At 36.6% G+C, this 72,089-nt stretch overlaps 1 protein-coding gene and 1 long non-coding RNA gene across 2 annotated transcripts; both read right to left on the reverse strand.

Moving 5' to 3' along the window:
- Positions 1-518: 518 nt before the first annotated feature.
- Positions 519-5,871, reverse strand: LOC127100524 (F-box protein SKIP14). The gene is made up of 2 exons (XM_051037742.1): positions 4,148-5,871; positions 519-1,861 (listed from the first exon to the last, which is right to left on the reverse strand). The coding sequence occupies exons 1-2, from the start codon at positions 5,114-5,116 to the stop codon at positions 1,274-1,276; spliced, it is 1,557 nt and encodes a 518-aa protein (XP_050893699.1). The 5' UTR covers positions 5,117-5,871; the 3' UTR covers positions 519-1,273.
- Positions 5,872-13,495: 7,624 nt separating this feature from the next.
- Positions 13,496-15,002, reverse strand: LOC127106406 (uncharacterized). Its single transcript, XR_007795380.1, has 2 exons — positions 14,436-15,002; positions 13,496-14,360 (listed from the first exon to the last, which is right to left on the reverse strand). It is a non-coding gene; the product is annotated as an uncharacterized LOC127106406 (long non-coding RNA).
- Positions 15,003-72,089: the final 57,087 nt, after the last annotated feature.

Here is a 72,089-nt window from a genome sequence, read left to right on the forward strand (position 1 = left end):
CAAACACAAGCACACACCTTTTGTATGTTTTATTTGAATAGTAAATGATTTCTTTTATCCTTTCCTTCGGGTCGTTGGGTCCCATGACATTTCAATGGTGTCAAGTATATTCTTGTATACTCCGAAAAGCTTACAACCAAACAATCCAAGGCAACGAAAACGTAATCTATGGGTTTTGGATTACTTTGACTATACCATTTCATCCAAGTTATGCCATATGTTGTCCATTTCTTCAGGCAACAGAAACAACTAGTTTTTCAATAGCTCCCAACAAGTTTTCCCACATTTGAAGCATAGTAACATGTTCCTAAATTTAACCCAGCAGCTAAGAATAACTTTCGGAACAAAAGTGCCGTCATCTAATTAAAATAGAGATGACCAACACTTACCTCCCACGACATTTATATACTCAATATATCAAATCATTTAACGACTTTTCTTTGCAAGAGACGTCATAGGGACGACATAACAACGAATCTATTTCAAACTGCAAGAGGGAAATAAGTATACAAAAAATATTTTGCTACAATAATCCCCAGATATATATTTATTTAAAGCTCCTCAGTCAAATGAGTTCCACTTGATACAAGCTAAAATAAAATACGCAAAGATCCAAATACATCACAAAATCATCCACTTATTTTTTGTCTTGTCCAAAATGGGAAAAATAATAAAAAGGGTACATAGACCCCCAACTTGAAAACAGTGAATTATAAAATCCAGATTCATCCCATTTTCCAATTTTCCATTCTCTATCCATCTATAAAAGAGATTAACGTAAATAATAGATTAATGACTCATGAGTCTCACTAATCTATCAATTATGTTTATCTGTCTTATATGTAGAAAATGGTGCGAATCCGGACTCCAAATTATCAGTGAGTTATTGAAGAAGCAACGGTCTAGAAATCAGACAGTTCAAACTGGAAAAACAATAGGACTATATCAGAAATAACATCTGAAAGTTGCCCAATGAAAGGTTGCATTGCAAAGCATATCGCTCCACCTATTAAAAACCCCATAAAAAAGACTATGCAACAATGTAGTAGGCGATCCATTATCATAGTAATTGATTTTGATTCCTGCAGGTTATTCAAGCAGCAGCAGCAGAGACACAACAACGATATCAAATTTCACTTTCCCTACAACAGGAAAATCCCCTCCAAATACAAATAATGCCAAGCATGTCCAGCAGCACCCAGCATTTTGTATGACTTCAAAAGGGAACTTTATTCCTCATTAAGAGTTATTCAGTATTATAACCTAACTTTGTTTAGGGAGAACTTGGCCTGATTAGCCCAACCTTTCCATCCGTCTTTCCTAGCAATTTGGACAAATGATGAGAACAATTAGAGCAAAGCAATTCCAGACAAAATGTTTCTTCATACTCGCCGTCATTGATGCACCGGCCACACTGACTACATCGAGGTATGCAAAGCGTGCAAGCCCGACACACCTGAGACGCATGCCCCACCACCCCCTGACAGCCTTCTGCTGGACAATCATACACAAGCCTTAAATTCTCACATCGAGGACAAAGTTCAATGTCTATGGACCGATTATCATCGCAGGGCAGATACAAATTCCAACGGCAATAGAAATGCGGTTTGTTGGAAAGCTTCTTCAGTTGACTGTCAGCGCGGGAATGCCCCTGCAGTTGACTGTCAGTATGAGATTGCTCCTGTTGTTGACTGTCAGTGCTCAATAAGAGCTTTATTTCTTCAAAATGCTTTGGTGTAACACCATAAAGGCCGCCTATGTGTAAATGCTTCACCCCTTGTGCACCCAGAGAGTTTTTGTAAGCTTTTAACATACCCACAATACCTTCAATACTTAATCTTGTACATCCGGGAACACTCAACTGCATAGATTCACCAGAGGAAAAAACACACATGGTTATTTGTAAAGAATGTCAATATAAGACATTAACAACTCTGAACTTAAGATGAGATCAAATAGTATTCAAAGCTCAAAGCAGTTAATACTATAACAGCAGACAAAGTCAGGGATTATCAAGCTTAGCATACCAACACTAAATCACATCATATGTGAAACTACCAATAATATTAGTAAACTTACTTCAGTGCCAAGATCTATCAAAACGCAAAAGACTAATTTAACCCAAATGCATCTGAATAGTAAAGGAAGCATGACTGGATCAGAGTCAATAGTTGGAACAATTAATAATGTGCCTCAACTCAATCTATAGTATATTTTTCTTGCATACCTTTCCCTTCAAATTGGGGGTTTAATACCTACAAATGCAACAACAATGTGCTGAAACATGGATACTTCTAAAATGGTAAAGTACTGGACATGGTAGGTATCCTATACCAGTACCCGTACCGGTGGTACTACATTTTTTTATTATTATGTTCAAGTTAAAATTGTAGTTTCCTCATATATTATTAAAAATTGTAGTTTCCTCATATATTATTAATACCAATGTTGCGAGTCTACACAAAATCAATAAAGGATGAATCGTAAGATCCTACACAACTTGGTAGAAAATATATTTATATATGTATAATTGCATAAACATGCCCAAAAATCATCAGATATGAAGAGAGTCAATTCTAAATCATAACATTAAACTAAGTTCATAAACATAAATTTATAGTATTTATAAGTTCACAACCATAAATTCATAACCAAAACAAAACATAAATTCATAACCATAAAAACTGAGTTCAAAATGAAAACAATCTAAAAACAACAATTCTAGACTTTCAAGATGTCATCCACTCATAAAACCTGATGCGGTAAGCGGTAGGGCAACGCCTCGTTCGAACAAAGGAGGAAACAGTGCAAAGAGTCGGTGACATCTTGTTTGAATGAGGGAGGAAGCGGTGCGGAGAGTGGGCGATATCTAGTTTGAATGAAGGAGGGAGCAGTGCGGAGAGTGGGCTATGTCTCGTTTGAATGAAGGAGGAAGTGGTGCAGAGAGTCGGCGACGTCTCGTATGAATGAAGGAAGAAGCAGTGTGGCAACAATAGAATGAGAAAGAGGTGTACTTGATCAAAGAAGGATGAGGAATACCTTATCAAAGTAGGAGAAGGATGAGGAATACTTGATCACAGAGGAAGATCATTCGGTTTCATCAGAAAAGCGCAATACTCTTTTTATCTATTGAGGCAAAGATGATACTCTTTTCTTTCTACCGCTGCAAAGATGCTAAAATCTGATTGCGTTCTTATTTATTAAATAATCAAACATGGGTTTTGGTTTAAAACCAGACCCATACCGGCCCAACTTAAAAATTAGGATTTTTCCAAAAACTTCCGCAGCCATTGTAACTCTGAACGAGCTGGCTGTGGAGCTTGGCCGAGTTTTCCATCTCCAACTCCACCTGGATTGCAGCACGCAAGAGACAGATTGAGGCAACTCACGATTTCGCATATATTGATTGTTACAATATTATTTACGTATTTTAGTTCATTTGTTGATGTAGCTTAACATAATTTTTGACATTTTAAATTGTTATTGTGATGTTTTACAGTGAATTGAACAACTTAATTCCTTCATGTTACATTATATTATAAAAATAAGTTCTCATTTTTTAATTACGTACTTGTACCTTGTTTTTTTAAAACATATTGTATCATGTACCCAGTACCTAAGCATCATAGCTACAACGCGATATCGTAACACATTTTCTACCAATGCATGATGGAAAACAAACAGCAACATAAATAGACAGTAGGAGTGAAGGATATATAATCTTTAATCATTTTGGATATAAATAAGCATATGAATCGAGCATTTTCTACATGAAGCATTTCCTGCATCTACATTGGCATGTGCATCAACCAAAAAACGAGTATCCTTGAGAAAAATCTAGAATCCTTAAATCAACTTCCTTAGTGGAACAAAAAAACCTCAGGAAACAACTAACTGGGATGACATACAAAGGTCAAAATGTTCAAAACAGGATCTGCTGACTTCTCTAACTTATTAAAAAAAATTGGCAACCAATGGAGTTTAAAGTAAATTATGTCCCCAATTCACCATTTAATAAATACAAATCAACAGCAATATCATATTTATTATATACAATTCCACAAATGCATGCTATATGAACATAAACGTATCTAAATTCCAATTTGAACTTCAAAAAAATAAATATAATAGCCTAATGCATGCTCACCTTGATTATTTTGGGATTGACTTCAAGAACACGCCTTAGACCATCATCAGTTATCCTAGAACACTCCACCAAACTCAGACACTCAAGTTTACCTTGAGCCCTACTGGTTAATTCCAAAAGAACATCATCAGTGATCCTTTCATTTAAAGGCTGGTCAACATGGATACTTTTCCACAGAAGTGTATCCGTTCGAACAGTAAAATGCAGATATTTACATACTCTCTCAACAGCAAGAAGACCAGACAAACCCAAATAGGGGAGAGAATAGATTATAGCTGGATGAGGAGAGTGTTCATCTCCTGCATGACAATTCACATCATTCATGTTCATGTCACCCGACACGCCAGCAACAGCCACGTCTTTATAATCAAAACCAAAACCCATTACGCCATCCATGTCACGAGAAGATTCGGCACTAAAGCTGCAGGAAGCTTCTCCAACTTCTCTCTGAGAATACTCAGAGAATCCACTCACCCCTTGAAATCTATTCTCCTCCATGCCCACATTTCCCCACTGGGGAAACGTGTGGAACCTCACAGCATTGTTCCAAATGAAATTCAACCCAGCAAACAAAGGGTAATTCTCACCACTCGTACCAATCTCATCCCCACCATACCCACCATATCCACCATATTCGAAATCCAAATCCTCCAGCCATCCAGTGATGGCTGTGAAGGTAGTACCAATCCCCATGCCAAAAGGATCTGTAGGCAAACGATCAATAATATCATTAGAAACAGAATCCTGAGTGGCACTAACACCCCCTCTATCACATCTATCATTTCCATAATCAAAACAATTATCAACATCGCACCAACCATTACCAAATCCGTCACCACCGCTACCACCACCACTCATCTCAGGAATACCATCCACCCGGTACCCATTCCCCATTCTCATCGGAGAAACCAAATTATCCTCCGCCATACCACCAGGAAAAAAAGAACGATGAGAGAAATTCAATGCCATCACATATATTTTCCTTCCCTGTCTATATATACACAAACCCTAACAAAACCAATCAGCCACAAACCCTAATTTTTTTGGGGGTAATTCTAATAAAAACAACAATTTCTCTTTTTTTTTCCTTTTGATTCTAAAGAGGAAAACGAAACGTGATAAAAAAAACGAAAATAAAAAAACTGAAAGAGATCTATCAAGAAAACCCTCGATTTCGGATAGCAAACTAAAACAACGCACCAAAAACTTCACGGAGTTTCTTGCGAGGAAGAATCCAATTATAACAATAAACAAAATCAAAAATCTAAAAAATAAAAACAGCTAGAATCGAATCGAATCGAAACGAAACAGATGAAGAAAAACACAATCGTATTTTTTTCTTCGAGAAATGAAAACCAAAACGACGAAATTTCAACTAATTTTTTTTGTTGTTTTTTTTGCAGTTGGTAGAGGATTGAAAACGAAAAGAGGATGAAAGTGGAATCGAAGAAACAATGAGAGCGTGTTAGTTGAGAGATTTGAAGAAAAAAAATAGAATGAAGAGGAATTGGGAGAGGAACCCTAATTAAGTTGAGGGAATGAAAATGGAAAGGGTGCGAAAGAGAAGGGAAATTAGTGGTTAGGATTAGGGAAGAAATAAGGAAAATTCGGAGGGAATTATTGTGTCGTGGTGGCTTTTTCTTTCTTCCCCCTAGAGTGGGTGTGTGTGACGATGCCGATCGATCGAGTTCGCGGAAAATATGTGTAAGATAGAGAGAAACTGTAGGACAATATTAACTGAGTCAAGAGGTAAAAATAAAGAGACAGACTAACGGTGAATGTTGAATGATATTCGACACGTGGCGGTTCAACCAAAGGAAATATATATGACGTCATATAAAATACAAAGATTCTATTTTATTCTATTTCCTCCAAAATAACGCATGTAGCTGATAATAAATATTTTTGATACGGAGGTGGTTAAAAATGACTATCCATTATAGTACCGTACACACTACTTCTTTTATTTCTTTTAAATCAATATTAAATATTATAATTTTTTTAGGATAGAGAATCTTATAAATTATTTATGTATGTATTGTAGTTAAAACAATTTAAGGCTGTTAACTAAAATACTGTTTAAATGTTATTTTGAGTAAAATACGAAGAAGTCCAAAATTTGGTATTTTTATTTTTATTTATTACTTTTTAATTTATTTTTAATAAGATAAAATATTATTCTAGATTTTATTTTCATTTACTTTTTTATAATTTTATATGTTGATTATAAAAGCATATGTATAATAAGAATTTAATACTGAATCAACACGTTTTGGGTTTATTTAAAAAAAATAATAATAAAGAAGCTAGAATACAAATTTAGTTAAACTAACAAGGGTCCGTGAATAAAAGTCCATGTCGGATGGGTATTTGACATTTGTTGTAACTATACATGTTTGATTTTCGAGAAAATAAGATAGGTTCTAACAATGTATAGTAACTCAACATGTTTGCTTTCAAAATTATTTATTTTACAATTTAATTAACAACTTATAACTAATATACTTATTTTGGAAAAATATCAATTGGTCTGATAAAACTGATAACATTGTGCAATACAAGAAGTGCATTCTACATTATTGCATTTAAGACTGATAAATAAGTTGATTCTTACCAAAAGGATGCACACCAGACTGAAGCCGTTTATTCATTTTAAGTCTTTGGATACAATCCAACAGCCTCTCGTAGTGCATGTTTAGCCTTCGAAAACGTTTTCAACCGCTAATTATATATAAATTCAATTTCGCACCATAATAGGTACAATTTCAGTCACTCTTGCAAGTCAGGTCTCTATGACGTTACTGACTAGGGCGTTGGGGTGATAACCTTGCAAGTACTTCTTCGTTCCACGGTAAGGAAGACTAACATTGTTGTACTGGAAAGTTTTCTGAGAATTTCTATCAACAAATTATTTACTTGTATTTTTAGTAAACAATCACGAGTTTTAGTTCACTTGTAGGATCAAACTCAGAAATCCTAAAGGACACTTTGTGTAAAACGTTCGAGAAAATGTAATTGTGTTAAAGGGATTTCTAATGTAAATAACAAAAGAAATAAAGTAAAAATGCTTAAATTGACAGAGCAAGTAAATAAGTAAACAACAATAAAGCAATTGAAAACGCTTGAATTAAAAATGAAACGTGTGTTCATACATTTATCACAAACTCGTTATCTCAATGAATCAGATGTATGAGTTCTAAAGAGAATAAAATAAATTGTGAACCCTGACTACAGAGTCGAAATTCTCTTATATACTAGATACATTACAACTGCCAACAACGTCTAACTCCTAAAAATCTGACACACATAATGTTATATGGACCTTCATATTTACCATCTGACATATATACTGCTTCATGGGCTTTCGTCTTCTGATTTGTTTCCATGTGTCCTCGGCACTTGAACCCCTTCAAACCTCCACTAGCGTCGAAAACATCTTTAAGTTATCTAATATGGAGACTAAAAAATATACTAAAGTCCCAAACACATAATTTCATAGGCAAGTCGGACTCACCACATCTGTCGAAAAGGTTGACATATCGAGTTTGTGACTTGATGTCGAAAATATGAAATGGGTATCTACACTTAGCATTTTATATAACATATATCACACATTCATATCGAAATGCTAAGCTAAAAATCTCAGGCTAACAGATGCCCCCAAAAAATATTATTTTTCAATCATATTTACAATATGGCAGAAAAATGGTGTTTGTAGTTAAACTCATAATAATATTCAAACAATCTTATATATGCCCTTGTCATCATGACTACCTTCACTCAACTGGCACGTCTACCACGTGCAGATAACCAGCCTCCACTCAATTGTCACGTCTGCAACGTGCATGTAATTACCATCATGGCTCTGGTTCTCAAGGTCATCGTGGGACACAAAAACAACCGCATTAATTAAAAGAAAAATTCATTAATTACTAATGATTTAAAACAACAATCAAAATGTTAGCGTTTAGTTTAAGAGGGAAACTGAAAAGGTTTTATTTCAACACCTATATAACCTACACCCTCTTCACAACGTTACTTTTTCCAGAACCCCAAAAAAATTTACTTTCTATAACACCCTTTTTCACTTTCTTTTCAACTTAAACTCTAAAATGGCTTTTTCTTCCAACTTTGACGTAGAGAATCAATTCCAAGCCCACTATAATGCTGACATTTATGGTCCTAACTTCTCTGAAGATTGCACTTATGTTCCATAACCACTGATGAAGACAGAAAAATTAATCATTTGGGCTTTTTAGGTAATGATTCCATTTTCTATTGCAGGTAAGACTCATGCATTTTTGGGCCCTTTGCTTAGATCATCTATTTATCATACCCCAATTTTCTCCTCCATTTACTCACATCATTATGTCTAAGGGTTTTAGATCTCATCTCCCACATCCATGTTCATCTGTCAAATCATCTAGGTCATGGAATTGGGACATTTAAATAGCTTTTTATCATCATGTATATCATATATTCCATTGGTTCTCATTCATAAATAAAGTCAAGAGAAAGTCAACCATGGTTTTGATCCTCTGCAACCTTAGGCTTCATCCTTTCATTCATTGCATTGTGTTTTGACATGATCATCGGTATAATTAGGATTAATATGATTTAAGGCTTTTACATTATTTTTTATTCATTCACATTGATGTTTTTGCATGTCTAAGATCTATATCCTTTTGTTCATTGTATGCTTACCGTGAGAAACATAAAAACAATATCTTGTGAACCAAGTTTTCTTCTTTTGGATCCAATTCATTTGTTTAGTAACTTTGTTTTCCACTATTTCCTTTGTCCTCACTAGCATCTCATGAGCATTCCTAATAAAGGATGATTGTCATTTCTTGTGGCATGAGACATACGAATTTAAGAGCATTTGTGTAAACACTTTTCATTTGTATTGACCTAACAAAGTTATATTTTACAATGTGGAAAGTGTTAAGTACATCATTGTTACAAAATGCATCAAAGTTCTACAAAATGTACAAAGTCTTTCTACAAGATTGCTTGAATCCTAAGAAAGTCCTAAACCTAAGGAGTTACAAGCCAATGGAGTTTTCTCTTCTTCATGCCAAGCTTCCCTTGGATTTACTCTATTTCTCCACCTTGGATCTTTCTAAAATCACAAACAATGCATCCAAATCTATCAAGAATTAAAATAAAAACCAGATGAATATAAAAAATTCAAAGCAAGTTGTGCCAAGATAAATATTCAAGGCAAATGTGTATGTTAGATAACATGACTAAAGTATCAAAAGCGTATCATCAACATACAAAAGTTTGAGGGGAATTAAAATTAGCATCAAGGCATTCCAAGGATTACAAAAATTATGTCAATATTAAACATAAAAAAGTTTTAAAATCAGTGGAAACCATAGAGAAAAGTTTGAAGGGGTTTGGAAACATCACACACAAGCAAACAACCACATCATTTTTCAAGTAAATTTCAAATCAAAATACCATAGGCATTAGGGAAAGGTCGCTTTCCACATTCAATTGACGAGGTTATCATGAGGGACCACCTCTTTCTATAAGGCTTAGCTTGTTTCACTACAAACAAAACCAGCAATCAGAATTCCCTAATTTTCCCTCAAACAGCTCACTTGTGGTCCCACAAATTTGAAGAGAATTTTCCCTCATAACATAATTTGATCCTATCCACTATACCGCTCATAATTCTCACACATGTGAAGGAATATGCTCATTCCTTCACATGATTTTAAATCCTCTCTCTTCACTCTATAAATAGAGCTTTCCAATCATTGCAAAGGACACAGAAAAATCACACGGAAACAACCATAGTAAAAGCTTCATATCATATACTCATTGAGCTTCAAATTGAATCTAGATTAAGTTGAGATAAGCCTTTCAATACATCATCTCAGTTGCCGAAGAATAAGAGATTAAGGGAACCGTATCTGGAAGTCGTTTGAAGCTAATTCGGTGACCATTGTTGGTGCCTCTCTGTTGTAGCCTTGCCTTATTTTCATTTTGCTTCATTTTTTTATGCTTATGATACATGATGTAAAATGTAATTGGAACTCAATATTAAAATATGGGTAAAGGCAGTGGCGGAGCCAGATAAAAAAATTTGGGATGGCCGCTAACGTAAAATAAAGATTATAAATAAAATGTAAATAGTATTTTAAATAAAACATTAAAGTTAAAATAAATACAAAGTTAATTAATAAAAATTTAAATTACATGACTTAAAACTACCTTAAAGTAATGCTTTACGCGTTCCGAGTGACTTGAAATCGTAAATAATTGACTCCGAACTAATGCTTGCACTAATCTCCCTTTCAATATATACTGTCATGATATCTCCAAGAAACCCATCATCCATCTTATTTCTCAACTTAGTCTTAATAATTTTCATTGCTAAAAAAGACCTCTCAGTTGTGGCCGTAGAAACGGGAAGAGTCATGATAAGACGAAGTAGTCTATCAATCAAGAAGTAAACTTCATTCTGTCCAGATGCAACCAAACATGAACATAGTTCTTGAATAGTTGATAAATTATTCAAGCTTGATGCTTGACGAGCAACAAATAAAAAATGTTGGAGTTGAAATTGCAAATTATTCTTCTCTTGATCACTAAAATCCATAGGATAATATTTTTCAACTAAAGAACAAATAGTATCAATGCTAAAAGCTTTATATCCATCCTTAGGAGATAAAGAACAAGAAAGAGTTAACAAATCCATTGCCTGTTCACTGAATCTACTATTCAACTCTTGCAATTATTTGTCAATGGTAGTGAAAAAGATTTCAACTTTAAAGTAATGTTGAATTGTGACTTGATTCTCTTCAAGACGGGAGCGTCCAAATCTTGTTGTTGAATGAACATCATTAAGATCAGTAATCTCAATACCATGCTTTTCACAAAAAGATACCACTTTAGTAAACGATATATCCCAACCATTTTCTCTCAAACCTTGAATAAGATGTTTTGTTGAACGAACCAAGTTCATAGCATTAACTACATCTTGATTTTTTTTTGTAAGGCTTGACAAAGCATATCTGTTATTCCCATGATTTCTTTCATCAAGTGCAAAATAAATATAAAATCAAATGCCTTCGAGTAGTTGTAACAACTATCTGCATCCCCACGTGTAGCATAACTCCCTCTATCTTTTGCAAATTTTTTTAAAACTAAATAAGTTGCTTCATACATGTTTATCAAGCTAGAAACTGAATCGTAATGTGATCCCCAACGAGTATCTCCAGCTCGTTTCAATGTACCAACTTGATTTGCACCTTTACCAGTTACAATCTCTTCAATCTCTAACAAATAAGCAATTTCTTCTAATTGGGCAGCTTGTAACTCATCATGACGCTTTGTAGAAGAACAAACAACATTCACAACAAAGATCAGCTTCTCAAAAAATTTATGAATAGGTTTGACTTCTCTTGATGATGTAACTAATGCAAGTTGCAATCGATGAGCAAAACAATGAACATAGTATGCATAAGGACAATCCTTCATAAATAGGGCTTGTAAACCATTCCATTCTCCTCTCATATTGCTAACACCATCATACCCTTGGCCACGAATGTTAGAAACATCAAGGTTATAACGAGAAAGTATATCACATATTGATTCCTTAAGAGTTAAAGATGTGGTGTCTTTAACATGTGCCACATCAAAAAATATCTCTTGTATTAAACCAACTTTATCAACAAATCTTAATACAAGAGCCATTTGTTCCTTTCAATATATACTGTCGAGAAAGAGTTATACCATTCATTTCCTTTTGCAAGCTTCATCTACCTTTTGTAGCGGAAAATCCTTTCCACCACTACAATGTTCTCGGTGCCTTCTGCTCGAGGGACCTCATCCCCCAATAAAGTGTGCTTTCCTTTTACAAGATATCTTTCTGCCTTTTGCAGAAGAATTCAAATTACAACTACACCTTTGTTGTTTGCCTTTTGTAAATGCGTAAATCTCTAGAATCCTGCGGGAATGTCTCAATTACCAATGCATGCAAAGCCTATCAATGGAAGCAATATTCAGTGGTGCATAACATACATTCTATATCATTAGATCTCCATCATAGCTGCCCACATTCCCCACAGATACTTCAACTATCCATAGTAGATGACCCTATACAAAAGCCTATCTGCCATTCCATATCTCCAATAAACAAAATTCATTAATACCCTTATCTCACATTACCTGCATTCATTATCCAGTGGGAAAATTTGTGGATATTCTAGTATTTAATCCTCTCCTACCTTGAATGTCTGAAAGTCGTTACTATTCATACTTTCAGGTCTGAGAAGATTAAATAGGGGCAACTGTCATACCCCAAAATTTAGCCTACCCCATACAACTTTTATTTGGTATATGAACCTGATTCATGTGCATACTTTCATATTTAATCATCTACATTTGCACCAGAATGGTTCAAAATTAAAAGGTAAGCTTCATGAGTTCAAGGTATGTTGGTTGTGCTTAAGGAAAACTAGGGTTTCCTAACATCATCTTAAGGTGTGCTCAACCAAGCACAAAACCCTAATCTTCCCATACCTTTTTCATCGTGGATCTTGGCTATCTTGCATCAGGGTTTTGGATCCATCAAGATTCTTTTGTCAATGTGATGCTCATTATCCATTCATCTAAGTGATCATATGATTCATTGCATCATACTTGATTAAACCCTAAATAGTTACTATATTGGTTGATTGGTCATTCATTCAGTTATGGTGGCATATCATCATAATTCACATCATCATTTGTTTCATTCATAAGTGGTCTTAAAGCTTGCGTTTCACTAATTCAAGTTCATATGAAAGCATGACATATGCATTGATACAAGATGCATCTTAAGTACAAATCATTGGGTTGCTTAGCTTACAAATTTTGTTTGTCATTTTGATCCATTCATCCATTACATTTCATTTTAAGATTCATCACAAACATTGTATAACAAATTGCATCATTTTTACCTAAGTTGACTTTTCATCAACCATTGACTTTTTGGTTAACCAATTGATCAAAGTCAACAAATAAAATGGTAAGTTTCCTAAGCTTGACTTTTAGCATCTCATTTCAATAATGGTTAATTGATGATTATGTCCATGGCATTAACCATATTTCATTTTAATTGATTATTTTGCTATCTTTTTTGTATTGACTAATTGGTGTAGAATTAGGGCATTTTGCATTGACTAATCTAGTGAGAGTCAAGCCATTTTGACATGATTGTTTTAGGCCATTTCATATACATTCCATTTCATAAGTTGCATACTTTTGATATAGCAAACAAGTGGAAGCACTTTTGAATCTTGAATCACAATTTGCATTGAAGTCATAATTTGCTTCCATTGCATAGGCATGTTGAACTAACAATCATAATCAGATTTATCCCCATTTTATTAAACATGTTTACATATCATCACAATTAAGGTTTCTATTATAAGCATAAGTAGGTTCTTCTATTTGTGTAAACATTCACCATGTGCATTCACATGTTACATGACATGCCACATACATTAATGCCTAACGGATTGGATTGGTTTCAAAGAGAAAGTCTTGGCAACCTCATGATCTTCCATGTTCCCTCTTTCATGCTTCCATCTTGTCTACTTCATTCAAACTCCCTCCATGGAGAATACACGGTCGCCCTTACAACAACAACATCATCATCCAATCCATAAGCCAAGAAAGGAAAAGGTTTCCATGAAACAAAGTTATTGCAGCACCGTTAACATGGAAATACAAGCTCGGGCAAGCCATTGAATTACCATGCCAAACCATCAAATGTAAGTTGTAGGTTCAAGTATCAAAATAGGTGCCAAGAGACATGAATAACAGGCCCAATACAAGTGAAAACCATGTGCAAATGGCGTGGAAAACAACAAGGCAAATGCAGAAAATACAAAATTGAGAGACCTTCTAGAAGCCAAATGATTGCCACATCATTGCTCAATGATTTCCACGAATTTTGGGATGGATGTGCACCCAAATTCCATGTTTCCAGCTTAACAATCCCCTCCAAAAATTAGTTACGTTTCCCATTTGCTTCACACGAGTTTGGCCTCAATTGGCACGTATCATTCACCCTGGGATCCCCTATAAATTGAGAATCACTCTACTTCATTGAGAAGAAGCTCTCAGCCAGCAAAATTCTGCAGAAATCATACCATAACACTTCTCTGAGACAGAGCGTTCATGTAGCCTCATAAAACCACTTTCAGATCACCTGGCTCATTTAAAAAGCATCACTAAACATCCCTAAAGCTAATAGGATTAAGAGAGCGGACTAAAACACACTTACTTGAGCTCTTCATTCACGTCGGAACCTGCATCTAATCTAACTCCAGCAAGGTAGAAATCTTGATCTATTTGCGCAAAATGTGATACCACTGGAAGCGTCTTGATGCACTGAACATTTCCCCCATGGTTTGAATGTTTCTTGCTCTATCATCATCATTTAATTTTAGAATTAGGTTTTGGTGTTCTTCCCGTTTGAGTTGAATCTCTCCATGATTAGGTGGAATTAGTGAAATCTAATCTTGGAGAAAGCATATATGATCTAAGTCGAGTGCGTTGCTGTTCTAAATGCGCCATGAAGCTTTGAGATGTGATGACTCATTTTCACGGAACTAGAGGAAGAATACGATGGTCTTCATGTGTTCTTCATGACAGTTCTCCCTCAATTTGGTATTTTATAAATTCATATTAATAAGTGATAATCCACATGTCATGCTCCGGTTGGTTGTTTATTTTAACCTGCTGACTAAACAAAGTGTGACATGGGTGACTTAGCACATGTGTTCTCCTTAGATCTAAGCCATTCGTTGTGATTACATTCTCCAGTCATCCAATCTGATGGATGTGGCGAGTCCATGGTCAAGCACGTGAAGGTAGTTGGATCAGATCCAACAAATCTGGTTATTTGAGGATAGTTTCCATGTTTTTGTGCAGACTTGCATTGCCTTTGGGTTGTGGCGCCCTATTGGGTCAGCTGGATCACTACTTAGACGCCCCTGATTCCACATTGCACCCCCTTGTTTTATTTTCTTTATTTTTATTGTCTTTTTTTATTTCTGATTTTATTTTTATTTTCCATATTATTCTAAAATCTTGATTTTTATTCCTTTTATTTTCATCAATTATTTTCTTATTTTCTTATTTTTAATATTCATTTTACTTTTGCAATTTTATTTTCATTTTGTTTTTTTAGTATAATAATTTGATTAATTGCATACTGATTTGATTTTAATTTTCTTTATTGCTTGCAATATTAACAACCTAACTACTAACATCTAACTTCTAATTCATTTTAATTCAATTTCGTTCCTCTTTTTATTTTGACTTGAGTGACTGTTTGGTTGATCCTATCTTCCATATTTCAAATCATTGATAGATGGTCCTTTGGTTGATTCAATCTTCTTCAATTCAAACATGTTGATATATGACCATTTGATCATTTTTGACACTTTTGATTGATGGTAGTTTATCCCATTGTGTGTCATATTTTGAGTCCTTTGACTTGTGGGTAAATGACCCATATGTGATTGCCTTGGTTCTCCTCTTTACCTTCCTATCTTCATCTTTTTTTTATTCTTTTTTTTGAATCATTATGTTACATGTTTTAGGAGATTAACTTTTATGTTAATTATATAACATGTTTGGCACATAAATTGTTATTGATCGGACTCAGATAGGTATGACTTCTACATAAACCTACTTATGATTGCTTAACACATCGCTAAATTGTCCCAATGTAATAAATTGACCATTAACCCTTATCATTAACCATTGTCTTGTTAACTTTATCTTATTGTCATTTAATTCTTACAAATATCTTTCTTGCACTTTAAATTCTTGTAATTTACTTTTATGCTCATCATCATCTATTTACTTCATTCATTTTTAACTTTATGCCTTTTATCTTTTGTAATTTCTTATTTGATTTGTATAATTAAAAAAAACATTATAACGTGAAAAGACCAAAAAGAGTAATCTTTGGGACCTAATATGGAGACATAGAGGAGCTGTTTAGACCTTTGCATTGGACGTTGGACTTTGATGATTGACCTATGCTTGACTTAGAGTCTCATAATGGACTTGTAATCTTTTATTACAAGAATAACATTCATGGCAGTACCCTTGAGAGACATGTATTGATTCCATTATCCATTTGTTTAGCTTAGGCCACTTTGTACAGACAGGGCTTTCTATTGAGCTACCTTACAACAAGACATTTTATTTCTCGTATTACTCCCTTGTATTTTTCATGTATCCCTTCCCCCACTTTGGTGTTCTTTTTTACTGGTTTTCCTTTGTTTTGTGGTTGGTTGTTAGCCAACCTTAGGAGTTAGGATCTTCGCCATTTTAACAAAATAATAAAAAACCATTGATCCAACGCCTAGTGGCCTTTTCCCAATAAAATGCAAAAACCATAAAATACGATTAGGATTGCACGCCATGAGTCTTAAGCAGATGAGAAGGAATAGGAATAGAGCTTTTCTACCCCTATTTTGAGTATTCTGAACATGAGACACTTGGCTCACTAGTTTGAGACATTCACCTCCACTCATAGTCTTTAGTGCAATCCAAAATCAAAATAATCTTCTTTTCAAAACCTAAAAATAACATCAACTCATCAAACTATTTTTTGCACCTTAGGGCATCACTCCAAAAACCTTATTCGAGGTAAAACAACCAACAAACAATCATTTTTCTACTCCAAACTACGAAGCTTTGATTCCTCATTTCATTATGAGGATACATAGGCATCATCATGTAGCGATACAATTTTTGAGATTAAGTTATTCATTAACTTAACTCATAAAGAAAGAGTCGTCACCGCGCTTTTATTATTTCCAAAGGAAAAGGGAAAAAGTATGAACAAAACCCAAAGAAGTTTTAGAACAAAACTAATAAAAGAGATACGGGTTCGGGGGTTAATTATGCAAAGGGAAGGTATTAACATCCTAAACATCCATGGTACTCCATGGGAACCTCTTTGAAAATATGTACATTTTAGTTTTAAAAAGGTGTTGTTTGCAAAAGATTGGAAAGATGGGAAAAGAAATATATTTTTTTAATTTTGTGTTTGCCAAGACTTTTGAAGTCTCATGCCTACGGACCAACAAAGTGCAATGGAGGATCAAAACCTCATAGTTTGTGGTAAAAATATCAAAGATGTTTGTTTGAATTTATTTTTTAATGAAAATACATTTTGTCATTTTAAGGAAAATACTCAACTAGCCACCCACAAGTATGAGAACTTTGCATCACCATGAGAAGGGCTCCAACTTGGATAAAGATCAACAAGTATGCCACTAGCTCTCTTAGATGGAAAAGATTTATAATCAATGCTATGGGGGATAAGAGAATTATATATCAACCATGGAAATGACTCATGTCTAATCTTTGAAAAAAGTGGAAAAAGGAAAAGTGCATAAAGGGCACAAAAATGATTTGAGTGAGTTATGTATTTTTAGTCTTTTGAAATTGGTTTGAATATGCTTAAGATGGATTAGTATTTATTGGGGGAAAATTTTAAAAATCACTTGACAAAAATTCAAGGTTTATTGAGAAAGTGGTTTAAGTTAGAAAACAAGAATGTTTTGAAAAAGAGAGATGAGATTTTGAAAATTTAAGAAGGAGAGAAGAAGAAAAGACTATCCTAGAGCATAAAGTAAAAGCTAGGGATGGAAGTTCTAACCAAGAGATAGCAAGCTTTATGATATAATTCAAGCAATAATTCCCTCATTTGGATTAAGTCTCAAGCAAGCCAAATAAGCAAATAATAATCCATGTATCAGATAAAACCAAAGTAACCCAAACAAGTCTTCAAAATGATTCCAAAGCCAAAGGTATCAGATGAATCCCAAGGTGTCAAATCACAGTCTCCCAAAGCAAAGGTCAAGGTCCTCATTCTAAGTTCATAACTTCATAACAATGCTAAGGATAGTAACATCAAATCCATAGATAAAGAGAACCAAAAATTTTAGGGATTTTTTTCTTTATTAGTGTCTTAAAATAAAAAGAAATCCAAATGGACCAAGGAAAAAAGAGCATAAACATAAACAAAGATCCAAGTGGATAAAATGCAAATATGATATGAGATGCTAAAATAAAAGCATAAAGTAAGTAACAAGAAGTAAAAGCATAAAATAAATGACACTAAACTAAAGTTAATATAATAAGATATTAGTAAGTGTTAGTGATTAAAAATGAAAAATAGTTTGGTCATTTTTTGGAGAATACTCAACTATTCTCCCACAAGCGTGAAAATATGAACCTATACATCACCATGAGAAGGACTCCAACTTGGATAAAATCAACGAGTATGCCTCTAGCTCTCATAAATGAAAAGGGAGCAATATTTTCACATAATACCATGAGGAATAGGAGACTTAAAATCTCACTTATAAAAATGCCTTACTTTCGAGACAAATTTAACATTATGTTAAGCAATCGTAATTGGACTTATGTAGAAGTCACAACTATCTGAGGCCGGTCAATAATAATAGTTGTGTTAATACATGCTAGAGAAATGATATATAAATCATTCTCTTAAAGTCATGCCACACAAAAAGAAAAAGAGAAATGATCAAGCACAAAGGCTAGGAGGGTGGTCCATTACTTCGATCCATACTTCATAGTGCTTAAGAAAAACTTATGCATCAACCCAAAATACCTTAAATGATCCATGATAAATTATGAGGTAGGTATGAAATGATGAAAGTTTATCAAGTACCAATTCATACATCATGAATGGGATGGACAGTGCAGTGGCAGAGCCAGATAAAAAAAATTGGGATGACCGCTAACGTAAAATAAAGATTATAAATAAAATGTAAATAGTATTTTAAATAAAACATTAAAGTTAAAGTAAATACAAAATTAATTACTAAAAATTTAAATTACATGACTTAAAACTACCTTAAAGTAATGCTTTATGCGTTTCGAGTGACTTGAAATCGTCAATAATTGACTCCGAACTAATGCTTGCACTAATCTCCCTTTCAATATATACTGTCATGCTATCTCCAAGAAACTCATCATCCATCTTGCTTCTCAACTTAGTCTTAATAATTTTCATTGTTGAAAAAGACCTCTCAGTTGTGACCGTAGAAACGGGAAGAGTTATGATAAGACGAAGTAGTCTATCAATCTAGAAGTAAGCTTTAGTCTGTCTAGATGCAACCAAACATGAACATAATTCTTGAATAGTTGATAAATTATTCAAGTTTGAGCAACAAATAGAAAATGTTGGAGTTGAAATTGCAAATTATTCTTCTCTTGATCACTAAAATCCATAGGATAATATTTTTCAACTAAAGAACAAATAGTATCAATGCTAAAAGTTTTATATCCATCCTTAGGAGATAAAGAACAAGAAAGAGTTAACAAATCCATTGCCTGCTCACTGAATCTGCTATGCAACTCTTGTAACTGTTTGTCAATGGTAGTGAAAAAGATTTCAACTTTAAAGTAATGTTGAATTGTGACTTGATTCTCTTCAAGACGGGAGCGTCCAAATCTTGTTGTTGAATGAACATCATTAAGATCAGGAATCTCAATACCATATTTTTCACAAAAAGATACCACTTTAGTAAACAATATATCTCAACCATTTTCTCTCAAACCTTGAATAAGATGTATTGTTGAACGAACCAAGTTCATAGCATTAACTACATCTTGATTTTTTTTATAAGACTTAACAAAGCATATCTGTTATTCCCATGTTTTCTTTCATCAAGTGCAAAATAAATATAAAATCAAATGCCTTCAAGTAATTGTAACAACTATCAGCATCCCTACGTGTAGCATAACTCCCTCTATCTTTTGCATTTTTTTTAAAACTAAACAAGTTGCTTCATTCATGTTTATCAAGCTAGAAATTGAATCGTAATGTGATCCCCAACGAGTATCTCCAGCTCATTTCAATGTACCAACTTGATTTGCACCTTTACCAGTTACAATCTCATCAATCTCTAACAAATAAGCAATTTCTTCTAATTGGGCAGCTTGTAACTCATCATGACGCTTTGTAGAAGAACAAACAACATTCACAATAAAGATCAGCTTCTCAAAAAATTTATGAAATGTTTGACTTCTCTTGATGATGTAACTAATGCAAGTTACAATCGATGAGCAAAACAATGAACATAGTATGCATAAGGACAATCCTTCATAAAGAGGGCTTGTAAACCATTCCATTCTTCTCTCATATTGCTAGCACCATCATACCCTTGGCCACGAATGTTAGAAGCATCAAGGTTATGTCGAGAAAGTATATCATATATTTCTTCCTTAAGAGTTAAAGATGTGGTGTCTTTAATATGTGCCACATCAAAAAATATATCTTGTATTAAACCAACTTTATCAACAAATCTTAATACAAGAGCCATTTGTTCCTTTTTTGACTCATCACGAGCTTCATCAACAACGATACAAAATTTGGAATCACCAATTTCCTCACGAATACTCTTTTTCACCCTACTAGAAAATTTTTGCAAGAGCTCTTTTTGAATTTGATGTGAAGTATACTTGCAATTTTGTGGAGCATTTTCCAACACAACTTTTGCAACTTCATCATTGTAGGATACTAAAAGTTTCAATAACTCAAGAAAGTTACCTTGATTTCTTGATTTGCTACTTTCATCGTGACCCCTAAAAGCACAAGCTTGTAGTGTTAACCAATGAACAATGTCAATTGAAGTCTTGAGTCGTAACCGATTATTCATTCTTTGACTTGAACTTTGCACTTGAATAACATTTATAATATGACCATCTTGATTCAACAAGTCTTGACAAGCTTTCATTGCATTGTTGTATGGTGAGCAAGGATCCTTCCCTATGTGTTTAAGAAAGGAACAATGTTTTCTTTTCCTAACTTTCTTCCAATTTCTAAAACCCATAGAAATAAAGACAAGTGATTTGGGACGTCCACTTAGTTTTTTGGTAAGCAATATGCGACATCTTCAGATGGTGAATATTCTAACCATGATGGAAATATGCTAAACCAAGTATGTTGAAACATTCTCGGATGATCCTCGTTACCGGACAAAGGATAGTTTTCTAAATGAATTTGATATGGACCCCATTTTAGATAAGCTCTTTGTATTGCATCCACTTGATTTGGTGGATATTGCCAAATCGGAGGACGCTTTCCAGGATCGCATTCCAAAGAATTTTCAAAACCATGATGCTCTTCAATTGTTGGATTCTCAAGAACTGTTTCAGATTCGGATGTCGGGATTATAATTTCTTCATCTCTCTCCTCTCTTTCAATTTCACATGCTTTCCTTTTGAAAAAAGAATTAATTTTCCTATTATTCATCTTTACTCTTCCTATAATATCATATCAGATCCAAAAATCAATTTAGAGAACATAAAAATTAAAAGAGAAAAAAGTTAATAAACTTAATTAATCAACTTTAATCCGTTTTCAAATACCGGTAACTTCACTATTAGAAATTAGCAGCAACAATGATTAAATAAACCTTATTACAATGTATAACTATATTTGTAAATTACAGTGTTATGAATTGGCTTAATAAACCTCATATAGATTATTTTAACACATCAAGAAAGAAAAACCCTAAAAATCTCAAAAACACAAATCAAGCAATCACTTTAATTTGTTACTTTTTATAAAAGAAGAATGAATAAAGTTTTTTACGTGTTAGATGCCGATCACTTTAATTTATTCCGATTTCAGTGCCGGTAGCAAACCCATATGAGAAAGAAAGGAAAGGGATGAGCTTTTTACCTTATCTGTATTTTAACCTAACTTTGAATGAAAAAGAAAAAATAAAAATTAATTTTAATTTAAAATAAGGATGTTTTAGTAATTTAATATATATGAATTAAAAAAAATGAAAAGTTGAGGGGTGGTCGTGGCCTTCCCACGTCCCCCCTCAGTTCCGCTACTGGATGGACACAAACCATCCATTTAATCAAGGGAAAAGGAAAGAGATGAAGAAAAGGGGACAACAGAGATCAAACCAAAATTGGATCAAAACTTTGATCAAGTCATCATCAAAATCAATTATCAATTTCGGTGGATTAGGGTTTTCACCCCACCAACATCCAAGATCCATTGAGTTTGATGAGACCTATGATCAAAACAACCATGATCCAAGGCCAACAGAAGTCCATCAAGGTCAAACAAATATTAAATGAAATTAAATGAAATAAAAATGCATCAAAAGTATTTTTAAAATGAAATTTAAAATAGAAATAAAGTGAAAAATCCATAAGGTCCTTCAAAACACCAAATAAATGGCCACGAAAATTATGGAAGGTTGGAAATAAAATAAGAAGCATATAATAAAATTTTCAGAATTTTAAAATACAGAAAAGTATTTTAAAACTAATTAAAACAAGGGAGTAAAGAGAAATTCCATAAAAAATAGAAAATCAATAAAATATAACATGGAAAAATAAAAATCAAATGGAGAAAAATAAAAGAGAATTTTAGAAATTATTTTGGGATTTTTTGGATGTAAAAATGAATTTTCTATGAATTTTAAAAGAAAATACAATTAAAAATGAAAATAAAAAAAGAAATTAAATCAGAAAAAAAACACGAAGTGTTGGATCAAACCTCATTAGTTGATGTGGTGGATCCAACACTCACAAGGTTGGGACACATGATGGAATTTAGCTGAAATGAAACACGGGATTTCATTTAAATTGAACCAATCAGATTATTTCATTTGTCCAGCGTGTCTCAAACTCAGATGACCTGAGATAAACTTCGGTCGTCTTCTCTGATGGTTGTCCATCGGAGTTTCATCGTTTGGTAAATTCAGAACACGAGACCACCACCAATGTGATCGCCTCCTCATCACGAATTCAACCTCATGCTCCAAATTCATTTATCTAAATCGAGTCCAGGTAATTTCAAAGAAGTTTCAGAAACAAGCAAGCCATGAAAAATAAAACTAAATGATGAACACGATCAATCAACACCAGATAAGTTAAGGGAAAACATCAGAGAGTGAAGGACTACATTGTGGTCACTTGTTTAAGTTCAAATGGTGCTCATAACTACATTGACCAAATGGTGATCAGAAGTTGATGAAGCTCAGTCTGGTTATAGCATTTCAGAAGGTCTCAAAGCCTTGGAATTGTTGCAAAAGCTTCATAGGATGCTGAAGATGCTAATGGAATCAAGAAATTGGATTGAAATAAGCTAGAATTTAAAACACGATAGTTGAAATTTTATGGAAAACTTCATATTACAGCAGGGGTTTCTTGGATCTCAAAAGCTTGGGAATGAATGTAGTAGCTTCCTCTATTTATAGGGAATGTGTTTGGATTCAAATACGTGTGGAATCAAGCTTAATTCGTGCAAAACAGATTTAATTAGAATGTGAGAAAAATGTGACTTATAATCCATCAAAACTCAGCCAAATGATGCCATTCAAGGGTCAATTAACTTCTGGAGACTTGGTTAAATATGTTCAGGTCCAAAACACATGCTAATTTGGCTTGGAATTGAGATTAGTGAAGTTCAAATTTCGGGTAATGGTGATTTCTTTAGTTCCAAGTCACCATGTTCAACTCAATGGGGCATCTCGCTCAGTAGGCTTTTTGATCCCATTCTTTTTGCAATGTGTTGACATAATAAAAAAGATTACAATGTGCCAAGAAAGGTTGAATTTGGATGCTTGAGAAAAAAAAGTTATGGCATATTGAATTTGGCAAGAAAAACTAGTCATATAACTTAGAAAAATTTAAGTATCCAATGTCTAAAAATGACTTGTAATGTCTCAATGAATTCCACAGCCTTCCAAACACAATTTGACCTTGATAATTGAATCAAACTTGTAGAAGGAGTCATAAATAATATTTTGAAAAAGGAATCAGGCTCAAATGTTGAAAATTGAGTAAGTTATGATCCTTGAAAGTTGAGAAAAAGTCACTTGAAAATAGGTCAAATTTCACTAAATCCACAAATAACCTATAATATCTCCAAACTTTTGATGATCCTCTAAGCATAATTGACTCTTGTCATGTAAAAAGAACTTGTAGAGGATTTTTAGAAGAGTCATATACAAAAAGAATCATTCAAAAATGTTGAGAATTGAAGGAGTTGTGATCCTTGGAATCTTGACTTCAAATGTTGACTTTTTGATCAAACCACTTGGAACAAACTTGTGTACTTGGACTTTCCTTGCATTTCAAAGCACATGGATGATCATATGAACTCAAAATAAGGCGTGATTGAAGACTATTGATTAGATTGCTCAAAGCTTGAGGTAACTTGGTGAAGAAGGCATGAAAATAAACACATGAACCTTTGACTTTTCTTAAGAAGTAAACCACAAAACTTTGATGTACTTTTGATCAAAATGAGATTGAAAGGTGCTTTAGAACTTTGAGATTATGCATTGAAAAATAGACCCCTTGATAATCAATGGTTGGCCATACTTTGATGAGGAATCAAAGAAAACCTAGCTGAGGAATCATGCTTTATACTCTTGATGAAAAAGCTATATCCTGCATAATAAACTTAAAGAAAGTGAAACATATTTTTCTATTTGATTAGTGGTTAAGCAATGAACATATAAACACAAAGGTAAAACATTAACAAAGATCATTGTGGGGAATAGCACCACGACAGACAAAGAACTACTGGAGAAGAGAAGAGACTAAGATTTTGTAATGGAATAACAGATTCCAAAGGGGGGGTCTGGCTGGGGACAAATGAAGTGCCGCAGGGGAAAAGAAAAGACTCGAAAATAACCATTGTATTGGAAAGAAAACAATGCACAATTATAAAACAAATGATCCAATGGATCAACGGGGAAAGACTTGTCAAAGTAAGACTCTGCATGTGGAAATGATCAATAAAAGAGAATGCCCATTTCCACTAGAGGGGACAAATTACCTAACTATCAGCCAAGTGATAGCTTAACAAAGGTAATCAATCAAAGGGGAAGAGGAATATTACCTACTACCAGACAGGTGATCTTTATTTGATTTTCATTTTATTTTCTTTGTCAAAATAACTAAAAGGATTAAAAATATTTATTCAGATGCATGCTAATTAAGGTTTTCTTCTTTTCATCAAAGATGTTATTTTTTTAAATCAAAAAAGATTTTTCTTTAAGAGTTATTTCCTTTTAAGGTAAATATGTTTCAATTGTTGCTTGATCCCCATCTTTGTGTGAGAATGCTTATGTGAATGTATATTCTTGATCCATTGTTTTTTATATATTCACTTAGACCATATTGATTGTTAAACAAGATAAAAGTGAACGCGTGATAAAATAAATCTTTTAAAATAAGATTCAAACGCTTGATCTACATCAAGTCGCATTTTCCAATTCAGTTCATATTCAAACTTATTGCCTTTTTGGATTTAAACCTCAAACCCTTTTCACAAACTAAAGATGCTTCGTCCATTCTGAGACGATGCAAACAAAGCTTTGTTCCTACTGTGCACAAGAAGTTAGAACATTTTTCGCTCGAATGCGACGAGGATATAAATATACGAGAATTCAGATTATGTTGTTCATTCTGATGCGATGCAAATGTTCACTTCTTTAGGTTTTAGGTAGTAAGTAATGATTTTCGCTCGATTGTGACAAAATGTCTTTTGCTAAAATCAACAAACAAACATTTTCTACTCAAAACTATGTAGCCTTGAGTTTTTCATTGTACCTGGAGATACGTAAGAGCGAGATTCAATATCTCGTCAGGCAGCCTAATAAAAAAACATATTTTTTAGTTCCTTTTATCTTTTCTCTCAAACTTTCAATAATTAAAAGAAATCCAAACATTTTTAAGTTAACACTTATTCGCAAAACTAACTAAATGGTTCCCATTTAGTACAACAGATGTGAGGGGAGCTATTACCTTCCCCTTGCATAATCGACTCTCGAACCCGATTTGGTTGTGAAGACCATATATTTTTCATATTTTAAAGGTTTTATCAATATATCTTCTTTCCTTTTTTGTAATAAATAAAGTTTGGTGGTGACTCTTTTAATCATCTGCGGGCATGCGATGCTCGTAAGGTCGTATTTTTTGAGATGCGACAACTAACGACTCTGTTAGTCATCTGCGAGCGTGAGATGCGCTTGTAAGGTCGTATTTTTTGAGATGTGATACTGTGAAATCAGATTGATTGAAGTTTTTTTTCCTGGTGTACCCTTGTGCAAATCTCGTGCATTTGAGGACAAGAGTTTTGGGTTAGGGTTTAGGGAACAACCCAATTGCGTTTTCCACTCTTCTCTTTCTAACAATACTAAACCCTACATCAACTGGCTAAACATAATAGAGAAGGAGAATGGAAAGACCTGGAAAAATCAAGCATCTTCAACTTGATTCAGCTATCGAAAACCGGGCCAAGGTATAATTCCGACATGATCATAATTGCCCTTTATTTTTGGGAATCTTCAACCGACACCCTTCAACTTCCATGTGGGATGATAAATCCTACTCTTTTTTTGATGTTGTTGCCATCACTTATCTTCAACCAACAGGGGATACGTTCGAACCCACTATTAAAAACCAGACCAAGCCTAATTTCACCTTTGACCATGTCGGTTTTAACGCCTACATCAAAGATCACAATGAGCAAACTTAAGAAGTTTCTGACTATGAACATGTTGCTTTCTTCACCCTTTGGTTATCGTATTACATCTTCTATTATGGATCTCTTCAAATAACCAAGGAGTTCATATCACTAGCAACCCAACTTCATGAGAAGAAAATGTATGTCTTAGCCAACTGATTATGGGTTGTCTTATGAGAATGTTAAAGGCAGCTAATATTTCCTCATCTAAATCAACCAATTCATATAACATCATATTCTAGTAGTGGTCATAAGGAATTTCAACTTGCCTTTGAATATGTGTTGATTGTAAATAAATTTCAACAGGAAAAAATATATCATAACCAAATGTTAATCAAAATGGAGTAGCATTGGTTGCTTTTCTAGGAGAATTTTGACAAACCCGTGATATTTTGACTAAACTTTTATGCCAATTTATTGACTTTTAACCAACATGTTTTTTAATCAGGCCAATTATAATTTGGTTAGCTGCCTTGAGTTGGCCATTCTCTTGAGCATAATAAGGGGTAGACGTTAAAAGTTTGATTCCTGAATTTGAAGCAAACTCAACCATTTTTTGTCCAGTAAAAATTATACCTTGATTGTGGCTAAAGTTTAAGGTATTCCAACATATAGATAATATGGTTTTGAATAAAATTTATTACTGCTTCTTGATCAATATTAATCAAAGGAACAATTTCCACCCGCTTGGTAAAATAATTTATACCAACCAAAATGTACTTATGACCTTTGGATGAGGTAGGTCAAGGAGATTGGCGATCCAAAACGCAGCGGAAATTAAAATTTTCTCCTTTAGTGATCCTTACGAATGGGCATGATCAGTGATAAAATATTTACCTCTTGTGACGATTGAAACCTTTGATGCAGATCTACGGAGCGATCACGAACGTTGAACGATGATAACGCCTATACTCAGTCCACACGAACGAATTCCTTTAATCTCAGTGCTAGCTGCTACGAATGAAGGCTTTGAGTCAGTGAGAGAGAGAGAGATAGAGAGAGATAGATAGAGAGAGAGAGAGAGAGAATGAAAATGCAACCGCAAATTATGCTTCTGCACAAGGGTTCTATTTATAAAACCACTTGTGTGGGCTTCAAGCTAAAAAGCCCACTTAAGTGTATGTGACCCATATCTTATAATATGCCCAAAATCACTTAAGCGCATGGTACCTTACCATATTTTGTATTCTACTTAAGTACACCGTACCTTACGATGTTCTATAATTCACTTAAGTGCACCGTACCTTACAGTGTTCCTTAGTTACTCTATCTCTCATCAATCCGTACTTTGTGTGTGAACCTGTAGGTTTTCGCGGCATTGGCAATTATATTAAATCACGTATTTAACATAATAAACAGTGAGCGGTATCTAGCAACACATCACTGCTACCCAAGACACGAAAATGTCATGTGATCTGACAAATCCTTCTGTGATAATACTTATGTGCACAATTACCCTTTTGCCCTTATGTCTATATTGAACACAAGGTATAGACCGTGTCATCCCTGTCCAGTTCAATATTGGGCCCATAGACATTTATCCTGTTATGCAGGATGGGCAAATTCCATCTAGGTCACTCATGTCCCTCAGCATGCTTCGTGGAATACCCATCAACTGTCTTTATGGTTATCCAGTTACGGACAACGTTTGATCAACAATAAAGCACTCGACTCTACATCTAGGGTCCATAGTGGTTTCAGGTCGAAGGGTGGTATACACCATTATCACCATGAGAATAACTTATGACACTTTGCATAACTTTCTATATAGTATTCTCATAGCGGGTCAATCCAGTATAAATATTACTTTTAACATTCATACCTATGTTTAAGACTTGATAACTCCTTATCCATGATCCATGAGATGTGATCATCAATCTATATACATAATAGTCTTAATGCTTTAATGTTATCCCACTTCACAATAAAGCTCGACTACGGATACTTTAAGAATAGTGTCCTTATGTTTAATGTGATCTCATGATCAAGTCACACTTGATACATTAAACAGACTAGCTATTCTAGGGACTTTATTAAACAAACGTAATAAAGAAAAAGCCTTTTATTATTAATAAATAATTTGATACAAGTACCAAAAGTATTGGCCTCTAAGGCTTACACCAACAGTAGGTATTTGAACAAGTTTGGTTCTACAACTATTCTTGAGCTTTGATGATAACAAAATGTAGAAAACAATTTTGTACATTTACTATTGTTGTTGAGTGTGCAGATAAAAGAAAACAAATTCTAACTCTGAAAGAGTCAAATCTGAATCTAGACGAAGTCTGAAGAAATCTTAAGGCAGTTTTAATGAGAACATAATCTGAAAAATCCATACTCTGAACAAATCTAATCAAAGAGAGACTCTGGACATCATCAGGCTCTGAAATGATTACATGAAGAAGTTCTAAATTTAAGTCAAGCTTCAGGATTATCAAAGCCAACACTTCTGCAAGGAGTTATTCAGAATGGTTATGACAAAAGACTCTGATAGATCAAGCGTCCCAACTCTACTCAAGGTTCAATAACTCTTATTATAAGCCTCTAACTAGAAGTTGGTACACAAAGGAAATGTTTTTCTAACCATCAAAGCAGCTAAACAAACTAGAAAATGCTTATGCATTTCTTATTCAGTTACTTTAGACTCTGATACTTCCATACCTCAATTTGAATAAACTTTATAGTCTACATCTTCTAGTCTCTGAATCTGATCAAGCTTCACTTCATCTCTTATGTGAAGCCTTTGATTATGAAAAGACAATATATTCAAAGAAAGTACAATTAAAGAGGGATATGCTTAAAAAGTAAAGACATGTCATATCTTCAAAAGACTGTACATTGTACTAAAGTATCTTCTCATGTCCCATCATCACCAACTCTACTGCAAACGCCGCTTAACTATTGCATATGAAGTGACCTTCATACAACAAATACTTTAAGGTCAAATATTATTCTACCCTCCAACTGATCTATTTCTCATCTATATATTTTGAGAAAGAAGAATATGGATGTGTGTGTATGTGTGCGTCGGTGCGTGCGCGTATGTATAAGTCTTCACCCATGCTGAAGATATAACACCATAACCCAAAGAGAGAAATAACAAAGCACAAGAACAAAGAAAAATCATATGGACAAAAAATAAAAGAGAAGAGAAAAACACTTAGAACTTTCATTATATATCAATTTAAGTGTATTCATTTGATCATCATTGTACGTGTTATTTGCTTATTTGAGAACCACACTTGTAAACACAAATATTTTATAACCAAGTTTGATTGTATTCCTCAAGCGACCAGGTTGGTCAGGCTCTTGAGAAGTTAATGACAAGCAGTCATTGAGGATTAAATCTTCTTAAGCGACCAGGTTGGTTAGGATCTTAAGGAGACAATGACCATCATATTTCTTAGGAGGCCGAGTGTAACGCCTCAAAATTTGCTCTCCTCTCTTGGGACTAGCTTAGCATATTGCATTTCATTTTGTAGGTCATTAGTCGGTGCATCTTTGCATATCATGTGGCAACATTGAGCAAGTCATCCTCCTAAGTCTTGCTCAGAAGATAAAGAGGGTAAAAGATTCAAGCTTGAGGGTCTCATGGATTGATCATTAATCATCTGAGGATTATGCTTCAATTAGGGTTTCTTGGTTCCTAAAGGAGGTTGATCTTTATCTTGGTTGAAAGGATACATCATCATCACCAAGAAGTTCATTGTTCCTGATCAGTTCCTTGGGATTAGGGTTTTGACCTCTGGTCAACCCTAATCAGTTGAATTATACCAATCAGGGTTTGTCAAGGAGATGAGGTCTTCATTGAGATGGGGATCATTACAAGGTTTTGTTGAGCTTGTATAAGCTAGGGTTTCATCTTGGAGCCATTTCATCAGGAGATTGAGGCTCAAGTTCATCTGTGCATGACCAAGTCATCTATCAACTAAAGAAAGTCAACCAAAAGTCCACTGTTGGATTTGGAGGTGGGAAGTGGTTAGAAATACTTCATTCATGTTCAAACAAGTCTCATTTTACATTTCAAACATCAACATTGAAGAAAATAAAGTCAGGACAAAACTTTCCAAAAAATAGAAAGTGACTTGTAATTCAAAACTGCCAAAAATGGAAAGGTTTTCTCCTCAATATTACATCATCAAAAATGCTTCAAATAGAATTTTGTCCAACATGAAAGTTGAAGATATTGTTCTCACCTGTTCAAAAAGTCCAAGATCATGAATTTCTCATGCATGGTTGAAAAGATATGGATCAATCATGGTCAAATGATTTTGAACTTCAAGCTTGCATAACTTTTGAACCATGAGGCCAATTGAAGTGGTTCTTTTTGCAACATTTCTCTCTTGACATATACTATCCAATTCATGCATCATAAGCCATGCATTTTGATCACAAAAATATTTGACTTTTCATTTGAATTTTGGAGGGAAAGTGGTAATTCAAAAATTATGCATTGCCTTCACATTTTACCAATTACACTTGGCTCCAAACAGCATTTGAAATGATTCCAAGGCCAAATTCGAGCACTGTTGCATTGCTTTACATACATGAGGGTGAATTTGAAAATTTTCATAAACACTTGGTTTTCCTTAATTACACTTGCATTGCTTAATTGTGATTAACAAGCATGATTAGTGCAGCATATAAAAGGCAAAGCATAACAGAAAAATAGATTAACACATCAGAATTCTCAGATCTAGATCTAATTCACAAATCTCTTCAAACTTTTTTCTCACTTTTCTTCAATTTTCCTCAAAAGCATTGCATGTTTCTTGATCAAATCATCACCTAGAAGCATTTTTGAGCTGGATTGAAGCAGGATCAAGAGGATTTCGTGCACATTTGGAACTGTTAAAGCTTACATCCATTAATGGCATTTGGAGATTCAAGCAAGATCGTGCAAGATTAACATCCAAGCCTTCATCCAAATCATCATACAAGAGCATAGGATCACTTGTTTGAGCTTCTCCAGGCCTGAACTCACCTATTCCAGTGCTGCACTTCCAACAAGGTTAGAATTCGAGTTCATTGATTCATGAAATTGTTGTATGTTTATGGTAGATCTTTCACCACTGAACATGCTGAGCTTTGTTTCATTAAGATCCATGCAGAAATGAGATAGATATTGCGATTTTAAGTTTGACATGTGAATATTCTTTGGCTTGAATCTTTGCATGTGTGTAGAATTAGAGTAAAATAATCATTGATTGTTGATGTATGATGAAAGACGAGTGCAATGGTGTATTCATTTTCAATTTCTGGACGATCTTGTTCTTAAGCTCAAGAACACGTTGAAGGTTGCATGAATGTTAGGGTTTCTGTCCAGAAACCGTGTTTGATCTTGCCTGGCGTTGGTTTGCATGCATTTTCATGTTAATAAGCATGTACTCGTCCACGTGTGTCCTGCGTGGCGTATTGGTTGGCCAGAAGCGCTTCACATTGCCATATAGGTTTAAATGAAACGGTGCGTTTCATGATGAAACGCGCCACTTTCAAATGTTCCTCCCGTTCGATCCTTGGTGGAGACGGTTTTCAATATGCCTTTGCATTTTAGTCCATGCTACTCATGCTAGTTCTTCATGTGTTTTTTATTTTTCCATTCACTTCCAAAATTCGTAACTCAATGATTAATGATCCAAATGGCCTGGGATTTTTTGCATGTTGTTTCTCATGATTTCTAGTTTTTTATGACTATTTTTCCATAATTTGTGCCTGGATGGATTTTAATCTTGCCTAGGGTTTGTGTATGCATGTCCTATTTGTACCTTGCTTGCCATTTGTTTTGTGAAATGATGAATTTTAATCCAATGCTCTTGAAATTTTGTGTGCTTAAACTAGACATCTTTAGGGACCTTTTGGTATTGAGTTTGCGTTTTTAGCATTTCTGGTTGTTGAGATATGGTCTGGTTAATGTAGGTGTGACAATGTGTGTCACACCATTGCTTGCTCAATTTGATGATTTTCTTTGCTATGCCAAATGAATTCCAATTGCCGTGATTTTTTGTATTATGCTTTATATGAATGTTGTGAATGATCATGAATTTTTCTGGAATTTTTGGATTCATTTCTGATTTGTTTGAGATTTTTCTTGCTGGATTGCCATTTGTGCATTTTTGAATAGTCATGATTTTCAATGATTTGTGAAATGATGGTTGTTTATCATATGAATGTGAAACTTTGCACATTGATTCTAGACATATTGAAGTTTGTTTTGGATTTGGTTTTAAGTGTTTATCATTTTTCAATTCTGTTTTAGGCTTGTGCTAAGTTGATGTACCAAATTGTGCCCATTTGTGCTTGATTTTGGTTACCTTGACTTGATGAATTTGATTACCCTGCTTAATCATGTCCAAATGCCCTAATTTTTGTGTGATGATCATGTTGTATGTTCTGTTTACCCATGATTTTTTCCAAAATTAATTGAAACATTTTTGATTTATTGTGCATTTGTTCATTCTGTTTTCACAATGTGGTTACAATGTGCATACCTTTCCATATTTTGTTCATGAAATGAAATTGGTGAATGATATTGATGTGGGATCTTTTGGATGATGTTCTTAATTGATTGAAGTTGATTCATGTCAATTTTCATGTTCTGTTTTGAATTTTTTTCTCCCTCTTTGACCCTAGGCCTTGACCTAGTGGTTTGTCTCATCTTTGAGCTTTGATTTCAGGTTGAACATCCAGGTTATATGGCTCATGATGCAATCTCACTTGAGCATTTGGTGCTTGCTTTTGACTACTAACATTGTGTGTTTTGTAGGGTTGTTAACTCATTTGAGTTTGATTTGTGGCTTATGCCTTGATCATGGGGATTGACTGTTGATATTCATGTTATCTGTTTGTCTGTGCAGTTTAACTGATTTGTTTGATGTTTTAATAGGTACCTAAGTTGCTTAAGTTCATTGTGAACTTGCTTTTGCTTGGTTGCTTAACCATATAGGTATAACTCTCTTGACTTCATGTAGTCTGGAATACCTGTCCTGTTACTTGGGCAGGCACCTGTCTGAAGCCCTCCTTAAGAGGCAATGCTTGTGTTTGTTTATCTTTGTGCCAAGCAGGAAAAGTCCTTTGATAAGGCAATTGGCAGATAAAAGAGATGTGCAATCCATCTCCTGCTACTCAGTGTGTCATCCCTTTGCTCACATTACATGTTGATGCATTGTGGATATTAACCTAAGATCTTTGTTGAGTCCGTCACATGTGGATAGAAGAGTTCCTGCTTTCTGAACTCCCACACCTTCTATTTGAGTCAAGCTCTCCCAGGCCAGGGATAAAAGCTGTGAGGCACACCCCTCACTTCCCATTTCATCTACTTCACCCTAACTCTCAATGTTAAGGTTAAGAGCTAACTACACCCGATTACAGTTGGCTTGTGTTTCACAGCCTAACCCTTGTGTGAGCCCACTTTGTTTGTATATAGTGTGTGCTAATTGTGTGTATGTTTGCTTTGTTTGTCCTGATTAGGATAGCTTGCTTCCTGTGCAAGTTAGACAGAAAACTCAACCTAGGACCATTGTGGAATACATGATAACTATTAGGCTCGAGTCAGTCTCCCTTCTAGTTTGTCATTTCCCAGTCTCTGGTTAGGAGAAAGTTTCTCCCCTGTTAAGGGGAACTACGTTGCCCTGATCCTCATACCAGATGAGGTACGTAGGCAGGAGGTCGTACGAGATCTCTCCGGGCACCCTTTTCTTTTTTGAGTGTGTTGTGCTTGACAGCTATCAGGCTCGAGTTCCCGACTCCCTGTTAGTCTGTGTGTTCACCCTTTTCTTTTTTGAGTGTGTTGTGCTTGACAGCTATCAGGCTCGAGTTCCCGACTCCCTGTTAGTCTGTGTGTTCACCCTTTTTCTTTTTTTGTGTGTGTTTGCTTGACAGTTAGTAGGCTCGAGTTCCCGACTCCCTATTGACTTGTTTGTCTGTTAACCTTCTTGTGTGTGTTAGGATATGGATGTAAGACCAGCGATTGGCATTCCGTATCCTATTGGTGTTAGTTTGTGTGGAGTTCGACGTAAGTCCAGCGATTGGCAGTTGGTTTCCCGTGTGTGTTTGTTGGTTCGGAGTCTGATGTAAGTCCAGCGATTGGCATTCGGTTTCCATGTTTGCCTGTGTGTGTGGAGTCTGACATAAGTCCAGCGATTGGCAGTCGGTTTCCTGTGTTTTGTTTGGCGTGCGTGAGCCGAACTACGGTAGCTCTGATTCTCATTCCAGATGAGATACGTAGGCATAGGATGCGATATCCTAGCGAGCCCTTTCCTCTCTTCTCCCACCTGTGTTGTTTCCCGTGTGTGATGTTTGTGAGCAGCGTTTAGCAACCTTATTCTTTCCTTTTGAGCGTGGATCCCGTCGAGTACGACGGATGCGTAGGGGTGCTAATACCTTCCCTTCGCATAACCGACTCCCGATCCCATCTCTCTTTGGTCGCGAGACCATGTCTTTTCCAGGTTTACTTCGAGCGTTTCCTTTCCCTCTTTTGGGATAAATAACGCACGGTGGTGGCTCTGTTTGTTTTGTTTTAGCCCGCCGGTTATTTTTCACGGATGCGACACCGAGTAGATCAGAATTCTTAAGAAATCAGTATCAGGTTGTCATTGCTTTATAATTAGATTGGTTATTGGATTAAGTCCTTTTCTAAGGCAAAATCACTCAGGTGGATGGACTAGAGGTAACCTATTTAACAGTGAACTGGGATAAAAATACTTGTATTCATATCGTTATCATTATCGTTTCTGTTTGATATATTAGGTGACAAAAAGTTTTAAATCCAGAAACCCAATTCATCCCCCCCCTCTTGTGTTTCTTGCACCTTCAATTGGTATCAGAGCACCAGTTTTATTATTGACTCATTGTGTCAAACACTTAACTGTGTCAAAGAAAGATCCATGGTCTTGAAACACAAAGAGCTCTTACTTATAAAGATATTGATTATCATTATGTCGGTCCTCTAAGGTTTAATGGAGATAACTTTGATTAATGACAAAACAAGATAGAAAGTTTCCTTATTGGTCAAAAGACGCAAATCTAGGGGATATGATTCTAAATGGCTACACACGTCCTTCAGATGTTAATTACATATGGCTTGAAAGTGATTAGATGAATAAACATCAAAGAAATAATCACATAAATCATCATGGATTATATCTACATGTAAAGGAAAGGAAAGCATATGTTCCATGATCGATAACTTAAGCCAAATGGGTCTATAGATTCTGAGAAAAGCCAAAAGTGTAAAACTATTGGTTCAGAATCTATTGGTACTAATTTTCTTCCTTCCTTCTCTAATATTGAACTTTATACTTAAATACTAACAAGTTTTGATTCAAACTCAAGAATGTTTTATGGTAATACTACTGAGTATGTAACACTAAAATAACATTATTGAGGAATCAATTCTAGTTGATTATAATGATAAACTTGACTCTAAAAAGGTCAAAGCTAAAATTTACACCTACAAGTCTGAAGAAAAAGTGAATCTGACTCTAAGGATATAACTTATAATGAACTCAACAAGAAAGTAAATCATCAGAACCTGTTGTTGCTACACGAAAATACACAGAGTCACCGTTGACCTTTATTTATTCCATAGGAAAGAGGAAATATCGATAAAACCCCTAAAAGGTGAAGAAAATGGTCTCCCAACCAAATTCGGGTTCGAAAGTCAATTATGCAAGAGGAAGGTATTAGCACTCCTCACATTCGTCGTACTTGACGGAAACCATCTTGGTTGTTTATGCATGAATGAGCGTCATTATCTAAAGGTTACTTGCTATCAGGAAAAGGGAGGTTTTTTATTAATGTGCTCGCCAAGGATTGAGACTGTCTGTCATACCCTAATTTTTAACCCTAAGATCCCACATATCATTGACATCCTTACATATAAACAAGGTCCCATATTGGTCCATCTCCCTCTCATCTTTGGGTTTTGCCTTTGCATGGAACATCAAGCACCTCTTTGTTAATGTTTTACCTTTGTGCTTATATGTTCATTGCTTAACCACTAATCAAATAGGAAAAAATGTTTTTCTTTCTTTAAGTTTATTGTGCAGGATAAGGCTTTTTCATCAAGAGTATCAAGCATGATTCCTCAGCTAGGTTTTATTTGATTCCTCAGCAAAATGTGTCCAACCATTAATTCTCAAGGGGGTTATCTTTCAATGCATAATATCGAAGGTTCTAAATCATATTTCAATCTCATTTTGATCAAGAGTACATTAAAGTTTTGTGGTTTACTTCTCAAGAAAAGTCAAAGGTTCATGTGTTTATTTTCATGCATTCTTCACCAAGTTACCTCAAGCTTTGAGCAATATAATCAAGATTCATTCAAAAACACCTTATTTTGAGTTTATATGATCATCGATGTGCTTTTAAATGCAAGGAAAGTCCAAGTACACAAGTTTGTTCCAAGTGGTTTGACCAAAAAGTCAACATTTGAAGTCAAGATTCCAAGGATCACAACTCCTTCAATTCTCAACATTTTTGAATGCTTCCTTTTTCATATGACTCTTCTCAACATCCTCTACAACTTCTATTTATATGACAAGATCCAATTATTCTTAGAGTATTATCAAAAGTTTGAAGACATTATAGGTCATTGGTGGACTTAGTGAAATTTGACTTATTTTCAAGTGACTTTTTCTCAACTTTCAAGGATCATAACTTCCTAAATTTTCAATATTTGATCTTGATTATTTTTGCATGATATCATTTATGATTCCCTCTACAAGTTTGCTCCAATGATCAAGATCAAATTTTGCTTGGAAGGCCATGGAATTTATTGAGACATTACATGTCATTTTCAACCATTGGATACTTAAATTCTTCTAAGTTATATGAGCAATTTTTCTTGCCAACTCCAACATGTCATAACTTTGTGCTCAAGCGTCCAAATTTAACCTTTCTTGGCACATTGTAATCTTTATTATTATGTCAACACATTGCAAAAATAATGGGATCAAAAAGCCTCCTGAGCAAAATGTCATATTGAGTTGAACATGGTGACTTGGAACTGAAGAACTCACCATTGCCCGAAATTTGAACTTCACTAATCTTAATTCCAAGCTAAATTAGCATGTGTTTTGGACCTAAACATGTTTAACCAAGTCTCCAGAAGTTAATTGACCCTTGCAACGCATCATGTGACTGAGTTTTGATGGATTGTAAGTCACATTTTTCTCACATTCGGATCAAATTTGTTTTGCACGAATTAAGCTTGATTCCACATGAATTTGGGTCCAAACGCATTCCCTATAAATAGAGGAAGCTACTACATTCATTTCCAAGATTTTGAGATCCAAGAAACCCCTGCTGCAATCGGAAGTTTTACAGAAAATTTGAACTATCGTGTTTTGAATTCCAACTTATTTCAATCCAATTTCTTGATTCCATTAGCATCTTCGACATCCTCAAAAAAACTTGGGCAACAATTCCCAAGCTTTGAGACCTTCTGAAATGCTCTAACCAGATCGAGTTTTATCAACTTCTAATCACCATTTGGACAAGGTAGTTTTGAGCATCATTTAAACTCAAACAAGTTACCATAATGTAGTCCTTCACTCTCTGATGATTTCCCCTAACTTATCTGGTGTTAGTTGATCGTGTTCATTATTTATTTTCATGGCTAGCTTATTTCTAAAACTTCTTTGAAATTCCTTGTGCTCAGTTTAGATAAATGAATTTGGAGCATGAGGTTGAATTCGTGATGAGGAGGCGATCACATTGATGGTGGTCTCGTGTTCTGAATTTACCAAACGATGAAACTTCGGTTGAGAACCATTGAAGAAGACGACTGGAGTTTATCTCATGCCATCTGAGTTTAAGACACGTTGGACAAATGAAATAATCTGATTGGTTCAATTTAAATGCAATCCCGTGTTTCATTTTAGCTAAATTCCATCGTGTGCCCCAGTCTTGTGAGTGTTGGAATTAATGAGACTTGATCCAACGCTTAGTGTTTTTTCTGAGTTAATTTCTTTTTTTATTTTTATTTTTAATTGAATTTTCTTTTAAAATGCATAGAAAATTCATTTTTACATCCAAAACATCCCAAAATAATTTCTAGAATTATCTTTTATTTTTCTCCATCTGATTTTTATTTTTCTATATTTTATTTTATTGATTTTCTATTTTTTGTTGAATTTCTCTTTTCTCCTTTGATTTAATTGGTTTAAAAATACTTTTTTTCATTTTAAAATTCTGAAAATTTTATTATATGCTTCTTATTTTATTTCCAACCTTCCACAATTTTCTTGGCCATTAATTCGGTGTTTTGAAGGACCTTATGGAGTTTTCACTTTATTATTTTAAAATTCATTTTAAAAATACTTTTGGTGCATTTTTATTTCATTTAATTTCATTTTATATTTGTTTGTGTTGATTCTAAGTGTTGGCAGCAATTTTGGTAAAACAAAGAGTGTTCACAAGATGTTATGTATGATGTCTTAACATGAGATATCCTATGTACCTGCTGGAGTTCAAAGACATGTTCATGCAGGATTGTTTCAGAATGCCAGATACAATGACAAGGCTTCTGATATTGGATGTACCTGCTGGATCTTAAATGAAAGACATGTTCATGCAGGATTGTTTCAGATGACATATACAATGACATGGCATCTGATATGGCCGTACCTGCTGGAAGTTATAAAAGGAATTATTAGATTATGCAGAATTTTTCCAGGATGTCAGACCCGATGTCATGACATCCTGTATACAGAACATTCAGTATGAATGTCTGGTGTTTTGTGATTTCACAATTAAAGGCAATCTTTGTATGATTGAAGATCTGATTAGCTGGCGCATTCAATCATGGATTACAACCAGATTTACTTATTTTCCAAGGAGATCTAACCAGCTGTTATAAAAAGATTTGATTGGAAAATAGATTTAGGGTTTTCAAGATGTCCAAGCCCAGCTGAAAGCTTTTATAAAAAGGGACTTAGAAAACCTGTTTGAACATACAACCAAGACTGAGTGAAATATAGAGAGAGAGCTAGGGTTTGTGTCTGTTTAGTCGTGAGACTTGTAGGTCATTCAAGTCATCCATTGATGATTGAATTGGACTGATTTGTGGTTGTAATTTGTCACTCTAAAGCTGTTAAGCAAGAGTGTGTGTCTTCTTGATCAGAGTTGTGAAGCAAGATCAAGAGTGTGTCTTGTTGATTGAAACTGTGAAGTAAAATCAAGAGTGTGTAATTGAAAAGTATTTTCTTTTCACAAGGGATTGTTGGTGTGTGATTGTAGGGAAGTGATGGGGTTCTCATATCTAAGAGTGCTTAGGTAGAAATTGCACGGGTAGAGATTAGGTGAGAAAGACTGTAACTTGTTGAAGTGTACGGAGAGTCTTTGAACTAATTCTATTTTAGTGAATTTCCTTCCTGGCTTGGTAGCCCCCAGACGTAGGTGAGTTGCACCGAACTGGGTTAACAATTGCTTGTGTTATTTGCTTTATCATTCTGTATTTTTTATCCATTGTGTGTTAACAGATATTAGTGTCGTGACATTACCTTCGACATCTTATATCTGATACCAGAAATTCAATTGGTATCAGAGCAGGCATCCTGCTCTGGTTCTGGGTGAGATCTAGGGGCAATACTTTCTGGTACAATGGAGAGAGATGGAGGATCTGTTCATAGGCCACCAATTTTGGATGGTTCTAACTATGACTATTGGAAACCTCGAATGGTAGCGTTTTTGAAATCCCTTGATAACAAGGCTTGGAAAGCTGTGTTAACAGGTTGGGTGCATCCTGTCATTACTAAAGAAGGAGAAGCCACTGCTGAGAAGAAGCCTGAAGAACAATGGTCCAAGGAGGAGGATGATCTTGCTCTTGGAAACTCTAAAGCATTGAATGCAATATTCAATGGGGTAGACAAAAATATTTTCAGGATGGTAAACAACTGTGAAGTGGCCAAAGATGCTTGGGACATTCTCAAGACCACTCATGAAGGCACCTCTAGGGTAAAGATGTCTAGACTTCAGCTGCTCACCTCCAAGTTTGAAAACTTAAGGATGAAAGAAGATGAAAACATTCATGAATTTCACATGAGTATCCTTGAGATTGCTAATGCTTCAGGAGCCCTGGGAGAGAAGATGACAAATGAAAAGCTGGTAAGAAAAATACTCAGGTCACTCCCTAAGAGATTTGCAATGAAGGTGTCTGCCATAGAAGAGTCTCAAGACATTTCCAACATGAGGGTAGATGAGCTAATTGGTTCTCTCCAAACCTTTGAGATGGGATTGAATGATGGAACTGAAAAGAAAACCAAAAGCATTGCCTTCATATCAAACACAGAAGAGGAAAACAGTCAAGATGTGGATAAATAATGGGCCAATGAAGTTGCAATGTTGGGGAGACAGTTCAACAGATTGTTAAAGAAAATGGATGTAAGATCCAAGGAAAATGTCAAGAACATCTCATCTGACATCAGTAATGGAAGAAGAGCAAGGTCAGAGGAGAAGCCCAAAGAAGGAAAAGAAGTAAAATGCTATGAATGTGATGGGTATGGACACATTAGAACAGAATGTGGAACCTACCTCAAGAAGCAGAAGATGAGTCTTGCTGCCACCTGGTCAGATGAGAGTGATACAGAGGAGGCTGCAAATCTTGTGACTGCTTTGATAGGAAGATGGGGATCTGATGAAGACTCAAGTGATGGTGAAGTAACCTTTGAGGAATTGGCCTCTAACTACAGAGAGTTGTGTCATAAAAGTGTAGAGCTGAGCAAGCAGGTTTTAAACCAGAAGAAAGAAATAACTCAACTTGAGAATGAGAAGGTAGAATACTTGGAAACCATCTCCAAATTGAAAACAGAAGCTGTGGCTCTGAAGGTCAAGCTAGATGAGAGTCAACAAGTTGAGAGCCAGAAGATAGTACAACTGGAGAATGAAAAGGCAGAACATGTGGAAACTATCTCCAAGCTAAAAACTGAAGTTATGCTCTTAAACTCAAAACTAGAAGAGACAACCAAGTATGTAAGGATGCTAAACAATGGATCTGACTCCTTAGACAAGATTCTCCAAACTAGACTAATCACAGGAGCCAAATCTGGAATAGGGTACCATAAATCTAAGGCTGAAAGCAGTTACACTGGTTGCAAACCTCAAGCTAAACCTAAATGCAACAATAGTAAGAGCAGTCCTAAGATGTCACATCATATGTCACATCATCAGAAGAGAAAATAGCAGAAAGGCAAACACCAAAGATGGAGATGTCATTACTGTGGGAAATTTGGACACTCAAAGCCCTTCTGCTATAAGCTGTATGGTTACCCTACCCCTATTCATCAACAGACTCACTATCAACTCAGACCCAAACAACACATGCCTATCAACAAGAAGCAATGGGTTCCTAAGACTAATGTTATAAGTCTAATAGCTTACAAAGAAGAGTGGTATTTTGATAGTGGATGTTCTAGACACATGACTGGAAACTCAGACTTGATAACTGATCTTCACCCTCATGACATAAGCTATGTAACCTTTGGTGATGGAGCAAAGGGTGAAATAAAGGGGATAGGCAAGCTTGAGTGTCCTGGAGCTCCTAAACTTGACAATATTCTACTGGTCAAGGGCTTAACTTCAAATCTAATAAGCATCAGTCAGCTAGGGGATCAAGGTCTGAATATCATCTTCACTAAAACTGAATGTATGATTATTAACAAAGACAGTGAAGTAATTATGGAAGGAATCAGGACCAAAAACAACTGTTACATGTGGAGCTCTCAAAGGGATGACCCCTCTAAGATGAGTACAGTTGCTAGAAAAACCTTCAAGGGAAATGAAAAATGTCAGACAAGGATGTTACACCAGAAGCTAAGACCTAACTTCAAGGAAGAGAAGGTCATGATGGCCCAAACATTTGAAAAAATGGAACATGTGACTGGTTGTATGCAGTCTGAAGTTAGCGAGAGCTTTGTTGGAACTGGGACACAAGGGGCTATTGAGATAGAAAGTATATCATATGAAAGCAACAATTCTCAACCAGGTTGGATGAAACTACTGATAATTATATACAATGTCACACTCGATGTCATGACATTGTATTATGACAACCTGTATGGTACAACTATGTCCAAAGATCATATTCAGCACAACTGGACCAAGTACATTATTTGTTGTCATCATTCATTTAGAAAATATGTGGAAAACAAACTCATAGTTCTACAGCATGAAATGCAATTAACTAACAAGGCTGCAAGGGATTTGTATGATGTCCAACTAAAATATGAAAGGGGGAAATTAGGTGCTTGGTTCCTTGAGAAAATATGGCAATTAATGTGGAGTGGAAAAGGTAACAAAAATATTGTTTGCCCAATGAAAAGAAAAAGTCACATTAATAATGAATCATCACCTAGTATTGGAAATAGTATCTATTTCATTTGCACGCTCTGCCTGAACACAATTCTTTCCATCTTCATCAAACTACTCAGAGAACCTCTGCTAGGGCAAAGTAATTTTCCTCAAAAGTTCAACAAAATGTCTCAACATCCATCATCATCTAGCTCAAAACCCCTTCATACAAGAACTCCCTCTATGGAGTTTCTAGATGAAGACTTGATGGACGTGACTCCTCTGCGTATGATACCAGGTGGCGTCCCAGGCTCCTCTTCCATGGCTGGAGCTAAGCAAGGTAACACTCCTGAAAAATCTTCTAATAAAGAGGACATGCACTTTACTGATCGCACCATAAGAAACCTAGTTACTAGGATACTGAATGAAGAACATGGAGTCAAGGATATGTTTACCCCTCTGTCCAGAAGGGATCCCTCTCCTGAGGTGGAAACCCAAGCTGAGAAAGATGATGACTCATCTAAGACTGAAAAGGAAGTAGCTGCTGAGGGACTATGTTCTCTTGGAAAAACCTTACCTAGCAGGTCTCCTGGTACTTCTTAAGATATTGAGGAAGAAAGGTCTGAGGAAGAAGATGACACTTTGGTCAATCTTGTGAAAACAAGTGTAGCTAATAAACTGAGAAAAAGGAAGAGTATGGCTGAGATAAGGACAGCTAGGAGAGATAAAAAGGTTGCTGGTATAGGTCCCTCCAAGTCTTGGAGTAAAGTAGAGGTCATGAAGAGGAAAGAAAGTGAAAGCTCTGAATCTGATGAGGATGTCGAAGACGATGTCCCAGACATCTCCCCTGTTAAAAAAAGGCTGTAAAGAAGTCCCCAAACAAAGTGGTTGCTGTTCATCTAGACAATATCTCTTTTCACGTAGAAGATGGTGCTGCCAAATGGAAGTTTGTGACTCAAAGAAGGGTAGCAGTTGAAAGAGAGTTGGGAAAAGAGGCAGTGGAAGTAAAGAAAGTAATGGAGTTAATTAAGGCAACTGGTCTTATGAAAACTGTGACTGCTCTGCCTCAGTGCTATTAGGGGTTAGTAAAAGAATTCATTGTGAACATTCCTAAGGAGATTTGTGAAAGGAGCAGCAGGGAGGTCTGCAAAGTTTTTGTGAGAGGTTAGTGTGTGAAACTTTCACCAACCATCATCAACAAGTTCCTAGGGAGAGGAACTGATGAAGGAGTAGATCTAGAGACCACAGACAATAAGGTCTGTAGGATTATTACAGCTGGTCAAGTTAAGGAATGGCCTAGTAGGAAACACCTATCAACTAGTAAACTAACTGTCAAATATGCCATCCTGCACAAGATTGGTTCAGCAAATTGGGTACCTACTAATCATGTCTCTACCATCTCCAGAATATGTCAGATGGAGATTTTATTCTGAATGTAACATGATGTATTCACAGCTTCTGCCCAGAAGTGCTTAGCCACATTAGTTCCATTGATCATGGTTCTAGCAATTTCTTGGAGGGTCATATTCTTCCTTTCTACAACTCCATTTTGTTGTTGAGTTCTAGGACAAGAGAAATCATGGGATATTCCATTAGAGTCAAAACGTTCTTCAAAAAGTTTGTTTTCAAATTTGCCACCATGATCACTTCTGACTCTGATGATTTTAGAGTCAAATTCATTTTACACTTTTGAACAGAAACTAGTGAACACCGAATGTGACTCATCCTTGTGCCTTAATAATTTTACCCATGTCCAGCGACTATAATCATCAACAATGACAAGTCCATACTTCTTACCATTGATTGACATTGTCTTAATAGGTCCAAAAAGATCAATGTGTAGAAGTTCCAGAAGTTTAGAGGTAGAAACAACATTTTTGGTTTTGAAGGTTATTTTAGAAAAGTTTCCTTTCTGACATACCTCACAAAGAGCATCTAAATAAAACTTCAACTTAGGTAGGCCTCTAACTAGCTCAAGTTTATTTAGCTGAGAAATTCCCCTCAAGGTAATGTGACCCAAGCGTCTATGCCACACCCCTTGCTCTTCATTTACAGATGTCATACCCCAAAATTTGCCCGTTGATATTACAAGGCATTTTTCAAGGCACTCCGACTTGTTCTGCAAGACACTGACCTCAAAGGAACAAAAGCCCAGCTCACAACAGGCCCAATTCAGAAAATGGCCCAAACTGGCCTGCTCGCTAGGCGAGCAATTCCTTCGCCTAGCGAACACTTCGTTATGACACTCGCCCCAGCGAAGCATCAGATCCAGTAAAAGCCCAAACTAGCTGGCTCGCTAGGCGAGCAACTCCTTCGCCTAGCGAAGCTTGCGAATAGCAGAATTTCTGGGCTTCATTCTGAGCCCATTAGGTCATCACAATCACTATAAATAGCCAAGTTTCAGTCATGAAAAGAGGACGGGAAAAACAGAGAGGAAGACGGACAAAAACCCTGGCACAGAAACCCTGGAGGCTACTTTAGAGAGTTCCGAGTGAAGAAACCCTGAAGGCCGCTCCTCCGCTCCGAAGCTACCGCCGCCCAACTCCATCCGATACCAAAAGCGATCAGTCTTTACAACATAGCAGCTTAGTTGCAAGCAGGTTTGCGCATCACTATGGTCTTATGCTTTTAGTCGGTAATCTCTATATACATAAAGCATCATGATTGAAGTTTCGAATATGTAATTTATGGTCACATGCGAATTTAAATATGCTTGAATATCATGAATGTTTGTCCATGCTATTCCTGTAATCAAGTGCCATACAAGTTCAGGTTTTCGGAGGTCATGCTGCTGTCAAAATCCAAACCCGTGGCCGCTCGCTAGCACATCGCTAAGCGAGCCTGTAGCGAGCATTCGCTGAGCCTTCGCTAGGCGAAGCAGAGGCGAACGGGACAGGGGCTGCTTTGTTTCTTTTCTATTATGCCTTATGTCTATCTAACCAAGACTTATTATAATTCTGCATCGTTTGGCCTGAGATTATGACTGTTGTATTTTACTTTGATGCTCTAACCCGTGTGTTGAATTGTGCAAAGGTTTACATATTCCCGAGGAAATGGCCGGCTAGGTATTCCACTTGATGTGTGGGATACCCTTATGGAGATTCACCCTGAATTACTCAATTGATTTTAATGTATTAATTTCATGGTGAAGATCCACCCTAGTGGCTTAATTGATCTTAATGTACTGATTTTAATATGGACCTAATTACTTAATCGACTACGGCTATCTAATTAATTGTAAAACTTTGCCTTTTGATATGCGATCTTGGACCTCTCTTTGTTACCCTGCGATTACGGTATTATGGTCATGTCCCGCGAATATGGGGATACCCTTAGCAAAGACCCTTCGGTTAAATCATCATAGTCCCTCGAATGTTGCCTTTGTCCCTCGATGACCCTTCGGTGTAGCCTACGGTTAAATGATGATAGTCCCTTCGAATGCTAAGGTATCCTCACGACTGTTGCCTTCGATGACCAATCAATGACCCTTCGATGACCCTTCTACATCCAAAGGATAAAACTACTTACTTCTCAATAGTAAGGACAGTTTTACCCTCATAAGGATAGGAAATGCCCGGAAAGACCTCGGATAGGTATAATTCTTAATTGCTTATTCACAATTTAAAACTACTTTTCACACTTTACACCTTTCAAAACCTCCATTAGAAAATCACCACTTGGCATACATTCGCACTAGAATCATTGCCGAGTTATATTTTTCTAAACTATTTTCAAAATTAAACGAGATAACCACTTTGTATACATTCATTCAAGAATCATTACAAAGTTAAATTCTCCTTTTCAAAACATTTCCTACACATTTCTCAACCACTTTTTCAAACTAGAAAAACATAAATGATTGAGCAATTAAGAGCCCATGGATAACCATGGATACAAAGGGTGCTAACACCTTCCCTTTGTATAATGTACCTCCCGAACCTAAGAATCTAAATTAAGGTCTTTCCTGTTCTTTTCCACCTTTCCTTATTGGATAAAAGAAAAGTCGGTGGCGACTCTTGCTAACCGCGACATTGCGATTAAAAACACAAAAAGTCAGTTCACCGTATGACAGAACTGGCGACTCTGCTGGGGACTACAAAGAGAGGTCACCTTAAAAAATCATTTATGTTTTCAAATTGTTCCTTCTTTTAAGGGAATTTTTGAGTGAAAGATCCTACACCCGGATCTAGTGTACCTTAGGTAAGTAGCAATAGATCATCGCGACTATCCGGCGTATACTGGAATGGTTAAAATGATGGCTACGGTTAATGTGACACTTTGGATGTCCTGATGTTCCTCATGTTTACTTGAGGAAAAATTTGGCATTCGCGTGGTGTCATCAAAGCATTAACCAGACCTTTAGAACCCTAATTGACTCATCCTAGCCATTAGAAAGTAGTGAGATAACTGACTTCGGTTCCGACTGGGGTTGGTTGAGACTCGATACTACACTCTTTGAGTTTGGACTTTAGGGAAGCTTTGGTCAACCACTTGGAGTTGCACTGAAGTGGACTTAAAGAAAGGTCGATGATCTGAGATCCTTCTAGAACCCGGTTACTATTCTAGGACAGGTTGAACCAACCAAACTTCAGTGGGGAGGGTACTTACCTATGGAACTCATGCAAGCCTTAAAACTTAGGAATGATGGTTGTGTGACTTGCTTGTGCTTGTTATTTACTTAACATCATAACATCATCATAACATCATGGCATTGAGCTAACCATTTCGAGGACTTAGGGATTTAACTTTGCTCTATTTTGTAAAAAAAAAAAAAAAAAGAGAAAAAAAAGTTTCCTTTTTTGGTAGTTTATGCAAAGTTAAATTCCAAAAGTCCTTGAAAACAGTTCATACATTGCATAGCATAACATTGCATAACAGGTGTTCTAAAGGGATCAATGTTCTCACGGTTTTCATGCAAGCAGAAAAATGGACCTCAGACAGACTGTCAAAGATCTCCATGCTCAGAATGCTCAACTCCAGGAGATGATCTTGAACTTATCCAAGGGACAGGAAGAACTGAAGGCTCTCTTGCTCGAGAAGAAAAAAGGCAAGAAATCGGTGAGGCACATTAACCCGGGAAGAAGGCAGTTTACGAAGATTAATATGACTTTAGCACAAGCACTGCAGGGTATGCTAAAAGCAAATTTAATTACCCTCAGAGATCCTCCTGCAAAACCCAACACTACTTCTCCTAGTTATAATCCCGACGCCAGGTGTGCGTATCACTCCGATAGCCCCGGGCATAATACGAACGATTGTTGGTCGTTGAAGAATAAAATTCAGGATATGATCGACGCCGGAGAATTTGAATTGGATCCGCCTGAGACTCCTCAGGTCATCACTGCTCCTCTGCCTAATCATGACAAAACTCTTAATGCCATAGAGGATGCTGACAGCGATTGCGACCTGGATAGCTGGGTCTACCCAACAATTGGTGACGGACTCAATAATTGGAGGGCTGAAGACACTATCCCGATTTCCTTTAGTCGGGAGTAATTGTTATTGCTATTTTAGTATTTCAAAAGCATTGTGTCTATACCCCGGGCATAATAGCTAATTTTAAGGGTTTGTCATTTTCATAAGCATATTCATATTCAATAAATCAATGGACTTTTTGCATTCAAATATTGCGCTCTTTATCTTTCCTGTCATTTTTCAAACAAGCTATGTTTCTTGCACACACTCACGTAACAATTTGCCGATCCATATCCACTCTGGATCCTGGTGGTAATGACTCTGCTACTGTTCATTATGACTTTGAAAATCCGATCCACCAAGCCGAGGATGGAAGCGAGGAAGATTGTGAAGTCTCTGGAGAACTTGCCCGACTACTGCGAGAAGAAAAGACTATACAGCCGCATGAGGAATCAATTGAAATTGTAAATCTGGGTACTGAAATAAACAAGAAAGAAGTCAGAGGTTTCTTGGGGAACTCGAATTACATTGCCCGATTCATTCCACACTTGACTGCTACCTGCAAACCATCTTCAAATTACTAAAAAAGAAAAATCAAGAGATGGTATGGAATGATGAATGACAAAATCAAGAAGTATCTCCAAGAACCTCCAATCCTGATACCACCAGTTGAAGAAAGACCTCTCATCATGTATTTGATCGTGTTAGAAAATTCAATGAGGTGTGCGTTGGGGCAACATGACGAGTCTGGTCGAAAAGAGCATGCCATATACTGCCTTAGCAAAAGGTACCGACTGTGAAACAAGATACTCACAGCTTGAGAAAGCTTGCTGTGCTTTGGCTTGGGCTGCTCGCCGACTAAGACAGTATATGTTGAATCATACCACTTTATTGACTTCTAAGATGGATTCTATCAAATATCTATTTGAGAAACCTGCTGTCTCCTGAAAGAGTTATCACTGACAATGGTACTAATTTGAACAACAAGATGATTAACTGAACTCTGCACGCAGTTCAAAATAAAACACCATAACTCTTCTCCGTACCGGCCAAAGATGAACGACACCGTGGAGGCTGCTAATAAGAGTATCAAGAAGATCATACAAAAGATGACAGTAACGTACAAAGACTGGCATGAGATGTTACCATTCGCTCTCCACGGTTATCGCACTTCAGTGCGCACTTCGACAGGGGCAACTCCGTTCTCTTTAGTCTATGGAATGGAAGCCATCTTACCAGTGGAAGTTCAGATTCCCTCTCTAAGAATCATGAAAGAGGCGGGCTTAGATGAAGATGAACGGATTCAGACTCGACTCGATCAGATAAATTTGATTGAAGAGACTCGCGGCTGTTTGTCATAGGCAGATATATCAGAAGCGCATGATCCAGGCATTCAACAAAAAGGTCAAGAGACGAGTGTACCAAATCGGTGACTTAGTTATCAAGCGTATCGTTCTACCACAAGGTGATCCCAGGGGCAAATGGATTCCCACATACGAAGGGCCATTTGTAGTTAAGAAGGTATTCTCTGGTGGAGCCATGATGCTTGCTACAATGGATGGCGAAGAGTTCCCGCATCCTGTGAACGCTGACATAGTTAAAAAATACTACGCATAAAAGAGACCCGCTAGGTCGACGTACCTAGGCAAAAGTAAGGGCATCCCGGCGAACCAAAAGGGTTCGGGCAAAAATTAGGGATAAACATATAAAAACATACACCCGGCAAGTCGAAAACCTGAAAAGGCGGCTTGGGCAAAAAAGGGTATCCTGATGGACTGAAAACCTGAAAAGGCGGTCCAGGCAAAAATTAGAGATTAAAGCGTAAGACTATGTCCCGTTCTCAGTCAGCTTCAACCAAGTTCCAGGGACGGAACAAGCCAATCACTTCTATCCGACAGCAGGAGATGAGATGCTTGAAGACATAATGACAGTAGTGGAATTAAAATCAATAGGACTTTTTCTGCATAGCTTTCTCTTTGTTTTCTTGACGATTTCCTCTTACTAGGATTTCTGTCTCCTTGTACACAAATTGCCTGTTTACAGGCCCTCTTGCAAAATCAATACAATTTCATTTCCAAAAAGATGCTTTTGTTTTACCTTTTCTGTTTTGTTTGCGTAAACGTCCATGGATTTACTTTGAATTGATTTATGCATTTGAATATGATCAATGTTCACCAAAAATGCATGCCTAGAATAGTAATAGCAGTTACTACACGACTTCAGGATCAAGGAGAAGGTCTAATCACGCTTCCCAATGAATCCGTTGCTAATTCGATTCCTCGGCAACGCCAGTTATTCCCCAGAAGAAATTGGCATCACTAGACTGGTCATCTCTTCTACCCCCAGCCAGGCTCTGTTGAATATCTCTGCCATCAGATAAAAGTCAAATACCCCTAGCTAAGGAAGGGTCATCAATACAAATATCTCCGACCAGAAGACTGAGATTTATTTCCCCAGTAGAGTCCCCTGGAAGAACGTTTCAGACACATAGTGCATTCATTACATCATTTCACATCACATACCTACATACAATTTTCATTCCGCATCATATACATTATATCATTTCATAACATATACATGTATACAATGCTCTCATTTATTCCAGACGCGTAATTCACTCATTACATCATTTCACAGCACACGCATGCATACAACATTTGCATCTCATGCATCATGACATGGCATGAAGCTAACTTTATTTTTCAGGTTAATTATCCTCTTGATACAATCAAAACAAAGGTCCATTCAGACGGACAGCTTTATCAATTACATTCAGGATTCAACTACATCTTTCAGATATACTCCATGTCAATATTCATTCTGACATCCTCCTAACGATGGCATCTATAAGCCCATCCCAGACATTTATTGCAAATACAACATATACAAATGCTATCAGATATAGCCTAGCGTACGGTTCATTCTGAGTCAGCTCAACATATGACTCCTTCAACTCAGATACGATCTAGCGTACGATCCATTCTGACCTTCAACAACTCAAATACGGTCTAATGTACGATCCAGTTAGACCTTCATATCCTCAGATGCTACCTAGTGTACGGTATATTTCTGAAGTGTAGTCTAGCATATGACTACCCCCTTTTATAAGCAGATTCAGCCTAATGGACGGCTCATTCTGCTCAGATACGGTTTAATGTACGACCCAGTTAGACCTTCATCTGCTCAGATGCTACCTAGTGTACGGTATATTTCTGAAGTGTAGTCTAGCATATGACTACCCCCTTTTATAAGAAGATTCAGCCTAATGGACGGCTCATTCTGCTCAGATACGGTTTAATGTACGACCCAGTTAGACCTTCGTCTGCTCAGATACTACCTAGTGTACGGTATATTTCTGAATTGTAGTCTAGCATATGACTACCCCCTTTTATAAGCAGATTCAGCCTAATGGACGGCTCATTCTGCTCAGATACGGTTTAATGTACGACCCAGTTAGACCTTCGTCTGCTCAGATGCTACCTAGTGTACGGTATATTTCTGAAGTGTAGTCTAGCATATGACTACCCCCTTTTATAATCAGATTCAGCCTAATGGACGGCTCATTCTGCTCAGATACGGTTTAATGTACGACCCAGTTAGACCTTCATCTGCTCAGATGCTACCTAGTGTACGGTATATTTCTGAATTGTAGTCTAGCATATGACTACCCCCTTTTATAAGCAGATTCAGCCTAATGGACGGCTCATTCTGCTCAGATACGGTTTAATGTACGACCCAGTTAGACCTTCATCTGCTCAGATGCTACCTAGTGTACGGTATATTTCTGAAGTGTAGTCTAGCATATGACTACCCCCTTTCATCGTCAGATTCAGCCTAATGGACGGCTCATTCTGCTCAGATACGGTTTAATGTACGACCCAGTTAGACCTTCATCTGCTCAGATGCTACCTAGTGTACGATATATTTCTGAATTGTAGTCTAGCATATGACTACCCCCTTTCATCATCAGACACAGCCTAACGGACGACTCATCCTGCAACTCCAATACGGTCTAGCATAAGACCCATTTGGATCTTCAACTCAGATACAATCTAGCATACGATCCGGTCTGATCTTCTATCCCCAGTGAAATCACCCGCTTAATGGAGGTTTTGTTCTGCAACTCAGAGACGATCTAGCGTACGATCCATTCTGATTTTTCATCCTCAGCAAAGTCATCCGCCCAATGAACAACTCACTCTGGTATTCAGATGCGGTCTAGCGTATGATCCATTCTGATCCCTTATCCCCAGCAGCGTATAACACACTCTGACTCCCCAACGAAGTCGACAGCATAATGGATAACTCACTATACGGGCTAGCGTATGACCCGGTACGACATCCATGTCTTTAGATATCGTCTAATGTACGACGCACTCTGAAGTTCTCATCATCAAATTCCCTGGATGGCATCTTTAAGCCCATCTCCATCAAGACTAGCTCCTGGTTGACAAGCGCAAATTTTCGGGGCATTTTAGTGTTCAATAATCTTCCACCTCCAGACCACGAATAGTGCACATACCATTCTACTCCCTCGGTTCAAGAATATTGAACAGGGGCAGCTGTCATACCCCAAAATTTGCCCGTTGATATTACAAGGCATTTTTCAAGGCACTCCGACTTGTTCTGCAAGACACTGACCTCAAAGGAACAAAAGCCCAGCTCACAACAGGCCCAATCCAGAAAATGGCCCAAACTGGCCTGCTCGCTAGGCGAGCAATTCCTTCGCCTAGCGAACACTTCGTTATGACACTCGCCCCAGCGAAGCATCAGATCCAGTAAAAGCCCAAACTAGCTGGCTCGCTAGGCGAGCAACTCCTTCGCCTAGCGAAGCTTGCGAATAACAGAATTTCTGGGCTTCATTCTGAGCCCATTAGGTCATCACAATCACTATAAATAGCCAAGTTTCAGTCATGAAAAGAGGACGGGAAAAACAAAGAGGAAGACGGACAAAAACCCTGGCACAGAAACCCTGGAGGCTACTTTAGAGAGTTCCGAGTGAAGAAACCCTGAAGGCCGCTCCTCCGCTCCGAAGCTACCGCCGCCCAACTGCATCTGATACCAAAAGCGATCAGTCTTTACAACATAGCAGCTTAGTTGCAAGCAGGTTTGCGCATCACTATGGTCTTATGCTTTTAGTCGGTAATCTCTATATACATAAAGCATCATGATTGAAGTTTCGAATATGTAATTTATGGTCACATGCGAATTTAAATATGCTTGAATATCATGAATGTTTGTCCATGCTATTCCTGTAATCAAGTGCCATACAAGTTCAGGTTTTCGGAGGTCATGCTGCTGTCAAAATCCAAACCCGTGGCCGCTTGCTAGCACATCGCTAAGCGAGCCTGTAGCGAGCATTCGCTGAGCCTTCGCTAGGCGAAGCAGAGGCGAACGGGACAGGGGCTGCTTTGTTTCTTTTCTATTATGCCTTATGTCTATCTAACCAAGACTTATTATAATTCTGCATCGTTTGGCCTGAGATTATGACTGTTGTATTTTACTTTGATGCTCTAACCCGTGTGTTGAATTGTGCAAAGGTTTACATATTCCCGAGGAAATGGCCGGCTAGGTATTCCACTTGATGTGTGGGATACCCTTATGGAGATTCACCCTGAATTACTCAATTGATTTTAATGTATTAATTTCATGGTGAAGATCCACCCTAGTGGCTTAATTGATCTTAATGTACTGATTTTAATATGGACCTAATTACTTAATCGACTACGGCTATCTAATTAATTGTAAAACTTTGCCTTTTGATATGCGATCTTGGACCTCTCTTTGTTACCCTGCGATTACGGTATTATGGTCATGTCCCGCGAATATGGGGATACCCTTAGCAAAGACCCTTCGGTTAAATCATCATAGTCCCTCGAATGTTGCCTTTGTCCCTCGATGACCCTTCGGTGTAGCCTACGGTTAAATGATGATAGTCCCTTCGAATGCTAAGGTATCCTCACGACTGTTGCCTTCGATGACCAATCAATGACCCTTCGATGACCCTTCTACATCCAAAGGATAAAACTACTTACTTCTCAATAGTAAGGACAATTTTACCCTCATAAGGATAGGAAATGCCCGGAAAGACCTCGGATAGGTATAATTCTTAATTGCTTATTCACAATTTAAAACTACTTTTCACACTTTACACCTTTCAAAACCTCCATTAGAAAATCACCACTTGGCATACATTCGCACTAGAATCATTGCCGAGTTATATTTTTCTAAACTATTTTCAAAATTAAACGAGATAACCACTTTGTATACATTCATTCAAGAATCATTACAAAGTTAAATTCTCCTTTTCAAAACATTTCCTACACATTTCTCAACCACTTTTCAAACTAGAAAAACATAAATGATTGAGCAATTAAGAGCCCATGGATAACCATGGATACAAAGGGTGCTAACACCTTCCCTTTGTATAATGTACCTCCCGAACCTAAGAATCTAAATTAAGGTCTTTCCTGTTCTTTTCCACCTTTCCTTATTGGATAAAAGAAAAGTCGGTGGCGACTCTTGCTAACCGCGACATTGCGATTAAAAACACAAAAAGTCAGTTCACCGTATGACAACAGACATTAAGCATTTTACATTTTGATTTTTCAAATCTGAAAGCTTTATTTTATAAATGTTGTTCTTCCTCTTTCTAGTGAAAAGGATTGTGCCACTATTCTGATTAACAACTTTGCAGGTTTTTTGATTAAAGATTATATCATAACCATTATCACTTAATTGACTTATGGATAACAAGTTATGCATTAATCCCTCAACATAGAGGACATCAGAAATAGAGGGAAGATATCAATTACCAACTGTTCCAGATCCTCTGATTCTTCTTTTCTGATTTCCTCCAAAGCCTACGAAGCCAGCATCTTTAAGTTCCAGGTTTTGGAATATATGCTTTCTTCCCGTCATGTGTTGCTAACATCCAGAGTCCAGGTACCCTGATTGGTGTTTTAACTCTACTGCACAGGATATCTGCAACATACACTATTTTATCTTTTGGTACCCAGAATCTTTTGGGTCCTTTAGGATTAGTTCTCTCAGAGTTTCTGAAAACTTTGGATTTTCTAGCATTATTAAACTTTTGTGTTTGTGCAGGTGTATATGTTGGTGTAAGCCCTAGAGGCCAATACTTTTGGTACATGTATCGAATTATTTATTAATTATAAAAGGCTTTTTTTTACTTATGTTTGTTTAATAAAGTCCCTAGAATAGCTAGTCCGTTTAATGTATCAAGTGTGACTTAATCATGAGATCACATTAAACATAAGGACATTATTCTTAAAGCATCCGTAGTCGAGCTTTATTGTGAAGTGGGATAACATTAAAGCATTAAGACTATTATGTATATAGACTGATGATCACATCTCATGGATCATGGATAAGTAGTTATCAAGTCTTAAACATAGGTATGAATATTAAGAGTAATATTTATACTGGATTGACCCGCTATGAGAATACTATATAGAATGTTATGCAAAGTGTCATAAGTTATTCTCATGGTGATAATGGTGTATACCACCCTTCGACCTGAAATCATTATGGACCCTAGATGTAGAGTCGAGTGCCTTATTGCTGATCAAACATTGTTCGTAACTGGATGACCATAAAGACAGTTGATGGGTACTCCACGAAGCATGCTAAGGGACATGAGTGACCTAGATGGAATTTTCCCATCCTGCGTAACAGGATAAATGTCTATGGGCCCAATATTGAACTGGACAAGGATGACATGGTTTATGCTATGTGTTCAATATAGACATAAGGGCAAAAGGGTAATTGTACACATAAGTATTATCACAAAAGGATTTGTCAGATCACATGACATTTTCGTGTCTTGGGTAGCAGTGATGTGTTGCTAGATATCGGTCACTGTTTATTACGTTAAATACGTGATTTAATATAATTGCCAATGCCACGAAAACCTACAGGGTCACACACAAAAGGACGGATTGATGAGAGATAAAGTAACTGAGGAACACCATAAGATATGGTGCACTTAAGTGAACTGTAGAACATCGTAAGGTACGGTGTACTTAAGTAGAATACGAAATATGGTAAGGTACCACGCGCTTAAGTGATTTTGGCATATTATAAGATATGGGCCACATACACTTAAGTGAGCTTTTTTAGCTTGCAGACCACACAAGTGATTCTATAAATAGAACCCTTGTGCAGAAGCATTTGTGCAATTACAATTTTGTTTCTCTCTCTCTCTCTCTCTCTCTCACACACACACACACACACACACACACACACACACACACACACACACTCATGGCCTTCATTCGTAGCAGTTAGCACTGAGATTGAAGGAATCCGTTCGTGTGGACTGAGTAGAGGCGTTGTCATCGTTCAACATTTGTGATCGCTCCGTAGATCTACATCAAAGGTTTCAATCGTCACAAGAGGTAACGATTCTATCACTAATCATGCCCATTCGTAAGGATCACTAAAGGAGAAAATTTTAAATTCCGCTGCATTTTGGATCGCTATTCTCCTTCAGTGGTATCAGAGCCACTTACGAAACCATGCATCTGATAGCTGTTTATTTTTTATATTAATATGATTAAAAGATATAATGAATCAAAGAATAAATGAGTAATTAAATTTGGCATCATGTGTGTATGATTTGGATGATTGATGTTGACTATACTTCGGAATCCGACATTAGTATGGTGAAGTAACGATACATCGATCGTCCATAGGTTACGCAATTGAGATCGATCAAGTTATATATATGATATAAGCAATCCTAATGCAAAATACTGTTTCATTCATTCAAACACTTAATGGTTGTTTTCCTTGAGCGATCAATGGTCGTTTGCTTCTTGATCTGACATTAGTATTGTGAAGCAATGACCTGTTGATCAATCATACTAAATCAACAATCGAGGCGTGTTTGACGGTTTGAAATTGGTGCATTAGGGTTAATGACGGCAAAAGGGTTGTGTTGTCAAAGAGTTATGCGATTAGGGTTGTGACGGCGCAAGAGTTACGCTTTAAAGTATCAAGTGTTGATGCGAAAACGACGTCGATTTTAAATGAATTAAGGGCCTGTTGGATCGCTTCTGTTGACAGTTTCAAAGCGCTGATTTTGGCCGCATGACGTTCGTGACGGGCCTGTGACGGTCATGATAGGCTGGACGTGACGGTCGTGACATGCTTTGTGACAGTCGTCACATTCACAAAGTTTGTATTCTCTGCTTTTCTATTTTGTGACTGGGCAGCGGAACCCTGGCTAACTCTACGTAGTGTGATCGGTCGCCAAAATTTAATTTGGTTCTAATTAATTAAAAGAATTAAAATTAATAATAATAATGTGTTTATTATTATTGTCTTGTGGTGATCGGTTATGGCCTTATTTTTCCTTTATTTTGTTTTAGGATTTTAAAATACGACCTGCGTGTCGTGCCTCTCTTTTAATCTCTTAATGTAACTTCTTTTCTCATATCACTCCCTCGTATGTAAAACGAGTTTCTTTTATGTAATGTAATGTTATGAAGAAAGATAAAAATTCAATATCAAAGGAGGACAACCTTGAAGATCTTGCTTGGAGAAGCTTAGATCGTTATTAGGTTAGCTTAGGTTCTCTCATTGGCTTGGGAGAACAATTGCGCTAGGGGCCATAACTGTTTCATTATGTATGTTGATGCATGTGAGAGACGATTTATATGATAAATAAGTCGGTGAGATCAGAATAATTGCAAATTCCCTCTAATTAAATATTAAGTTTATGCTTTCCAAGTTTTAGCACTCATCAAGACTGGTATCGGATAATGTAGGTTTCGCCTACGCGAGGTGCATGTTCTATATTAGTAAGGTGCGATGGGATAATTGTAATATCCAATTGCTAAAACAATGGGTCAAACTTAACTAAACAAATTATAATAATATTATATGTGTTTAGAAGCAAGAGTTAGAAATGATCCATGTGATGGATTGGAATAAGAAGTTATTCACCCAACCAAAATATTCGAGAGTTGTATTAGATACAATTGGAAGGAGTTCCTACCTAAATAACCTAGTTTTGTGCAATCCGCCTACGTGGACTTAAAACAAAGTGAAATGTGGATCTCGACCCACTAGAAAATCTTCCAACGGGATTTTCCGAATCAAATGGTGAGGGTCATTTATTTTGAGTAAAATAGTGGGAGCATATTTAATTAAAGGCCTAATTAAATATGTTATTGATACTTATATTTTCATTATTTTCATCTAGATTACCATGACAACAAACACCTCTAACAACATTTTGCGATCAATCCTTGACAAGGAAAAATTGTTTGGGACAAATTTTCTGGATTGGCACCGAAATCTGAGGATTGTTCTCAAACATGATAGAAAGTTGTATGTCTTGGAGAAACCTGTTCCTAAAGAGGAACCTCCTAGTTTTGCTCCTAAGGTAGAAAGAGATGCTTATAAGAAGCATGTCGATGATGCCAATGAAACTGCTTGTCTCATGCTAGCTATCATGAACTCAGAGTTGCAAAAGCAACATGAGAACATGACAGCGTTCGATATGATCGAACACCTGAAGATGCTCTATCAAGAGCAAGCAAGACATGAAAGGTTTGAAGTTTCAAAACCCCCTTTTCAAGGAAAGTTAGCTGAGGGAGCCCCTGTAGGTCCCCATGTGCTCAAGATGATTGGGTATGTGGAAAACCTTGAGAGGTTGGGTTTTCCCCTCGGAAAGGAACTTGCGACTGATTTGATCTTGCAATCGTTGCCAGATATATTCAGTCAATTTGTCCTAAATTTCAATATGAATGATATGAACAAATCTCTTCCTGAACTGCTAGCCATGTTAAGAACTGTTGAGCAGAATCTGAAGTCAAAAGGGAAGTCCATTCTGATGATCGGAAATGGAAAGAGATAAAACAAAAGACCCACCAAGCAAGGTGATAAAGGGAAAGGCAAGGAAGTTGCCAAACCCAAACCCACTGTTGCTGCTTTGAAGCCTAGTGGAGGCATAACAAAGGAAGTCACATGCTTCCATTGCGCTAAGGCCGGACACTGGAAGAGAAACTGCCCAAAGTACCTGGAAGATAAGAAGAATGGAGTAGAGACTTCAACTTCAGGTATTTTTGTTATTGAAATTAATTTATCTACTTCTGCATCATGGGTATTAGATACTGGATGCGGTTCTCACATTTGTACCAATGTGCAGGGGCTAAAAAGGAGTAGAGATTTGGCAAAAGGCGAAGTTGACCTACGAGTTGGCAATGGAGCAAAGGTTGATGCTTTAGCCGTAGGAACTTATGTATTGACTTTACCTAGTGGTTTAATAATTCAGTTAGAGAACTGTTATTATGTACCTGTAATTAGCAGGAATATTATTTCCATTTCTTGTTTGGACAAGTTTGGTTGTTCATTTATAATAAAGAACAAGTGTTGCTCAATTTATTTTAATGATATATTCTATGCTACTGCACAAATGAAAAATGGACTATATGTCCTTGATCTTGAAATGCCTATTTATAACATTAATACTAAAAGGATGAAACCTAATGAGTTAAATCCAACTTACCTTTGGCATTGTCGATTAGGCCACATAAATGAGAAACACATTTCCAAACTCCATAAAGATGGACTCTTGGACTCTTTTAATTATGAATCATATGAGACATACAGATCTTGGTTAGTTGGAAAGATGACAAAGTCTCTATTCACAGGAAAAGGTGAAAGAGCTAATGATCTTTTGGCCCTCATACATACTGGTGTATGTGGACCACTGAACATAGCCAGATGAGGTTTTTAGTACTTCATCACATTTACTGATGATTTCAGTAGATATGGTTATGTGTATTTAATGAAACACAAATCAGAGTCCTTTGAAAAGTTCAAGGAATTCAAGAATGAAGTACAAAACCAACTAGGTAAGAATATTAAAACTTTTCTATCAGATCGAGGTGGTGAGTATTTAAGCCTAGAGTTTGATGACCATCTGAAAGAGTGTGGGATCATATCCCAACTTACTCCTCCTGGAACATCCCAATGGAATGGTGTATCTGAGATAAGAAATCGAACCCTGTTAGACATGGTCCTATCCATGATGAGTCACATTGATCTTCCAAACTCCTTTTGGGGACATGCATTATTGACAGCAGCTTACACACTTAACCGCGTTCCATCCAAAAAGGTTGAGAAGACACCATATGAGATATGGAGTGGTAAGAAACCACATATGTCTTACATGAAGATTTGGGGTTGCGAAGTTTATGTGAAACGACAAATTTCAACTAAGCTTGAGCCAAAATCTGACAAATACTTATTTGTGGGGTATCCTAAAGAAACAAGAGGGTATTACTTCTACAATCCTTCTGAGGGCAAAGTGTTTGTCGCTCGAACTGGAGTTTTCCTAGAAAAGGATTTTATTTCCAAAGGAGTCAGTGGGAGGAAAGTAGAGCTTGAAGAAATTCTAGAATCACAAAGCATTGATACACCTATGGAGGAATTAGAGCAGGAAACACAAGTAGTTATGGAAGAGCAACCTGCTCAAGTAGAACAAGACCAGCGTAGGTCAAGCAGGATACGTCACCTACCTGAGAGATATGGATATCTCATAACTGATCAAGGTGATGTATTACTCATGGATCAAGATGAGCTTGTGACCTACCAAGCGGCCATAACTGGTCCCGAGTCTGAGAAGTGGCTAGAAGCCATGAAATCTGAAATGGATTCCATGTACACAAACCAAGTTTGGACCTTGGTAGAGCCTCCTGTAGGAGTTAACCCTATAGGATGCAAGTGGGTCTTCAAAAAGAAGACTGACATGGATGGTAAGGTACATACCTATAAGGCAAGACTAGTTGCAAAAGGATATTAACAAATTCATGGGGTTGACTATGATGAAACCTTTTCACCAGTTGCAATGCTTAAATCTGTTCGGATTTTACTTGCTATCGCTGCATATCATGATTATGAAATATGGCAGATGGATGTCAAAACAGCTTTCCTTAATGGGAATCTTCTTGAGGATGTGTACATGACACAGCCTGAAGGATTTGACATACCAGAGAAGCCCAAAAGATATGTAAGTTACAAAGATCAATCTATGTATTAAAGCAAGCTTCCAGAAGCTGGAATCTTCATTTTGATGAAACAGTAAAACAATGTGGATTCATCAAGAACGAAGATGAGCCTTGTGTCTACAAGAAGGTTAGCGGGAGCATGATCATTTTCCTGGTATTATATGTAGATGACATATTACTCATTGGAAACGATATCCCTACCCTACAACAAATAAAGTCTTGGTTGGGGAAATGCTTTTCTATGAAGGACCTAGGTGAAGCAGCCTGTATATTAGGAATCAGAATCTATAGAGATAGATCAACAAAACTGCTTGGCCTAAGTCAGAGTACATACATAGACAAAGTGCTAAGACGCTCTAATATGCATGATTCCAAGAAAGGATTCATACCTATGCAACATGGCATGTGTCTATCAAAAACACAATCCCCTTCAACTAAGGAAGAAAGGGATCACATGAATAAGATTCCATATGCATATGCAATAGGATCTATCATGTATGCCATGTTATGTACTCGACCAGATGTCTTGTATGCTTTAAGTGCAACGAGTAGGTACCAATCTGATCCTAGTGATGCTCATTGGGTAGCTGTCAAGAATATCCTTAAGTATTTGAGAAGGACTAAGGACTCATTCTTGATATATGGAGGTCAGGAAGAGCTTGCTGTAATTGGATACACCGATGCTAGCTTCCAGACAGATAAGGATGACTTTAGATCGCAATCTGGTTATGTGTTTTGCTTAAACGGTAGCGCTGTGAGCTGGAAAAGCTCAAAGCAAGATACAATTGTTGATCCTACAACCGAGACCGAGTATATTGCTGCCTCAAGTGCGGCAAAGGAAGTTGTTTGGATCAAAAAGTTCATTAGTGAACTTGGCATAGTTCCTAGCATTGTGGATCTCATTGGTCTCTATTGTGATAACAATGGTGCTATCGCACAAGCTAAGGAGCCTGATAAACATGGGAATGAGATTAGAAGAAGGTGTCTGTGAAGGAAGATTGAAAGAAGGTGGTTCATCTGAGAGTTCCAGAAGGTATGGAAATGGCTTTCCCAAAAAGAAGGAACATGATGCTAACGCTATTTCATAAGAGAAGCGTGGGAGATCTCTGAGAAATAATCAGTGTCACCAGCATGTGGCGTCAGTTACTCTAGTTATTAATCCTACTCTGGTTATTCAAATAGCACTGAGTTATCAACCACGTTTTAAACAATGTATCAATCAGCAAAATCAACAACATCAACAGAATCAACAGAATCAACAACATCAACAGAACCGTGTCCAGAGACCTACACAGTTTGATCCAATTCTGATGTCCTACGCAGAATTATTTCCTGCTTTGGTACATAAGAATTTAGTATAGTCAAGAACTCTGCCAGCTATTTTGAAAGACCTTCCATGGTGGTATAAACTTGATCATCATTGTGCATTCCATTAAGTAGCACCCGATCATGATATTGACAATTGTTTTGCTTTGAAAGCTGAGGTGAGAAGATTAATGCAAATGGGTATTTTGTCTTTTGAAGACTATAGTCCCAATGTGCAAGCCAATCAGTTGCCTAAACATGGTGGTGCAACTGTGAATATGGTCGAAGGATATCCTGGAAAGTACCGTGTTTTTAATGTCAATATAATAAGAAGATCCTTGGTCGAGATGCATGCAACATTGTGCGAGTTGAGATATTATGAGCAAGACCATACTTCTTTCCACATTCATTCCAGAAACCCTCGAGGGTTTGTTGTGGTAAAAAGAGACTTACAAGAGATGATGGAACAAAATCTTATTCAAATTATGAGGGATAAGGATGAAGATGAGAATGAGGTAAATGTCGTAGTTCCCCGTTTTAATAACCCATAACCAGTTGTGATTGCATATAATGGTCAAAAGTCTGTTGGTTCTCCGTTGGCCATTCGTTTGGCAGGTCCTATGCCCTATGAATCTGACAAAGTTGTTCCTTACAAGTACAATGCTACCATGTTAGAAGATGGTAAAGAAGTTCCCATTCCTTCCTTTTCGTTTGTTGTAAACATTTATGATGTAAGTGGTGTGACTTGAAGTGGTAAAGTATTTGCTGTTGCAGCTCCTAAAAGAACTTAAGATGTTGTGGTAGGGAATCCAACTCAAGAAAAAAATCTTGTTATACAGTCTGGTCAGTCCAGCAGCGTGGGTCAAAATTCTGATCAGGATGAAGTGTTAAAGTGATTTCAATGTGGTGGATCAGTTATTACACACCCCGTTCAAGATATCCGTCATGTATTTGCTGATGAATTCAGAAGCTCATAGAGAGGCTTTGAAAAAAGTCTTGGAGCAAGCCTATATGGATTATGATGTGACAATCGATCAAGTCGATGGGATTGTGGCTAATACTACCACATGTAACAATCTAAGCTTCATTAATGAAGAGTTTCCCGAGCAAGGGAGGAACCATAACTTGGCGTTGCACATCTCTATGAACTCTCAAGAAGATGTTTTATCTAATGTGAAGGTGGACACCGGTTCTTCTCTGAATGTTTTGCCCAAGTTTACTCTGTCAAAGATCTCTTATCAAGGTGCTCCGATGTAGTTTAGTGGGGTTGTTGTGAAAGCCTTTGATGGCTCGAGGAAGACCGTGATTGGGGATGTTGATCTCCTAATGAAGATAGGTCTGTGCTTATTTCAGATCACTTTTCAAGTGATGGTTATCCATCCCGCCTATAGTTGTCTCTTAGGTCGTCCATGAATTCATCAAGCTGGGGCAGTGACGTCAACTCTCCATCAGAAGTTAAAGTTTGTGAAGAATGGGAAGTTAGAAATCATGGGTGGCAAGCAGACCATGTTAGTGAGTCACCTCTCTTCATTTTCATACATTGATGTTGCCGAAGTTGTGAGAACTCCATTTCAAGCTCTTTCTGTTGATAATAATGTTGTTAAGAAGAATGGGGAGTCCATGACTTCTTTGAAAAACGCACAACAAGTGGTGGATAATGGTCAACCTTCTAGATGGGGACAAGTCGTCGAACTTGATGAGAACAAGAATGTGGTTGGTTTGGGCTTTTCACCTGGTTCAACTCAAAGATATTTGAAGAGAATTCAGCAAGTGTTTCATAGTGCCAACTTTCTTCATTCAAAAGATGAGTCTGCTGCCGCAATCCTGGAAGATGACGAAGAGCAAGAAGCGCCAGACTTTGTGATGCATGAATTGATATGCCAAAATTGGATTATTGTTGGTGTTCCTTCTGTTATTCACTTATCAAAGTAATATGTTTTTTTGTTATTTTCAAAAATCCTTTCACTATGCCCAAGGTGAAAGTGAATTTATGTGGGCTTTGTTTCAAATCTTGTCATCATTAATAAAATGATATTTCGTTTATCCATATTATGTTTTCCCTTTTTTCTTCTTTTGAAAAATGGCAACATAAAAAACCAAAATAATAATCACTTTTATATATGCATCACAATGTGCGTCTATTTGTTCATATTCTAAAATCAAGCATAAAATCATTGTGCATATTAATTGTTAAACCCATTGAAACAATGACCCTATGCACTCACCCAACTTTGAATTCCTTGTGTTTGAGATGTAAGAAGAGGATATTGAAGAGATTCCTAATGAGATTTTCTGTTTGCTTGAGCACGAGGAAAATACCATTCAGCCTCATAAAGGTGAAGGAGAAGGGAGATCCAAAACGCAGCGGAATTTAAAAATTCTCCTTTAATGATCCTTACGAATGGGCATGATCAGTGATAGAATCGTTACCTCTTGTGGCGATTGTAACCTTTGATGTAGATCTACGGAGCGATCACGAACGTTGAACGATGACAATGCCTCTACTCAGTCCACTTGAACGAATTCCTTCAATCTCAGTGCTAGCTGCTACGAATGAAGGCTTTGAGTGAGAGAGAGAGAGAGAAACGAAATTGCAACTGTACAAATGCTTCTACACAAGGGTTCTATTTATAGAACCACTTGTGTGGGTTGCAAGCTAAAAATCCCACTCAAGTGTATATGGCCCATATCTTATAATATGTCAAAATCACTTAAGCGTGTGGTACCTTACCATATTTCATATTCTACTTAAGTACACCGTACCTTACGATGTTCTACAATTCATTTAAGGACACCGTACATTACGGTATTCCTTAGTTACTCTATCTCTCATTAATCCGTCCTTTGTGTGTGACCCTGTAGGTTTTCGCGGCATTGGCAATTATATTAGATCACGTATTTAACATAATAAACAGTGAGCGGTATCTAGCAACACATCACTACTACCCAAGACACGAAAATGTCATGTGATCTGACAAATCCTTTTGTGATAATAATTATGTATATAATTACCCTTTTGCCCTTATGACTATATTGAACACAAGGCATAGACCGTGTCATCCTTGTCCAGTTCAATATTGGGCCCATAGACATTTATCCTGTTACGCAGGATGGGCAAATTCCATCTAGGTCACTCATGTCCCTCAGCATGCTTCGTGGAGTACCCATCAACTGTCTTTATGGTTATCCAGTTACGGACAATGTTTGATCAGCAATAAAGCACTCGACTCTACATCTAGGGCCCATAGTGGTTTCAGGTCGAAGGGTGGTATACACCATTATCATCATGAGAATAACTTATGACACTTTGCATAACTTTCTATATAGTATTCTCATAGCGGGTAAATCCAGTATAAATATTACTCTTAATATTCATACCTATGTTTAAGACTTGATAACTCCTTATCCATGATCCATGAGATGTGATCATCAGTCTATATACATAATAGTCTTAATGCTTTAATATTATCCCACTTCACAATAAAGCTCGACTAGATACTTTAAGAATAGTGTCCTTATGTTTAATGTGATCTCATGATCAAGTCACACTTGATACATTAAACGGACTAGCTATTCTAGGGACTTTATTAAACAAACGTAATAAATAAAAAGCCTTTTATTATTAATAAATAATTCGATACAAGTACCAAAAGTATTGGCCTCTAGGGCTTACACCAACAAAAGAGCCATTCAAAGTGATTAGTCTGGGTTCCAAAGATAACAAGAAAGAAGTCAAGATTGGGGCATTGCTTTGTCTGGATGTTAAGAGGGGGTTGGTAGAGCATCTTATAGAGTATTTGGATGTGTTTTCTTGGTTTTATCAAGATATGTCAGGTCTAGATACTGATATTGTGGAGCATAGATTGCCATTGAAGCTAGAATGTCCGTCGGTTAAATAGAAGTTGAGAAGAACTCATCCTGATATGGCTGTCAAGATCAAAGAGGAGGTTCAAAAGCCTATTGATGTTGGTTTCCTTGTTACTTCTGAGTATCCTCAATGGGTAGTCAACATTGTGCCTATTCCGAAGAAAGATGGTAAAGTTCGGATGTGTGTTGATTATAGAGACTTGAACAAAGCTAACCTGAAAGATGATTTTCCTCTGCCACACATTGATATGATAGTGGATAATACAACTAAGTTCAAAGTCTTCTCCTTTATGGATGATTTCTATGGTTATAATCAGATCAAGATGGCGCCCGAGGACATGGAAAAGACAACATTTATTACACCCTGGGGAATATTCTGCTACAAAGTGATGCCTTTTGGTTTAAAGAATGTTGGTGCAACGTACTAGAGATCCATGACCACTCTTTTCCATGACATGATGCATAAAGAGATCAAATTCTATGTTGATGATATGATTGCTAATTTAAAGAGTGAAGAAGATCATGTTGAGTGTATATTGAAGTTATTTCAGCGGTTGAGAAAGTTTAAACTCCACTTGAATCCTAATAAGTGTACTTTTGGTGTCCATTCAGGAAAGCTGTTGCATTTCATTGTCATCCAAAAAGGAAGTAGGTCCCGATAAAGTCAAAGCCATTCGAGAAATGCCTACACCAAAGACGGAAAAACAAGTCAAAGGATTCCTCGGGCATCTGAATTACATCTCTAGGTTTATATCTCACATGACTGCCACGTGTTGGCCAATCTTCAAACTTCTCTATAAAGATCAAGATTGTGTCTGGACAGAGGATTGCTTGAAGGATTTTGACAACAACACAAAGTATTTGCTTGAACCTTTTATCTTGTCTCCTCCAGTGGAAGGAAGACCATTGACTATGTATTTAACTGTGTCAAAAGAGTCCATGGGTTGTGTGTTTGGCCAACAAGATGAAACTGGTAGAAATGACCATGCCATCTACTATCTAAGTAAGAAGTTTACATACTGTGAGTCTCGGTACTATATGATTGAAAAGACTTGTTGTGCTTTAGCTTGGGATGCCAAGTGTCTACGCCAGTATATGATCAATCATACCACTTGGTTGATATCCAAAATGGATCCAATCAAGTATATTTTTGAAAAGCATGCTTTGATTGGAAGGATTGCTCGTTGGCAGATGTTATTGTTTGAATATGATATTGAGTACCGTACTCAAAAGGCGGTTAAAGGAAGTATCCTCGCAGATCATTTGGATCACCAGACGATCGATGATTATCAACCCATCATGTTTTACTTCCCTGATGAAGATGCCATGTACTTAAAAGCTAAAGATTATGATGAACTATTGCCTGAAGAAGGACCATAGTCTAGATCCCAGTGGGGTTTAGTGTTTGATGGGACTGTTAATGCCTATGGTAATAGAATTGGGGCAATCATCATTACTTCTAAGGGTTCTCATATCCCTTTCAATGCAAGATTTATGTTTGATTGTACAAATAATATGGCAGAGTATGAAGCTTGTATCACGGGTCTTGAAGAAGCCATTAATTTAAGGATTAAGATCCTTGATGTATATGGAGATTCAACCCTAGTGGTTAATCAGATTAAAGGAGAATGAGAGACTCGTCATCCTGGCTTGATCCCTGTAGCGGGGTATTCGTTACCATTAGTAATATTGACTAAATCCAAGGTAAATCATACAAGTCGAGTCGCCACCGCACTTCTATTTATCCAAAGGAATGGTTAGAAAGCGAACAAAAACCTAAAAGTTTTATCAAATCAAAAACTAGTAAAAGAGAGTCAGAGATCTGGGTAAGGGGTTGGTTATGCAATGGGAAGGTGTTAGGCACCCAAAACATCCTAGGTACTCCTAGGGAGCCCTTTTCATATTTGTTGTAAGGTTGGTATTTTGTGAAAATTTGTTTGTGCAAACATGATTGAAGAGATGAGAAGAGAATATACAAGTTATTTACGTTTTTGTGTTTGGATGGATAAACCCATTGCCTACGTACCATCTTTTAAATAAAAGATTAGGATCGAAACCTCGTAGTTCGGGGTAAAAATCTCAAAATGAGTTGGTGAATTGATTGGTCCAAAAGCCTTAAGGTCTTTTGTTATCCAAGGGAGAAAACTCAACCTAAAACCACAAATCCACCATGTGAAGATAACTTCAACATGCTAGTGAGGGGTTAACCCTATAATAAGCATGGAAGACTCATTTTCCATCACTAAGGATATAGGTGAGTATTATATCAACCTCAAGGATAACTCAAACCTAATAGCTAATGTTTATGAAAAGCTTTGATAAGAAAGTGGCCATTGAAACCACAAAAACAATTGAGTGAGTTGTATTTACCAATGAAAAGTATTTACAAAGTATGGTCAAAGTTGACTTAGAATTCAATTCAAAATAAGTGTTATAAAAAGAAGTTTGGAAAATCAAAAGCATAATGCTTAGGTTTCTAATGTTGAAAACAAATGTTAATGTTTGCACAAAAGCTTTGGCTTGGGTTAGAGTGGAGGGGAGAAGAAGAATGGCTAGAGTCCTAAGCAATGCAAAAGGCGAGGGATAAGAAACAAAACCACAAAAGGAGTTCCTCTCTTGAGATCATATGGATGATCCAAGTAGCTCCCATCCTTTGGAATAAGCAATCACATAAGCATAAACTCAAGCAATCAACAATCAAATGAACTCTTGGAAGGTTCCTCAATGTATCTTGAATCTCTCTCTCTTAGAAGCACATGGCAATGGTTCCCCAATTTGGATCAAGTTGGAATCCCTAGCACAAAGAAACACACACATCAAAAGGTTCTATTTACAAATCAAAGAATGGACAAGAGGGAGTTTAGAATATGGTCCTTTCAATGTTCATCTTCAAGCTTTAAGCATTCTAAAGGCATGAGGCCTAGTTGCTCTTTGTCATTTATAGCACTCTAAAGGCATGAGGCCTAGTTGCTCTTTGACTCCATTTTGCATAGGGAAGATCCTAAAGTCTAAGTCCTTTTGTCCATTTTTGCATTTGGTTCACAACAATAAAATAAAACACAAACACAATAGTATATACACAAGTATATGCTCAAGTGAGCAAAAGGCAAATTGCATTAACATAAACATGTGCTCAAGTGAGCAAAGCAAAAAGTAAATGGATAATATGTGCAAGGATAGTAAATTGCATAAAAGTAAAGAGCAAAGGTAAATGTTAATGGTTAATAGTTAGTGTTAGTAGTTAGTGTGCCATAAGGCAAATTTAGCGCTATGTTAAGCAATCGTAATTGGACTTATGTAGAAGTCACAACTATATGAGGCCGGTCAATAATAATGTAGGCAACAACACAAGTTAGAAGTCTTGATTAGTGAACCAAGTTCCAACAACTTGCCATGCCAAAAGAAAAAGAGAATTGATCTTGTATTGGTTTAAGTCCTTTGCATGATTTAGGAAAACAACCTATCCTTAATGCAAAGCCATTCACTTAATCAATTGATCAAGATGAATTAGATTTGAATCAAGAAAGATTAAGTCTCCCTAATCAATGCTAACTTATCAACCTTCAACTCATTGATCAAAAAAGAAAAAGAAGAAGAAGGAGAAGAAGATGAATAATGGAAAAGGAAATGGAAAGAATAAAGTGCATAAGGCGAAGTAAAATGTACCAATCCATGTGTGTTAACCCAAACGACATTGAGAGTCAAATTCAAATAATGAGAAACCAGAAATGAGATGAAGATTGGAGGTCAAACAATAAGCAAAATATTTTTGGCATTTTTAATATTAAAATAAACTTGAATTAAAAATAAAAGAAAGGTCAAACTTCAAAATCACTTCAAATCAACCTTGAAAGGTCCGAGTGATTTATCCCAAGTTCAACAAGGTCAAACAAAGTTTGACAAAAAATTTCAGCATTTTTAAACGTCAGAAACTATTTTTAATCAATTAAAAATGAATAAAAATAACCTAATTGAACTAAAATCTCAAATAAATCTCAAATCAATTAAAAAATTGATGAGAATATTTTTCATAGATCCATCATCATTCAAATAGGTTAGGAAAATATTTTTGTATTTTTTGAATATCAAAAACTATTTAAAATGAATTAAAAATAACCAGAAAAGATAAAATTCACAAAAAATATCAAATGACAAAATAAAAAATATTAAAAATCAAAATTAGAAATTAGAAATTATTTGGAGAAGAATGCAATTGGTCCCATTTTTTTTGGAATTAAAATGAAAAAGATATGAATTTTTGAAAATAATGGAAATAAAAGAAATAAAATCAGAAATTAAGAAAATAGGAAAAGCGTGAGTCGTCTGATGATGATTCATTAATCGACGCGGATCATCACACGGCTGGGAAGCACGTGTTCACCATACACGCGGGTCAAACACATCACACCATGCCAAATGAAAAGTCATAACAATGGATGTACGTGATTGCATCTGGGAAAATGGATGAACGATCCAGATTGAATCTGGAGACCAGACGGTGGCCAGCGCCACCGTCTTCTCCGGCCAAACTCCGGCCACGTTCAAAAATTGCAGAGCAAAAAGAGGTAACCAAATGGCACGATCCATACATCAAAATGAAGCTGGGGTGATGTACATCACCCCTGTAACCTTGAATTGTACTCAAGCTTTCTATAGAATAAGAAATCTGAGCTGGAAGATTCAGGTACATAAATTGTAGTTCATCAAAACACAAAATCAAAGCCACCACTGGCTTGCCTCTCAAGTGAGGACTTCAGAAAACACAATAGCCAGGCAAATAGATCATGGAACAAGGAGATTCGAAGCAAAAATCAGTTGGACCATACCTTTGAATTGAGAAGATTTGAGCTGATTTCTTTGCTTCCTTTTGCAAAACAGAAGTACAATGGACTATGAGAGAGAGGTCTAGGAACTTTAGATCCAAAGATTCAACCAGATTTAGTTGAATTTCAGATCTGAAAAATTTGAAGAAAAGTGAAATAGTTCCTTTGGTAATGGTTATGGATTCAGTTGTGCAGCATCTCAGGCGCCATTAGGTTGGATTTCAAGTGAAGCAAGCAAGTGTATTTATAGCAAGAGCTGATGCAATGCATGATCAAACTCGTGTGCATGTGAATTGGGCCCTCCATGCATGGGCCTGTACAAGCGCATGTGAGGCCCAAAACTTGGTGCAAATGCAAGCTGAAATGAATGTGAGATGGTTTAGACATGTAGTTTGGAGTGAATTGGCTTGTGTGATGAATTTCAACATGTTATGCATAATCATGCCTAAAACTTCTCCTCTTTGAAAATGCCATTTGCCAAATCCAAACATGAGCATGTGAGTAATGGTTGGAAAGGTCTTGGTGTAAGGAACAAATGTTATGTTGGCAAAAATCCATTTGAAGTGTGGAAATTAGTGAATTTTGAGTTTAAAGTGTAAGGTGCAAAACATGCAAAGGTGAGGTTTCCAAAT

Source organism: Lathyrus oleraceus, chromosome 7 (genome assembly GCF_024323335.1).
Source record: "Lathyrus oleraceus cultivar Zhongwan6 chromosome 7, CAAS_Psat_ZW6_1.0, whole genome shotgun sequence".
Classification (NCBI taxonomy): Eukaryota; Viridiplantae; Streptophyta; class Magnoliopsida; order Fabales; family Fabaceae; genus Lathyrus; species Lathyrus oleraceus.

What these genes read in the sequence shown, in the direction of transcription:
- LOC127100524 (XM_051037742.1), bottom strand. Translation starts at nt 5,116, where the DNA reads ATGGCATTGAATTTCTCTCATCGTTCTTTTTTTCCTGGTGGTATGGCG. An exon ending in TCAATCCCAAAATAATCAAG is followed by an intron (nt 1,862 to 4,147) that starts GTGAGCATGCAT and finishes GAATCTATGCAG; the next exon opens with TTGAGTGTTCCCGGATGTAC.